A 72,089-nucleotide genomic window follows, 5' to 3' on the forward strand; every position below is an offset into this window, starting at 1 on the left:
TGCATCATCCATAATTAATCAGAGTTCATATCTTTGCAGCAGAATATAAATAACATAGACATAACTTAACACATTTGAGCTGACAATACATCTATGTGAATAATGCTTTACATACAAAAGAATGGCTAAACAAAGTGTCGCATGCGACACGAGCCATATACAAAATACCATCATCTAAGCATATACATAAATGCTCTAACAAAAAGGACTAATAACTAGTCCAACAGAATCAACCCCTGACGCATCTAGGCCTCAAACATCGTGGCCCAAATACATAGCAACAGGATCCTCATCTACCATCTCTGTACCTGCATCCACAATATCGTCTGCACCACGGGAATCACCACCACCCATGATGCAGGCGGATTTCATGAGCCTGCCGTCTCCATGAAATAGAGACGCTCAGCAGTACAGAACTCACTAGGCTATCTAAAAGAGTCATCATTTGAAAACATACTTACAATTTAATGAGCTTAGCAATAAAACATAGGAAAGTCATCATGCAATGTCTAGCCATGACAATATACATATATGTTCCGTCCCATACTAGTCACATATCCATATTGATACGTCTAGTATAAAAATCATATAAAACCAATCATCATCATCATACAATCATATGCTATGCCTGCTTATGCTCATGCTCATCATCTTGTGCTGGTTCCATTGTGAGGCCAACTCTACGGTAGGAGACTTGTCATCACTACTAGGAGCCGTCACCCCGTTTCACTTATACATATGAGGCCAACCCTACGGTAGGAGACTTGTCATCACTACTAAGAGCCGTCACCCCGTTTCTCTTTTACATATGAGGCCAGCCCTGCGGTAGGAGACTTGTCATCACTACTAGGAGCCGTCACCCCGTTTCTCTTTTACATATGAGGCCAGCCCTGCGGTAGGAGACTTGTCATCACTACCGAGAGCCGTCACCCCGTTTCTCGTTATACATAGGCCAGCTCGACAGTAGGAGACTTGTTATCACTACCGGAGTTGAACCCCGTTTCCGTTATGCATGGGCCAACTCTACGGTAGGAGACTTGTCATCGCTACCAGAGTTGAACCCCGTTTTCACATCAATGCTTATGCCATGTTCATGCTTATATCAATGAATCCTAGAACTCATGTGCTATCATAACTCATATCATAAAATCATAGAATCATGTCATAAACTATGAGAACCATCCAATGCTCATAACAACATAATCATCAAATTATCTTGTAAGCCCATAAAAGCTCATAGAAACGTTACATCAAACATTCATCCAACACATCTCATAGAACATCTTTAAATAGTCATATAATCACAAAATACTTTGTATCAATCATTCATCCAAAGCATCTTTTATAGTTTAAAACATACTATCTTTTTGCCCAGTAAGTAAATACTTACCTTGATCCGCTTGGGTTTTCTTAGCAACCTTGACCCACTTGCAAGTACCTATACATTTACATGATAAATACATAGTTAAACTCTATTATAGGCTCTAACAACACAAACTTCACCAAGATGCTTGCATCCCACAAGCATCTCTCACTACATCGCTTACTCTCTTAGACATTAACTAAGCACCAAAGACCTTCCAAATAAGCCAACACAACTAAGGCCTTATTCTAATTAATTGATTTACACTAAGACACCCAAGGTTACCATATTCTTACACCATGTATTAACTTGATTACTAAATACACACTTAATGAATTCCATCTTTACATTAGCAATTTATTACTTTATTAATTCATGATATGAAAGTATATTTGATACGTATATAATTTAAATGCATATTAAGTTAATCCAATTTCAATAACGCGTTTATGTAGTTATGTCACTTTATTGTACATATATATTTAATTGCAATACTAAGTGAATCCAAAGTCTAGTTATACATTTTTACAACATAACCAATTTATACATATAATACTCTAATGCCTTAAGGTTATATTTGGGCAACCAATAATATACAATCATCTCATCTTAAATCATTTTATTACATAACCTTATTATACTCTATGTTTATCAACATGTTTACCATTATACCCATCTACTTATCTATTTACTACTCATTACATTAAATACTCATTTACTCCCCTATCATACGTAACATGTATATATCCATTCTCATTGTCGTTTATCCCAATTTATAATACTCATAAACACTTACGATAATTACCATGATTCTAATATGACATTAGAACCTAAACTCATATTCATCAATTTCTATTAGACCCATGAAAGCCTAGGGTTAATTAACACTTTAAATGTAATTAACCCATTCAAACAACATTCCTAGTGTTCACATACCAAAAGCCCCAATTTAATTCATACTATACCAATTAGTGTTTATGTTCATACTTTACCAATAGGTAAAATTAGAGTTTCAACCCATTAATTTTATAATCCGGAACTTGTATAATGCATAACAATTTAATACACATAAAAGCCCGACATTAATTTTTGGCATTTAGCTTCATACTACAATTCCCCCCAATTTTCAGACCTAATTAGAAATTCCCCAAATTATTATGATTTCAAGCTTGATATTCAATGGGTAGAACAAAACCTTAAAGAGAAACTAGAGATTCAACCATATAACAAAATCCCCAAAATCCCTTTCAAGAACCCTAATTTTCGGACCCAAATCAAAGCCCCACAAATCCACACAATTTCTAGTTTCTAATCTCACAAGCATAACGAATATTACAAGAAAAGACTAAAGCTTTTACCTCACAAGCACCCATGGCCAAAACCCACTTAAACTTCCTCACTTTCTCTTTTCTTCTTCTCCTTCTTCTTCTTCTTTCTTTCTCACGGCCAGCAGCACCTCTCTCTTAATCTCACCTTCGTTCTCTCTCTCTCTCGGCCATGTGTGCGTGTGTGTGTGCAGAGAAGAAAGGGAGAAGATGAATGAAAGGAGGAAGGAGGAGAAATGAGAGTGATGTGCGTGAGATGAGAGGAGGAAGAAAGAAGAAAAGAAAGGAAATGGGGAAGGGGCTGCACGTGGGTTTTGGGAGAGGGGAGAAAGAAATGGGATAAGGGGATAAGGGATATCCTACATAGCCAATGGTAGCCCGACACGTGGCATTAGTTAGATCTCATTTTTATTTCAAAGCTCCATCTTTAATAAATTGCTATATTACCCTACCTCATATTAATTCTATATTTTTTGTTCTCTTTAATTCGCCACACTACATTTAGTTATTCTAACCACAACTTATCATTACCATTAATCATTTACCACACTATAACTTATTATTACACCTTATTCTTCTAATACCATTAACCTATTTTATTTATTAATTGATTGTCACACTAACATTGCTATTAGTTAATCTCTTTATCACAAAAACTTATATTACATAACTATATCATCATTAAATAATATTGTTATTATATTATTATCTCAAAATTATTATTATTATTATTATTATTATTATTATTATTATATTTATTATTCTAAATTATTCCATACATTATTTATTCTACTAATTAATTCAGATTACTATAAGGTTGCTAGTATTAAGCTTAATTATTTTCTCAGGTCTTACATGGCAAATCCGAAATATTGCCAAGTAGTGTGTGGGGCTTTCACAAAAACCATCAAGGTATTTCGATGATGAGAAGTGACACGTTTTTTGTGGGGTGGTATTTTGTCTTGATCTTGAGGAACGATGGGTGGAATGAGTTGACTGGGCATCCGAAGGACCATGGAAAGAACCGGCCAAATTCAAGGACAAATTCTCTCCAACCAGGGGAGAATGATGCAGATTGGATAATAGTCGGGCATTTGGTACTGCGATCGAGCGCACGCTGTGACTACGATCGAGCGCTCGGTCTGTGATTGATTGGTCGTGTGCTGTGATCGAGCGCATGTGGGACCATTATGTTATTTTCTGCGTTTTAATTAGGCTAAGCTGTCTTTATTTCCTTGTTTTAGTAGGATTAGGGTTTTCAGAGTCAATATTTCATTATTTTATTAGATTTAGGGTTTTGGGGGTATTTATGTCATATTTTATTAGGTTAATGAGTCTTGGGGCTATAAATACATGCTTATAGCCTCCAATTTATTAGTTTATGTTGATTATTGATTTTGTTAAATAAAAAACCTCAGAGTTGAGCATTCGTCTTTCTTTTCCTTTAAAACCTAGAGAGTATCTAGCTTTTGTCAAGAAGAATTCTTAGATCTTTTATAGAATCTAGATCTGGAGTTATTTATCCGCTGCTTATTGATGTTTTTTGCTGCAGCCCACTAAGTCATGCAAAACCTTAAGGGTAAGGGGTATTTATAGCAAAGGGCTCTACCAACTTCTCTGAAAAGTAACAGACGTTCGGTACTATTGGGGCGTATGTCCGGTACTGTTTACATAGCGGTCCAAAGGCTGTAGCGTACGATCCAGGCATTATCCAAGGGTATTCCAAAAGTAGCGTACGCCCTTGTGGTCCCCTGTGTATGTCCATATACTATTTGCAGAGTACGGCGTACTAGTGTCAACATATGTCCGGTGGTCCCCATACATACGTCCGCACAAAAAACAAGAGCGTACGTCTGGCAACCCTAGCGTACGTCCTCTACTACAGACAAAAGTGTACGTCCGACAATCCTAGCGTATGTCTTCTACTACAGACAAGAGCGTACGTCCGGCAACCCTAGCGTACGTCTGGTCCGAAAGTCCAAAATTCTCAAAATACCTTTCCAGTTGTTCCTAGGGATGACGTGGCACTATTGAAACAACGTCCTGTAGTAACCGAAATAATTAACTAAGCTTAGGTAGCTTAACTAGGGGGTTAAATTGGACTTTAGGTTGTTGATGACGTGGCACTATTGTCACGGCGCCAACATTAACTTAAGGTTGGCGCTGTGTCATTGTTTGCATGTCGTTGGCCAGGTGGCCAATGATGTTTCAACATGTCACCCCTTGGGGTGCGGCATGTGAACAGTGCCACACGTCGCCCCCCTGGGATTGCATGGGGTCCTCGCGCGCATGCCCCCCTGCAACCCCCCGCCCCCCTCTTAATCTTCTCCCTCAGCTCACTTCTCCCTCTCCTCTCTTCTTCCTCTCTTCTCCGGCAGCTGCTCACCCTCTTCGTAACTCCTCTCTCCAGCCAGTAGTACTCCTCTCTCCGGCGATGTGTGACCTCTCCCCTCCATGCAAGTCCTCTAGGTAATTGAATATAAATAAATTTATCTATTTGTATGTATTTATCCATATTTATTTATTATTATTTTTTTAATTATTATTAGACTTTAGAGTTCATGAACATGCAATGCTATATATATATAGTCCTTGTATTTTTTTTTTCTGCATGATTTAATTTGGGTTAGAATTATTTTTTATTTGTTTTTGTAGTTTTTTAAGTTGGAATATTATTATTTTTCATGTTATGAGTGATTTTGATGGCTTGGCTAGAAATGTTATAAGTGATTTTTAAGAACGTTTTCTTTTTTTTTTGGTAAGAGTAAATATCAATGTTAAATACAGCAAATTAATGGCCCAAAACCAATATTAATACTGAGTCTCTCCCACGACAAGGGAGCTAGAGAAACTCTTTGTTCTCCCTTGTTCTGCAGCGTGCAACTTGCAATGCCAGCTGTAGTTATTAATCACGTTAGTGCATGGAATTTGGAAGATAGGAAAATCTAGCATAGATGGGTGTTTTCATGCATGGCACGTGCACTCACTTTTGCGTTGGTCTCATTTATTAATCAACTGATGAATGCACATGAGTACATACATGTAGAATGCACAAAGATTGGCTGCTCAAAAGTTGTTACATTTATTTATATACTCAATCAAAGTGATTTTTAGTGCATATTCTACCTCATTCAATTTTGAAAAACGTTTTTTTTTTTTTTTAATCAAATAAGGGAAAGTGGGATACAGGGGATCAAACAACAACATCAAAAGGGTGGGCACCCCAACAACAAAGCCCAAACAGAAAATGCAGCAAAGATACATGGAAAGATACAAGGAACGGTCCAAAATACCAAGCAGTAGGCAATGGTTTTATTCATAGTTCCAAAAAAACCATAAACAAGCCAAGCCTTTTCCTAGGCCGCACAAGGCAGTACTAAAATGCATAAGAACTCAATGAAGAGTCTTACACGGTAAAGGCAACAATCACTGTTAATGAATGTTGTAGGGATGGCATTGTAGAGAACCGAGACGAAGTGGTTGAAGGTCGAACACTAGCAACAAAAGTTTCCTCCACGAGATCAAACCACATCAGATCAGGGAAACAATAACCCATAGAAAACATAAAATACAGCAAACAACAACAGAAGTGTTACAAGAAAAAAACAGCCACTCAAAACAGTAGTGCTGGCGGAAAAGAGGCGGATGGAGGTTGCTGGTTCACACGTGCCGGTGAGTGTACACCACGCGCCGGCGCGTGGGCTGAGAGATAGAGGGCTTCAGGCGGCGGCGGACAGCTAGGGAGCCGGTGGCCGGAGGAGTTGGGCAACAGGGGAGAGTAGATCGGGTTTTGAAGAAACCCGATCTATATCCCAAGCGACAACCAATGGCGGCAAGGGCTGAGGACGACGGGTTGGGCGGCTCAGCAGCATTGTAGTGGTTGAGGGTGGCTGAAGGCGATGATGAACGGTGATGGTACTGAGGAGCAGCAATCGAACTAACAAATAGGGAAGAGACACAAAACCAAAAGAAAACCAATAGGAAACCAAGGAAAATGAGGTGGGGGGAGGGGAGGAAGGAAAAGGCAAGGCCTTTCCATCCTCCCCGAAAAAGCCACACGAGGCGGCGGAGAGAATCCCACTAAGGAGACGGCTAAGGAAAAAATCTTAGGGTTTTTTCAGAGCTTCTCTCTACAAAATAGAGATAATAATAAAAGGTTTTAATTTTGAAAAACAGTTGATATTGATTATATCTTGCTATTTCATAGAATTCAAGAAAAGAAGAATAATATTGACAAGCCATAGGCCAAACCAGGGGCATGAATCGTCTGGCTAATGCTGCACTTCTAGATGACATTCACGTGCCCATATTATCCAACCAAGGTGACCATGATGACTAATAAGCCAGAAATGAGGCCCAAGTCCATAACATTAAACAGGAAATTTTCACCGACGAGTGAGATTGTAAATTTTTTAAAGTTCGAATATTTAATGTATACAAGTCCATAACATTAAACAGGAAATTTTAATGGACAAGTGAGATTGTATATTTTTTTAAGTTCGATACACTAAATTGAGACTTCTTAAACTTTGGAAGGCGATTGTTAAGTGAAGTTTTCCCAAAATTAAATATCATATGACTTCAACAAAAAGAGTCCCCTAATTTGACTAGTTGGAAAGGGGGCATTGCTGTAATAATTAACATTAAAAATTCAATACCATATATTAAAAAAATACTTATAATATAAAGTTAATATCTAAATCTATACCCAAGCACATATTTAAATTTTTATATAAGTAAATTAATGATAGGATAAGATTACAAAAGTGAGTAGATATAATGTTAAAATAAAAAATAAAAATAAAATAATATATATATATATATATATATATATATATATATATATATATATATATATATATATATATATAAAACTCCAAGTAAAAAGTTGATTTAAATGGCTAACATATATTATAAGAATACAAGATATATAGTATTATGTTTTTGTTCTTAATTTACTAATATGGTAAGGCAGATTAACACACAATATATACATATATATAATGGATTCAGCAAGACCATCTGAATTCTTATTATTAGACTGATCACTTACCAGTCCTCTTCATGTTCAAATAATCTAAATTGCTAGAAACTTTGTCAAGTATAATGTTTATTTTTATGTTTTGTGATGAATAATGTTTATTTCTATGTTTACCTAGATGAAATTACTAACAATGTTTTATTTCTAAAGCCATAATCGAGTTCTTATCTACCACAACTTCACATTCAAGAACTGAACTTTCAACCATTCTAATCCAAAGATTGTCTTTTTAAATCCCTTTTAATTCCTACAATTTTCTAAACTGAAAATCTTCAATCTGTTTTTGCTATATATCATCATATGATGAAACTGAAAGTGATTAATCAGAAGCACAAAACTCAAGATGCATGTAACATACAATATTTGCTGTAAACTCAACACATCTTCAGTTAAACAATTCAACAACCCATATGTCCATTAGTTATGCATACAAAATGAAGATGCCAACATAATTTCATGGCAAAACAATTCAAAACATATAGTCTGATTGCACATGCTTTTAAGTTAATTAGCTAAGAGATCGATATATATTATTTAATGCATCATTCCTCAAACATCGATCAAGAGAAATTTGATATGATTCTTAAAACAATTTGTCACTCCCAAAATGATTTTTCTGGGTTAAGCAGGTTGTTGCCTTCCCAATAATTCAACTTCGAATTGAACTTACTTAAAATTAACGTTTTCCAAGTGGGACTCTTGTAGAGTTCAGATATATATATATATATATATATATATATATGGTGATAGTTGTTGCCAAGAGAGCAACTATTTTTCATGTCTTATTTTTCGTTTCCACTTCTCTTTTCTTCTTCTTCTGCTTCATTTTTCCTTTGGTAAGTTACAAGCACCGATTGGAAATGACAGTTCTGTTGGTTTCAGAACTGATTGGATGTGCCAACAATATTCATCACGTTGCCAACATCCGCTTATGACTTAGCATTATTCTTGATTCAACTTTTTTTATGCATAGAATATTGTAATGAATAATAGAAAAGATAAACTGATTTTTTTATTTTTTTTATTTTTATTTTTATTTTTTATTTTTTTCCAATTTTGGGTGTATGGCTGTGTAAGTGACTTCATTGGAGTATTAATCGGTTTATCTCTTTCCTCAGTTTCCTGATTTCTTATCTATTTTCAATTTCATTTTTTTGGCTAGAAAAAGAAACATTAATTTTAAAAAAAAAAATTAAAAAAAAAAATAGCACTTGGCAGAAAGATATCTTCTCTCAAAATCCTACCGATTTCTAAAAGCAAATCAGTCATTCTAAAACTGATATCTATCAGCAGCATGTCCTATATATACTAGCCGTATATAGCATCAGCTAGTCAATTTGTTTCCGAGTAAATGTGTTTTTTTGAAACTTTGCAAATCATTTATGACTAAAATTAACTCTGTCAAGAACCAAATGTGGAGAATATGAAAGTATGTCTCTAGATAACATTTATGGTCTTCAAAACATTTTGTTGTATACCATTTCGTTATACCTTCCTCTCCAAATAATACTCTGCACAGTTGCGGGAGGTGTTAAGCTCAAGACAGTAGGCTTGGCTCCTAAGTCAGCATACCATATTTTTTTAGAATCCTGAATAAAACTTATGCTAACAAATACATTATCTAATGAAAAAGATACCCCTGAATCAAATCTAATACAAATGAATAGAGTGGTAAACAAGAGTAGCAAATACACTTGTGTTAAACAATGCATCATAGTCTCCATAACACTCTAGACCATAAAAGATGATACGAAACAAGAATTATGAGATAAACAAAAAAACTAAAATTTCATATATACAATATACATACCCTAGACACATAATTAATGGCTTTATAATTGACATACACAACATTTATTGTAAATGTATAAGTTCTGCAAACCGTATGATACTCAGCCTAGCAACAAACACTTCATAATTGAGTTTCATTCCCTCATGCATGCAACCATATGCATTTCTTGGTTCCTTAGCTGCCTTAGTGAAACTGCATGTAAGGGCTTGGCTATTGATTTCTTTGGAGAAAGAAATTCTTGAGTCACGCATTGCATTGTAGGCCGAGACTTTGGTTTGGTGTGTATGCATGCAAATGCTATTGTAGCAATGAGGAAAATATCTTGTGCAACCAGATGATTGGGAGGTGACAAACGTTGGTCTAATATTTCATGTAACATCATATTCTGAGAAGAAGTTGAGGATAATGAAGTCATAAATTCTGTTGGATGTATTCCCATTAATATTTCAAGTGCCACAACTCCAAAGCTATAAACATCGCATTTTTCAGTAACTTTCATGGTATAGGCCAACTCTGCATATATAAAAAACAAGAAAAACAAAACTATAAGAAAAATTAAAAACGAAAAAGAGTTTCTTTTAATTTTGTTCTTTTTCCTTCTTTTTTTCTTTTGTATATTTTGAACGCAAAGAAGTTGGTCAATACTTGTCATTGCATTCTATAGTGAAAGTGGTTGTTTGGGATCCTGCATGAATCAGTAAATTACAAGGTAACAAATATTGGGAAATACATTTGTTGTATGTGGCTAAATATGCCTTTTAGAACAATAGGCCGCACTTAACGAATAAATAAATGTATAAAGCTATAACTTATAGTAAAAAAAGATATTAGTTCACCTGGGGCAACGTAACCGTAAGTGCCGGCAACTAACGTTTGATTTGACGAATCAAGATCAAGAAACTTAGCTGTGCCAAAGTCAGAGACAAAAGCCTCTAGATTATTGTTCAATAGAATATTGTTGCTTGTTATATCTCGATGAACAATTGCTGGAATGCATTCATGATGTAGGTAAGATAAAGCGTGGGCAATGCCTTTGATGATGTTTACTCTCTTGCTCCAATCCAATTCCATAGCTTCAACATCGCTATTTAGGATACAAAATAGGTTGCCCCTTTCCATGTACTCGTAAACCAAAAACATGCATCGCTTATGCAAACAGAATCCGTGAAGTTTTATGATGTTTCGATGACGAATCTCTGTTAACACTTTTACCTCATTTCTAAAACTCATATCAAAAGTCGTGTTCTCAGCCTCCAGCCGATGAAGTTTCTTCAAGGCAATCACTTTTCCACCGGGCAATTTTGCTTTGTAAACGCTACCGTAACCACCAATTCCAACACAATATTTTAGATCAAAATCCTCGGTTGCTTCAATGATGTCTTCATATGCAATATGTCCATCATAATTCCATATCGAGAACAAATTTCCATTCTTTGTTTCTGTTGACACAAATTGGGTTTTCTTGACCATGCATCGACATAGGAGAAAGCCCCCAAGAACTAAGAATCCAAGGGAAATGGCGATTGTAACAAAAATTTTCACTTTTGTTACAGTTGATTTGTTACTAGTTGGAGCACAAGGAGGGAAACCCATGGTGCCACCGCACAAATATTTGTTGCCAATTAATGTGTCGGGTGTATGGTACTGATCAAAATCTGTTGGAATCGGACCTGTCAAAGAATTGTATGACAAGTTGACTATTTTAATAGAAACGTAACTATTGGGAACATTGCCGGTAAGATTATTGTAGCTAATATCCAAGATCCGTAACTTGTCAATAGTCCCAAGTTCAATAGGTGGTTCTCCACTCATAAAGTTATGACTAAGGTCAAGAGAATTCAATGAATGAAGGTTGCCGATTTGAGTGGGGATATGACCAATTAGATTGTTATGAGCAAGATTCAGATTGGACAAGCTATTCAAGGTCCCTATTTCTATGGGGATATGGCCTGTGAGATTGTTATAATCAAGATACAAAGTAAACAAATTCTTCAGGTTTCTTATTTCTAGGGGAATGGAACCATTGATTTGATTGGAATCAAGATACAAAACTTTCAAATTAGTTAAATGACCTATAGTTGAAGAGATTTGACCATCGATTTGATTGGAACCAAGATCAAAAGTTATCAAATTGGTTAAATGACCTATAGTTGAAGGGATTTGGCCATTGAGGTTGTTATTCCAGAGTGACAATAAAATCAAATTCTTCAAGTTTCCTATTTCCCGGGGAATGGAACCATTGATTTGATTGAAAGAAAGATACAAATATTTCAAATTAGTTAAATTACCCAAAGTGGAAGGGATTGGACCAGTGAGCATGTTACGACCTAGTCCTAACATGACCAAATTCCTTAGCTTTCCTATTTCTGACAGTATGAAACCGTTGATTTGATTTTCATTCAAAACGAGATGGGTAAGACAGATTAGAGGTGAAAGAGAGGCAGGGATTGGTCCAGTGATTTGATTAGAAGAAACGTTAAACACCACTAATTGGGTAAGGTTTGTGAGTGAAAGAGGCAGCGCACCTATTAGACTATTATAGGACAAATCAAGGTAGGTGAGTTTCGATAGTGTACCTATCTCAACTGGGATACTCCCCTGAAGTCCAGTTCTGTGAAGATCAAGGAAGACTAAATTTGGAAAAGAAGAGAGGTTGAGTTTTGACATCACTCCCAAATTGAAAGCAACTCCAATCTCTGTGACGCTTCCACCTGCATTGCAAGTAATACCAGGCCACTCGCAATGACCAGAGGCATTGCTGGTTTTGGTCCTTCCCCACCACCCACTATCTAACAAAGCCTTTCCTTCTAGTTGTAGTGCTGATGGTTTAGATGCTCCCACAAATGGAGTTGCAGAATCCAAATAGGTTCCACAGGACAAGATAGAGGTAGACCATGCAATGAGGACCATGGAAATGGGAAGGGAGGGTGCCATCGATCTTTGTTTACAAGTGTATGAATGATATGATGAGGATTTTATGAAGTTTAATAAGAAAGATAAAAGAGGGAATGAATTATTTAGTGTTGACGTTGAATGTTTTTGACAAGTAATTACAGCTAGATGTCTTAATTCTTTCTCTTTTAATATAAAGGAGGGTCGACATGGCGTGCAGACATTGTGGACCGGGAGTGGATGACAATTGTCCCGTGTTCTATACTATTTAATTTGACAATTCTCATCTGCATGAATTAGAGAGAAAGAAAACTAAAGTCTACAAAAGAGTGTTGACGTGTTGTGTTCTTTCTCTTTTGAGAATGAGTGCAAACGTGAGTCACGAGAATCTTTTGAGAATGAGATTGATGAGTTGGAGACTTTAATTAAATTCGCACCTTTCTATATATGCTTGTGTCTCATATTGAATATTTTGAGGAAAATGCAGGCCTAGGCCTCTAGCACGCATGCAGTATATAATGCAATTTTATACATCCAGGCCAATGCTTGAATTTTTGTAATTTTTTATTATTTTTTTATAATAGATGTCTGAATTCTTTCTGTTTTAATATAAAGGAGGGTCGACAGACACAGAGACTTGGCGTGCAGGCGTGTGGACCGGGAGTGAACATTTCGGCATTGTGGTTGTCGGTGGAATGGATGACAATTAGTCTTGGCGGGAGAGTTTTTATGTGTAAATTTGGTTTTGTTTTGGACTGCTTTATCCTTCCTCTTTCAAAGTCGAGAAACTTTCATGTCCCTTCGTTCCTTTTTATGTCTTTGGGTTGGAGTGCATATCTTCAGCACAACATGGGAGGTAGAGAACCGGCCTCTGTTCTATACTATTTGAACAGAGCACCAGTTCTCTTGGCGTGCTCCAACTATTTTTCTTATTGACTGCTTCCATGGGTGATTATAGATACTGAAATTTAATGGCCAGGATCCCATCATTCAACACTTAATCAACGGCATTCAAGTTATTAAACAAACATTGCCGTGTTAATTTGAAATTAAAGTAAATGACTGATTGATTGCTATATATGTCCATCACTAGCTTTAATGACGGGCCTTAGATTTGCCACAAAATCATCTTCCAAATAATTTCCTCAACGTTTCGCCATTGTCGTTGTCGGTGGATTAATTGGATGACACTTACTGTGAAGCTTGCACTTTGAGTCAAGCCTAACTGTTGAAGAATCCAACTAGTTGGAGAGTTCTTATTATTATTATTATTATTATTATCAAATGGTGCACTCATAATTAAATATGAGTGATTTAATTATGAGTCATCACTCATATTATAGTATAAATGATATGGATCTTCATTTCACTTTAAACAAAGAAGAGTCATTTTATAGTCTGAATTAAATATTGTTGCATCTTATAGTATAAATAATATCACATTATTTAACTTTTTTGAATAAGATGCCAAAGAGGGGCAGAATCATGATTTTTTGTGTGGGAGACCAGATCATGTAACTACGTTGCTTTATTCGTGAATGTTGCAGGAGACCAGATCATGTTTTCTTGCATTGCTGCCACAGCTATGCAGAGCCAAAAGATTATAGGAAGATGAGGGAATCGCATAGAATAAGGTAATATTTATGATTTAGTGGGAATGGAAAGCAGAGAGAGGGGAGGAGGAGCTAAATGGTGAAAGAACCATTATATCTTTGTAAACTTGATAAATTTATAAATTTACGCTTAAATTACAAATGAATTTTTAAAAAATATTGTGATATTTTGAGAATTTCTCGCCACTCTGTTAGAATTTAACAGAAAATCCTAACGATTGGTTGAAATTGCAAAATTTTTAAAGTTTGATACATTAAATTAAAAGTTTTTTAACTTTGATGAGGGATGAGATTGTAAATTTTTTTAAGTTTAATACACTAAATTAAATGTTTTTTTAACTTTGAGTACGGGATTTAATGTGGATTAGCTAAGAGATGGATAATATCCTTTAATGCACCATTCCTCAAACATCAAGAGAAAGTTGATATGATTCTTAAAACAATTTGTCACTCCCAATATGATTTTTCTAGGTCAAGCAGGTTGTTGCCTGCCCAATAATTGAAATTCGAATTAAACTTACTTAAAATTACTGTTTTCCAAGTGGGACTTTTGTGGAGTTTTGATATATATATATATATATATATATATATATATATATATATATCTTATTTTTCTTTTTCATTATTTCCACAATAATTACCGGTAGCCATATCAGTAATACATTATATATTAGTAGGAGTCATTCATCTAATAATCTAATTTAGCTTTTCTTGAAAAACCATAAGATCATCATAATGATCTCACAGATTTCTTACTTAACCAATGATCAATCAAATAATCATCAACTTAAGGACTTTGAAGAGAAAAGAAAGGTGTAAGATTATGATAATGATGATGAAAAGCCATCTGAGACCATCTTTGCAGTTTTAACAATTGATATGGTTTGTTCAAGTTATATTAGCCTGAGAAAGAAACAATTGCTATTGGTAACTAAAAGAGGCCCCTTGTGAATGGGAAGAGAGAATTACTTTGAGTGCTTACTTGACAAGTAAATCAAAGATAAATCTTATTCAAGTTCAAGGGAATGCAACAGATCATCGTACTTTTTCCAAAATCTGTCGTCAAATTGATGCATATATAAGAAATATTTCCTGAAATAGCTGTAACTCCTACAGATAATTCTCAACTGTCGTAGATTTTGCTATTCCAAAAAATGTAGAGGAGCACTAAAACATGACAAGGCAACCCCAAATTATGGTGCAACAGTAACACAATGGTTGAAGGTTGTAAGAGTTCCGAAAAGAAACTTTGATTCAATGTTTATGTTGAATATGAATATTCATGTAGCATGATTAAGGATAATATTATGTTTGTTTTCTCACTCAAGCAGAAATGTAAGTGGATGATTTGTCCAACCAGCATGGAGGAAAAGAAACATGCACATAAAAACTGGGGATTATTATATACTTTTTGTGTACTCGGGTTTTGCCCGTTGTGCTTTTAATAAATTTGATTTACTTATCATAAAAACACTGAGGATCATTTGAATGAAAATGTCTCATAATCAATTCTGCCAAAAAAGAAAGGGTTAAAATAGATTGCACTGTGGGAAAGCAAATAAAAAAAATTCCTTACATGCAGTGTGAAGAGATTTCACCATTTACATGTGATACTGCAGCAGCTACAAAGTCATTAAATCAGTCTTGAACATTGTAAAAGAAAGTGAAATTTAACTTTGCAGGCAAGCAGATACTCAAAATGCTGATAGCATATTAACAAGTTTTAATTATGTTTTACTTGAACTATTGGGGAAATTATCATGGACTTCAAAGTAGAAACCACTTGGTGGCTCTCAAAACTATTTCTCAACTCGATCTTGAGAAAAATTCAGTCTATTATTGTGCGTTAACTCTTAACACAACTGTGAGTGTTCTGTCTTTGTATTATTGTGATGCATCTAATGCCTCACATGCCTCTTTATTTATAGGCTTAAGTTTACTTGGAAAGAAGAGAAAAACTTAGCCTCCATCCACTAGAGACACACAACTAAGGGGGGAATAATAATTCCCCTTGCCCCTTGTCTCCAATAACACGGCTAGGCTAGGATATGGATCCTAGCCCATGTTTTAAATAAAACAGACCATGCATATATTAGAAGCATGTTTCACTTTGGGCACATTTATCAGCTCGAAAAATGGCTCAAAGGAAAAATAAAATTAAAAAAAAAAAAAAAAAAAAAAAAAAACACTAACTTCAATAGGCTTATATACTACTATTAGTCTATTAATTACAATTGAATCCTCTAAATAATTGTAATTGCAATTTAGTTTATATTTTTATTAAGTCATGTTGATGCAGTTTTTGGTACGGCTTGATTGGTGATGGATTGCCAGCAAAATAGCAAGAACGTCAAAGGGTCTCGATCTGGGCCGGAGACATTCCAATGCTAAAATTAGCGTGTTTTTCTATAGTGAAAATAGAGTAATGAGCTTGAATTTAGGGGACTCTTTTTCTCCTGCGTTGAGTCTTTTTTTCCAGGTTTTCTATAACTACTTTACTCTTGATACTCCACATTTATATGGCTGTTGATAGATCATGGTTTATCCAATTTCACATTCAAGCAATGGTTGAGGGATAGTGGAAGTTGGTTGAGAAATAATTTCCTAAAATAGTTGAGTTATTGTAGAACTAGCTGTAATTTATATGAATGGGGTTGCTTGAGTGGGACCCATAATAGATTTTATCCCAATAAGCCAGTTTAGGCCCGTATTTGATTAGTTTCAAAGCAGTGTGGGTAAGCTTTGGTGAATAGCCAAGGCAATAAGCTATAGAAGTGGTGGTGATTTTGCCGCCCCCAGTTAGCCATGGGTGACTACAGCCACCCTAGCGTTTTTCTTCTTTCTGAAGTTTTTTAATTTTTTATAATGTTTTTATACCTTTTAAGTTTTGAGCGGTTTTAACTTTTATTTATTGAGGCATATGGCCACATGGTAGCTTTTTATTGGTTTGACATATATTTCCGTTACTTTTTTGGAGAGAGTGACCATCTTTATTTTTAACCATAAACAAGGTATCTATGATAAGACTGTGAAACCAATCTAAGAAAAAATAAAGTTATTAAACTACATGCAAGTATAAGGCATTTAACCCTAAAAATTATTATGAATACAAAGATGAAGTTTAAATAAAATGATAATTTCATCTTCATGGGTAGCATTGGGCTTTAAAACCATGAGGACTAGAGATAATAATGCCATGCCATGCATGGTATTCTTTAAATGTAATTAGTGATTAGTGATTTCATTTAATTTTTTTATTTTTATTCTAACAAATATAATTCTTATACATGAATCTTTTAAAAATTTTACCAACACTCTTACCAAATTGAGTATTACAAACTATTTCTTTCATTTTATATGTTTAACGTTTGAACTGCCTTCCATCGAATTATTAAATCAAAATCTAAAATTCAATTCTAAACAATAATAATACGAGGAATATTGAAGGGCAAAACAGTACTTTCATCAAATCAGAACTATATCCTCTCTGCCTCAGACCAGAGGCACGGAGAAGAGAGGGGAGTGAGATGGGCATATCAGGCTCAAAGCGAGTGAGGGCCTCGCTCTCCAGCTCACCCGAGTTCGACTCAGCGTGCGACTCAGCCTACTCCCACTGTCTCTCCCTGACGCAGCACGCATTCCCAGGCGTCTTCCCCTACCAACTCAACGCCGCCTCCGACCACCTCCACCGCGAGCTCTCCACCCTCCGCCCCCACCCTCTCGTCCTCAAGTGGCTCCCCTCTCCTCCCACCCGGATCCAGGTCGACTCCGCCCTCCGGACCGTCAATCACAGCCGGCCCACCAGCGACGAACCCTCCCTTCTTGGGCAGGTCCAGTTCGGGGAGTGGGCCGTCGAGTTGTTCTCGAACGCCGTGGTGTCCAACGCTCGTAAAGCGGTTCTGTGCAGAGTCCCGATCGGAATCGCTGGGATCGCTGGAATTGGAGCCGTGACTCGGTCCGGAAAGGACCTGGTCGGGACCGCGATTGGGGTCTACGCGATCGGCGTTGCCACTTCTGTTTATCTTAGTTTGTCAGGCTAGATTTTTTCTTCTCTTTTTGTGTGTTTTCATGTTTGTACATGTTATATTGATTGACACGTGGCTTGATGCCTTGATCTTAAGCTATCTGGAAGAACATGACAATTAGTGACCGTCCGCCTCAAAATTGCTTAATTCCGTCGACGATACAATGTTAATGTAGATAACTACGTTAAATTACCCCGACATGGTTAAAAAAACAAATAGACTACGATATAGGAAGATCACGAATTGGAGTTCTTTCAGCCACCCTCACATCCAATATGCTAAACCTAAGGTCTACTATAAAATACAGATGAATTTTTGTGGTTGTGTGTTGGATTCGGATATAAAATATGGATGGAACATGAGTCAATCATAATTCAATTTATTTAATTAATCGAGTAAAAGTCTTTAATCTTAATCAATTAATTTCGTGTTAGGTTTGTCGATTTTGTCAAAAATTGTTAGTTCTTATATAACGTGTTAGGCTCAAGTTAAGTCGAGGCATGAGTGTAAGATTTTATAAGTCAATTTTAATCTGACTTATTTAATTAAACGAGTCAAATTTAACTCGCTAATTAATGTCTGATTCATGTCAAGTTAAACAAACTACGGGAGATGTTTATTTTTTGTATGCTCTTCTACCATTATGTAATGCTCTAATAATCAATTTTGTTTTTATTTAATACTTCTGTTGTCTTGCATAATAAGAGACCTTTAAAGCTCAATCCAAAATTGTCTCTTGGTCCCAAGTTGATCAGATACATTTGTCTCTTCCTCTAAACAAAGCCAAGTTAAAATGAGTTTTCTTTATTCATACCTACAACATCCACAATGGGCTGCAACAACCAGCTTCGTTGGCAGCAATATCGATTGCCTTCTCCATCTTCGAGGATCCCCTCTAGAGTTATGGCTGGATCGCTATTTTCTTTTTGGTCTTTGTATATTAGGTTCTGTAATTTTTGTTTTTGTAATTATGCTGTTTGGTTGTACTTGGTCTTTGTACTTTAGAAAACCTCTTTTATGGCCTTCAACTTAAGCTGGTCCGTTGGCACAGCAAGTGTGCGAACCTGATCGACTCAGATCAGTCAATAAACACTATCAAAGGTCTCTATACTTCATGATTTTTAGTTATCTTTCTTCTGATTGTACTTTTTAAGAAAAGAAGAAAAGCTGTCTGTTCTTTCGTTGCACCATGCCAAATTTTCCCTCATATTGTGTCTTCCTAGCAAGCAATGGAAGCAAAGTGGCTGTGTTGGATTTGGCTCATGATAAAAGAAAAAGGCCAAAAAGGTGTTGTCAAATTTATGAGACTTGTTTTGGTTGCTGCTACAGAAGATATGATGGTTGGAAATGAAGCAATACTGCTTTTGCAGTGTTAGTAGAAAAAGAAAATGAATTGATGGAAGTTTACAATGTTTAGTACTTAAAAGTTAAATCATGGGCCTCTTTCCAACATCTACAAAAGGCAAAACGATCAAGAGAAAGAATGGGGCCAGGAATTCTCTTACTCTTCATCCAATTCAAGACCTGGTATGTATTCCAAACTTACATCGAAAATAACAGGACTGCTTGGAGCCACCCTTGGCCTTCCTGGAGCTGAAGTGAGACCTTTTGGGAATGCCAACTAATCAAAAGAACAAACAAGCCGATACAGTTAGAACTTTTCCACCATGAAATTGTTCAGAACAGAAACTTGCAATTGGCTTTCAGTAGGACATATGGAGAGAAAAAGAATTTTGAATCTATGAGACTGATCCATGCCATAGAAAAAAGAAAAAGCAAAGTGAATATGAATTTAAACTTCTCTTTATGACGATGCCTTTTATCTAGAATAGGAGCATCAAAAGCACTCAAGGAAAAAGGAAATTATCAGAGTAAAAATAAGTTAAAACACCAGGTATCAAGTGAAAAAACATACTGATCCTGGGATGTAAAGTCGACGCTTCCCGCCTATTTTCATGCTCAAGATACCCTCATCAAGTCCCTGGATCACCTGTTCCATCCATTTAGAATTTAAAGTGAGCATAAACAATTTTATGTATAAACAGATTAGGACTTCTGTCTAATTTTCTATGGCAATATCAATAATGCAAGAATGCAATTTAGCAGATACAGGCATGTAGCTGCTTCCAGTTTAAAACTCTCCTATTTACCCCCGTCAAGTACAGCATAGCACATAATGGAAAATGCTTGGTAGCAATAATATCACCATAAGATGGATAGCTTATACTTTAATTGTTTTGCATTTTCTGTGGGATTAGACAGGCCTCTCCAGTCTCCGGCTGCTGACTGGAAACCAGAAAGGCAAGAGGACCTTATTTGAAAAGGTAGCCAACTTAATGATGCTTTTCAAAATTTATTGAGCAAAGTAACAGACCAAAATTAGAAGAACGAGCAGAAAAATACCAAACTCGCCCACACTGAGCCAAACACAATGCAATGAAATTAAGATTGACTGTTTTCTCAATGACCTGAAAATTATAATTGATTAGGAGTTATTTCTGAAGATTACCTGACCAGAGCCGACACGAAATATGTAGGGCAGACCTTTCTCCAATGAACTGCAGAATTTAAAACAAGAAATCTTAGAGAAAAGAAAATTTTCATGAACACTGTCCTTCATGTTAGTTTATCAAACCATGAATTTATGCTAGAGGACTTCAGAAAAAGTGGGTCCTAGGAGCAGGTTGTATAAAGTGTCCATAATTAAGATTTATTTTTGGATTCATTGTTGAATTCATATAACAAAAGTTCTAGGTCAAAAAATAATTTTGGTCCTTAAACCATGTGTTAGATGGATTGAAAATGCCTCAATGCTACACAAGTCATCACTATTCGAATGAAAATTACCGATATATTAGACTTTTTTTTTCCTAACTGTCCTTGTATTCTTATATGACACATAAGGTCACAACATGGCTCACAAAATCAAAGAAGATGGTGTTGTTTGGCATGAATATTCTTCACTTAGGGCTATTGGTGATGTGACATCATGTGATGTTATCTTATCTGACATCTTCTTTGATTTTGTGAGCCCTGTTGTAGTCTAATATGCCATATCAGCAATACAAGAAAGGTGAGAGAAAAATGTCCAATACATCAGAAATTGCCATTCATGTAGACATGGCGAGACAGGAGAAAGATAGCATTGAAGCATTTTTAAAATATCACAAACTAAATTGACACAATTAATAGTTCAAGGACAAAATTGGAGTCTCACACATACTTCAGGGACTAAAGTCAAATTTCACCAAAATTCTATATTTAAGCCTGAAGTAAGACAAATGAGACATAAAGAGGTCTAAGTACTCACATTCAAATTTTGCGTCTAATTTGTCCAAGAGATAGAGTTTAGCTACAATTTTCATGTAATCAATGTGCTTACCTATCAAATATTTGTCCAGATGGAACCATGGCAACATAATTAGCAGCCACCTGTAATCACATATGACATCGACATAAGAAAGAGACTCATGAAGAAGATATATTGGTAGCCATAGAAAAGTATTGACATAAGAAAGCTGCAAGACACCTAGACCGAGCGTGAGGAAGGCACATTGTGGGCCTGAGATTGTTTCTGTCCTTGGTGGGACGTACACGGCCCAGCCACTCATGTTGCTCAAGTGATGTGCAGCCCATTTGCATGGCCCTGTCAATGTGGGTTGTGAGCTGGTTGGTTGGTAGGCAGTGTACATGCGGCAACACTGCCCTGCCCGCACATTACCAGCCCTCATGCTGGGAATGCATGAGGGCTGGTAATGTGCAGCAGCAGCCCTGTGGGGTGCTGCACAATGCTGCTATAGTGGCTGCGTGGAGGTAGCGTGCAGCAGTGGGAAAAGGCAGTATATAACCCACTCTCTCTCTATGTTGTCCCCCCCACTAAAAAAAAAAATCTAACTATTTCCATATTCAATTTTTTATTGACATGAACATTGTCTATGTCAACCGACAATGTAAAGAAGGTATGTTCCATGAAAAGTCTAATTCAATTCAGTTAAGGTTATTAGTCAAGCATACCAGCGAAATAAGTTGATAGACAAAAGCCTATGGAATGAATGCTCATTCAATAACAGCAAGCTTAAACACAGATGGCAAAAGGAAACCAGAAAAGAAGGATGCATGTAGTATCTAAGAAGCCTCACCAACTGCACCTACAAAGGCAATGACTATCTACAATTATTTTGCATACACCTAAGTTACATGTTGATGAATATGCACAAAATTTCCTAACCACACAGAGGGTGAGAGTGAAAGATGGAGGAGCCTATGCCATACTAAAGATGCTATTCACCAGTTGATTCTGAATGTTGCTCAAGTGCAATATTTGGAGACCCATGCATTAGTTTCATTTTTGATAAGTGAAACCCTTATGGAGCTACTACCATAAGGGTATATATGATCAAAATTCCATGCTTACTTCAATAGAAGATACAAAATACTTTAAAGAACCCAGACACTCATCTGTTGTTGAATTTTCTATAGCTGCTTAAGGATTTATATCAAGGTTCATCATCTCATGCTGCAGAAACAAATTAATTTGCATGAGCCAGACTAATTTGCACACCTGAAAACCAACTGGTGGACTAGGGCCTTCACCAACTTTAATATCCTTATATTGCAAACCAGACTCTGTAGTTACCATAGGTACCTTCATTAAAGAGCAAGTCCAGCATTCAGCACCAAATCATCAAGAATAGAAGTTAACAATCTATATAAATTAAAACTAATTACTTGCGGAATCATGATCACAGATGGTTTCAAGATACTTGAAAATGCTAAAACCACAACACAGTCACCACAATAATGATAATGTTCTTTCTAAAACAGTCCAAACAATATTGATCCATGGCACTCTTAGGACATTGATCACATGTGCTGCTGTGAAGTTGATCAAATGTTTTTCAAACTCAAGATCACTCTCTTGGTTAAATTAATTACACTATCGTGGTGGTTAAAAAAGATTCAGGTTATTGATAAATGAAAGTACAGTACAATGGTTGTACAAATAGGGATAAACACCGCGAAATTCATTAATTAATTTGACATTATTTTTTCAGATGTGAGCCATATAGCAATTCTTCTGATAGAAATCCATGTAATATCAAGTGGGTTCTAGTACAAAGTGTCAGGATGCTATCCATGACTTTTTGCACATCATGCTGATAATGTGGAATTGAATAATGTGAAGAGAATAAGTTCGATTGACATATAATATAGAGTCAAACTTAGTAATAACAAAGTATCTGATGCAGTAACTACTTGACCAAGTTGAATAGATATCAGTTGTGTAACAATTGAGAGGCAAGTTCTTGAGATCAAAAGCAGTATGAAAGAACTAAGCCCCAAAGAGTGACTTCAGCCTCAGGATCCTTCAGAATGTCTAGTAAAATACTGAAGTGTTGCAATAAGAAAAGAAAAAATAGATAAAAATTTGAGTTACTTTTAGGGAATGAGGGGCAACCCATTGAAATGGTTTTGAAATGCGGGAAAAAAAAAAAAAAAAGAACTATGCAATATTAATTGCAAATGTACATAAGAGATTTATCTGTAAACAGATGGCTTAAATGGACAGACTTGCTTGACAATCCAGATTAAGTAACAGGTTTATAACTCATCATCGATAGAAACAACGCTTTGTTTCTGTACATCAGGTATTCAGGACATGTTATAAGCATGTCCCAAATCGTATAACATGTCCTAAATTGTGTTATTCACATATAACAGGCATTTGGTGCTACATGCAAGAATTTTAAGCCCACATAAAATCAGTGTGACATTGTATGCTGAGACTCACAAAGAAAAAGCACATTTTGATTTTACTTAATAGCAAAAACCCTTTATTCCTGAAGAGTAACCAAAAAGGTGTGCCTTAACCAACAGCTTATTGCTTTCCATAGTCCTTCCAAGGGACTTGCTACAGAATAGTAAAATGCAATCTGCTTCAGTGGGAAGACGTCTATTAACTCTATAGTGACTAGTAAGTAATATTTGAACTGCTAAGAGCAAAAGATTTCTGCAGTTAAGGGGCCATGTAATCTCACCATACATTTTCAAGCTCTTTCTCACAAGTGTCATCACAGAGTCTTGGCTTCTGCTCTGGGGGCAAGCCAGCTCCCTGGGCTTCAAATGAGTCTATAAAGAGGCTCGACAATCCAAAAACCAATCCAATAACATCCCTACGCTTAATTACATTAAACTCATCCCTGAATTCACTTGCCCTTGAAGCTTCAGCTTTAAGATCCAGAGTAGAGCAGCATCTCACAGGCAGACTTTGAACTTTATCACTGGAAATGCCTTGATGATTGGCAGACAGACTTTTGCCAAAAGCAGAACCTAATACAATTTGAATCTCATGAACTGAGGTAGAGTTTAGGATCAAAATTGCAAAGTTGAACTTGTAGAAAAGGAAGTAATGTTAAAACCAAAAATTAACAAAACCACAACCATCTCCTTCCCCTTTAAAAGGATCAGACGCAGGAGGAAGTTAACTTTCATCTTGTTGGAGAAGGAAAGAACTTGTCTTCAACAAATTAATCAATTTACACTGACCTAGACATGTGATCAATAACTTCTCCAGGACTATTTCCATCGCCTACATTCTCATTGCATCAGACGCAGCCAAATTAACTTAATTCAAATAATTTCCAGCCGTCATACCATTAATCTTGGAGCTATTGGAAACATAGGCACCTATAAGAAGAAACATGTCTCTAGAATGACAAGATCCCGATCGGCCTAATTTACCCTACCTAATCTCTGACATTAGTAAAATGTAGTCACAATCTTGATTACCAAACAGTTAATAAAGATACTTAGAGAAGTAATCTTTGGGATTCCAAACGAACTTAACTTTTATTTTTATTTTTCTACTTTCTTCTTTAACCAAAGTAACTGATTCAACTGCTCTGGAAAGCATGATGAATTCACTTCAAATGTCATGTACAAGATCAAAACACAAAGGTAATACAATTTTCAAAGGAAGTTCAAGAACAAGGTAGAAATGCATCATTCTTGAACATTTTCAGCTTTGGTGCATTAGCTACTAGGAGCTGCAAAGTTTCAGATAGTTATATGAATAATTTCTAAAATAGCAAAGTTGAGTGTAGTCTGATCAATCTATCAAGCATTTGGGTATTCAGAGGTTGGAGAGAAAAGGGAAATCTGAAGATAAAATTTGAAGAGAAGAGGAGTATGGCTAAGAAAATTTCATTGGAATTCAAATAAAATCATGCAAAACATCATATTCCCACATTGAATTCCAGATTCTTTTAGAGGAAAAACCAGACACGCTTGTCGGGCAAAAAGAAAAAAAAAAAAAAAAAAAAAAAAAAAAAACACCACTTTTCTTTATGCCAAAATCCAAGCTGTCAAAGATAAGTTCCATTACAGTCCGGGTTAGAATCACATTTACAAACTTCTTTCTGGGTTCATAATCTTGATAAAATATAAGAAAGAAAAGAGAAAACGCAGATTTTACGCTTTCTAATTAGTGAATGCGCATTGATATAAGAAAGAAAAGAGAAAACGCAGATTTTACGCTTTCTAATTAGTGAATGCGCATTGATTGCAGCAGAAGTGCAGAAGTATGATTACAAGTAAGGAAATTTGAAAAATAAATTAGAGATAAAAGTCAGAAAAGTTGATTACCAATTGGAAGCAGCAGAGAAGCCATTCCTTGTGAAGCGAGGAGTTTGTAACGTTCGGAAACGGATAACGAAATCTTGTTCTCTCATGCGCGTGCGTTTATATGTCTATGCTGGCCAGTAGCTTGGCACTCTCTAGTAGATTTGGATAAAAAAACAGATTGTAGCTATATGATCTCTAGTATTTCTTTACTGTCCATATTTTAGTTTTAAATTCGTTTTTATTTTTAAAAAAGTAAAATTAAATTTGAACAGTTAAGAACTTATGAATACTGTCTGCCACTTAGCAATCGATTTTTTTTTTTTTTCTAATTTTTTTTTTTTTTTTTTTTTTTGGATAAAGTTGAAAAGTCCACTTAACCCCCATAAATTACTATCTCAGTGACAATCTACCATTCAAACTATCAATTCTGACAATTTACTCCTCAAACTACCAAAACAATAACAATGTATCCCCCAAATGTTAGCAAAATGACAAAATTACCCCTATATACTTTTCAATAAGACAAAAACACCCTTAAAATTTTGAAAAAAAAAATAATAATAATTTTTAGTATTTTTGTTTTTATTTTAGTAAGGGTAATTTTGTCATTTTGTTAAAAGTGAAGATACATTGTCATTGTTTTGGTAGTTAAGGGGGTAAATTGTCGCATTTGATAGTTTATGAGGTAAATTGTTATTGGGGTAATTAGTTAAGTGAACTTTACCCAATTTTTTTTTTTTATACATATATAAAAGATTTTATCTAAATTCTATATATTTCGACATAAAATGATTTTTGAAAAAAAAAATTGTATTTTTTTTAAAAAAGATATAATAGCCCAAGTAAAAAACATTTTTAGTTTGACCAGAAAAGCTTATTTAATAAAATAATTTCATTTTTTAAAACCATAAATTATTTTTCGAGTTTGATTTTCTCATTCTCAAATTCCAGAATTCATCAGGACTCTGCTGAAGGTTGTCAAAAGTTGCCAGTTTTTTTTGTTGTCGCTAATTTTTTGTACAAGTCAAACACCAAAAAAATATTTTTAGAAAAAAAAAATTGAAAATTGATTTTGTTGAAAATAATTTATGACCAAAAACATTTTAAGTCAAAACAAACTGAACATTGAGCATAAATGAGTAATGTTATATACAACATTTTTATCTCATAATTATCCAATGTCGACGTCTCAACTAATTCTTAATTATTATTATTTTTTTAACAATGAGTGATACAAGAGTTGGTCAAAATTACAATGTCACCATTTTGAAATAAAAAATGTAATTTATAAAATTACTCTTGCATATGAAAATAATGGGCATGGATGGGTGTATATAATGAGATAATTAAGATAATACATTTTTTTTTTCATAGCTTTGGAAATGTTTTGAAAGATCAGTATTTGCATCTCAAGAGAGTGAAGTTAGGCACTAGATAGATCATCACTTTGTATCTTGTTAGGAAAAATAGGGGTTTGAACTTTAAGGGCTTAAGAAATTAAACTAATAATCAATTGTTCTCAAACTCATAATTTGACAAGGAATTACGACATTAGCAAATTTATAAAAATCCCATCAAGATGTGTAGTAGAAAGAAAGTTCAAAAATCTGGATGAAGTTTTTTAATTTATTTTTATAATGTAAGTGACATGAATAAATTAAGGGGTAACTTCACTTTAGACCCCTGAATTACCAAGTAATTTGAAAAGCCCTTTAAACTTTAAAACATCTCAATTTAGACCCTTAAACTTTCAATTGTAATCAATTTGAACCCATCCGTCAGATTTTAAACGTTAAAAGTGAGACAATGACATTTATACCCCTGAATTGTTTTATAAAATTTCAAATTTACCCAAATTAAAAAAATAAATAAAAAAGAAAGAAAGATATTTTGGTCTTTTTAGGGATAAATCAAGGAAGTTAACGGCTGTATCTAACAGAGGAGTTCAAATTGACTGTAATTGAAAGTTTAGGGGTCTAAATTAATAGGTATTGAAGTTTAGGAGCTTTTCAAATCGCGTGATAATTTAGGGGTATAAAGTGAAGTTGCCCCATAGATTAACTATTGTCATGATACACTCATTTAGCCAAAAAAGCATAAGCTATAATTTTTTTAAGATTATTTTTTACATTTCCATCAGCTAAAAAGTGAAAGTTTTACTTCTGCTAAAAGTGAAAGACCCATTTAAGTTAATTATATTTATACAATGGTTTAAAGTAATAAAAATAATATGTAATTAAAGTAGAAAAATATGTAGAGGGTGTGATGTTTAATTCCTTTTAAAGGTGACTCTCCAAATTTGATAACGTAAATTTTCCTCTTCAAATTTAATTTTTATTTGAAAAGTTCATTATGAATTCTGTTAAAGCATTCATATTCAGCTTTTTAAATAAAAGTTAAAAGTTAAATTTAAAGAGAAAATTCTTTTTTTTTTTTCCCTAATTTGGAGAGCTACTTTTAAAATAAATCACATATCAAACTCTCTACATCTTTTTTTAATTCGACTATATATATAGTTGAAAAGCAATTTTTGTAAATTTTCTCAAATTTTTAAAGAAAAACTAAATTAAAAATGCCCAATAAAAATATTCTTATGGAAGAAAATGCACATAATTTGGATTCTTATTTGAGATAATAACTTCTATATGGACTTGGTACAAACCAAGTATTTTGTGTCATCTAATAAGAGGACGACACATTAGCACGGAACACCAAACATAATAAACTCAAAAACACCATATTTTAGGAAAAATCATATCTAAGTTTTAAGTTTTCATCTGATTTGAATTTAGTCCTTAAGTTTTCAATTTCAAGTATAAAATCATTAGGTTTTGCCCAATTTTAAAATATGTTCCTCATCAGTGTTTTTTATGTCGTTGTTGCGGCTATCCTTCAGGTATGCTGCAAGTGTTGTCTTGTGATGCAATTTTACAAACCACCTCTTTTGGTAGTCAGGTTTCTTGGTTGTACCAAGAAGCAATAGGGCTGTATCATTTATTTGATACATTCTCTTTGATTCTATGTTTACCTCCTCTCATGAGGGCATTTTAGGGCTTATTGTTGGGTTACCCAACCTTTTGCTTTTTGTTGATGTACTTATAAAAAAAAAAAAAAAAAAAAAAAGCAAATAAAACTAAAGGAACTATTCAATAATTAAATTTCATTAAAAAAATTGATGTAATCAGATAGATAATTTGTCAAAATAGAAGATTCTTGTAACATTCCTAAAATTAAATTAATTAATTCAATTCATCTAGGTAGGGTTATTGGCAATACCTCCCGTTCAGTTAATTGATAACTAACCGAAAAAAAAAAAATTCACCCATTAACATAACAAAGTAATAAGCGAAAAGCAGAAATATATAATTTGAGATTATTATAACCATAAATATCCAATAGTATCATCAATTACAGATTCAAAACCTTCAATAATATTCTAAATACTAACCATATATCATATATGACATTTTGAGACATTCGCTTGATGTCTTCGTCCTAATGAACTTCTCACTCTATGCACGGGTGATGGCGCTGATCAGCTCAACGTCCACTCTAATCTTCTCTCCTCAGAGCTAGGTCACGAAGTGGCTAGTTTCGCTCTCAAATCCATCGATGCAGGGGAGTGGTTGGACACCATCTGCGTCTGCACTTGGAACTCGAAGAGCTCAAGACCCAACAGTGTCAAAATGGGTGGTGGTGCAAATTGGGCACTTATTGGGGCTTTTTGGGCATAACAGGGTCACAGGCCAATAGGTCAAAGTTCTAATACATTCTCGCCCACAATCGACTCCAATCAATTATAAGAATCATCAAGAATTTTAAAAGAATTTGGGCATTTTTGGATTTGGGCGAAAATCCCCAAAATTCGAAGGGTCAAAGTGTGGGTCCAGAAGTAATACTAACGGGTCTAGGCTGTCTAGCCCAAACGCAACACCCACGACAACATGGTCTCAATACATGCATCAATTACATGACTCAACAAGGATTTCAAAGAAGATTTCGGATTTGAGCAAAAACTTCATGCATCAATTGCATGGGATATGTTACATATTATTTTTTTAATTATCTATTTTTTGTAAATTCAATAGATTCATTATTGTATTTGTGAATAATGTGAGTTCTACACAAATTTAATGATAGATTTACTTATTCATTATATGGAAATGAGTAAAAAATAAAATGAAAAATGATTTTTATCATTTATTTTTCATAATATTTTTTTTAAAACGTAGGCATAACATGGCAAAGAGGATGGTGCACAAAACCATCCTTTTGTGCCCACCAATGAGGAGTTGCCACCTTAGTATGGAACATGTTAAGGAAAAAAAAAAAAAAAACCACACATGATTATATCAGGTTTGATTAATTTTCTTAAAAAAAAAAAAAAAAGATTTGTAGCACCCAAGTAAGAAATGAGCTACCCTAGAGGTTGTTGGCCGCCACTCATGGGTGGCTCATAGCCATCCCCACTCATTTGGGGTGGCTGCGCAATGTGGCCTCGCAGCCACCTCTAGGCCATGAGAGTGGCCGCGCGCCACCCCAAATCTGGTGGGAGTGGTCGCACAGCCACTCCTAGATCTAGTGGGACTGTGGGAGTGGCGTGCAACCACCCCTTATAATTTATTTATTTATTTATTTTTTAAGGCAGCCACCCCTTCTAATTTTATTTATTTATTTTTTATTTGAAATAATTAGGTGTAGGTGTTTTTTTTTCTTCTAAACTTAAGTTTGATATGATGGGATTAGTGTCACTTATTGATTGGATGCACAAACTCACCCCTTTGTGCCATGATGGCACAGACGATGCACTCCATATTAAATTGAAAATAATATCTTAAGAGAAGTGCTTGGTTGCATTAAAAAGTCAATCTTTTGACCATTTTAATCCTAGATGGCATGATCAATTTATATTTTTTTATTGTTTAAAATTTATTAATTTTAAAATCAAAATTAAATTAATTAATTAATTAAAAAATAAAACGGGGTGGTTGGCCACCCCAATTGAGCCTTGGGGGGTGGTTTGGCCACCCCCGAAGGCCAAAAAGAAAAAAATAAATTTAATGGGTTTGGTGGGTTTGGTCCTTGGAGCCACCCCCATGGCCCTTTGAGCCACCCTTAAAGGCTAAACCCACCAAACCTATTAATTTTCTTTTGTGGATTTGGCTTTTTGGGGTGGTTCAACCCTTGGGCCATGGCCACCCCCAAAGGGCCATGGGGGTGGCCGAATGGCTGGTGAGGGTGGTTCGATCACTCTTAAGGTTCAACTCCCCTTTTTATTTTTTAAATTTATTTATTAATTTAATTTTGATTTAAAAATTAATAGATTTTAAATAATAAAAAATTAAAATAGGCCATGCCACCTAGGATTAAAATGGCCAAAAGATGGATTTCTTATTACGAGGTTTGATACGGATACAATATAAACCCAACTCATGGCCAACTTCTATCCCATGTGTAAAAAAAAAAATTGAATTTTAAACCAAATAAATTATCTTTTTTTTTTTCCAAATTTTCAGAATCCCAAAATCCTCTCTATCAATTTTTTTTTTTTTTTTTTTTAAATGACACGTTGGAGAGAAGTTGACCATAAGTTGGATTTATGTTGTGACCTTAACCTTTATCCTAAATAAATGACAAATCAACTTAGAACAAAAATAGAAAAAAATATTGAATGCACTAGATTATACCACCATGTGCATCCTAACTTTTTTTCTAATTTGCTCTAAAGCTTAGTTGTCATCATTTAGTGGTGTGACTTTTGTACCACAACGGTATTTAAGATATAAGAGAGAAATCATACAGTCTCAACTTAGATCAACTTTGGGCCAATTTTTTTCTTATTTTTTAAAAAATTGGTCATTATTATGAATAAAAGTACAATTTTTATTTTAAAAAAAAAATACCAAATAAAAGAAGGACCTAAATAAAAATTATTGCTGCAGAAAATTTTTTAATTTTCTATTTTGTTATTTTTTAAATTAAAAAATAAGGAAAAAGTTTTTGAAGCAAAATACAGTTTTTATTTTTTTTTAAAATACCAAAAAAAAAAAGAATAACCAAAATAAAAATTATTCCTTCAAAAACTTTTTTTATTTTTTAACTTAAAAAATAAGGCAAAAATTGGCCCAAAGTTAAACAAAATAATTATGCTTTTAGCATTTTCCTTTATCTAGTGGTGGGTGCCTTTTGCACAACATCTGCACAGAAGATGAACTCCAAATTGAAAGGCCACCGTATGTCATGCAAGCGAGGTCACTAGAACACTGTATACCTCATCCACCTAAACGACACCGTGCACGTGGTAAAACGCAAGAAAAGAAGAAAAACGGAGTGGGTATTGCCGCTTCTCGTACTGGGTACTCGGGTATAGGGGAATGTGAATGGTTTGGTTAGCATCAAAGACAAAACAACCCTCGAAGTTTTCCAGTAAATCCAAATTCTGAGCCCTACTACCGCCATTCTCTCCGGCTCTTTGCTGCTCCTCGCTGACTCCGAGTACCCTCTCTCTCTTTTCTAGGGATTTAATTTCCAAGCTTAACAATCTTTGAAGTTTGATCGACGCTGATTAGAACTGAGCAATTTTTGTTTTGAGAAACCAAGCCAAGTGTTTTTGATCCATCTCTCTCAAAGCTCTGTTTTTCAAGCTTTGAATTGGTCGGCTTTAGGTTTTTGTTGACCCTTCTAGGGTTTTGATTCAATTCTTAAGTTAGTTTGCTTTTTGAGTACGCCGTTGTTAACTAATGCCGACTTGTAAACGTTTTAACTATTATTAGAGCAATTTCTTATCTTTTTTTTTTTGTCTGTTTATGTGTAGTTGTGCTTCTGGTTTTGAGGGACGAAGTAGTTGCAAGCAAGTGAGAATGGTTGAGTTTCTTTTTGAAGATATTTTTAGGATTGAGCGACTGGACCCAGATGGTAAAAAGTTTGATAAAGGTATATATGTTCCGAGATGCTTGTTCTCTTTTGCTAGAAAGTTTCAGTTTAAAATTCTCTCTCTCTCTCTCTCTCTTTGAGTGCTTGAATTTTGATTATAGTTTACAAATTTGTTATCTTGGGAACTTGGGACTAGGTTTAGGATCTAGCCTCTAATTGCAAGATTGAAAAATCAAAATCCATTTGTTTTTGTTACATCATAATACTCTAGGGGTTGTTGCGAGCATTGAAGCATACTTGGTGTTCAATTATATACTATGAAAGTTACTTATCAAAAAAAAAAATTATATACTATGAAAGTTGCCGGTGGTATTTGAGATGGGAGAGCACTTGGCATTCACAAAGGGATATTGGCGGCATGAATCAAAGCAAATTTTATTGGGAGAGAGAACACCGGGGAAGGAACAAAAAGACATTTAAGGCATAAGATTGGAAGGCATACGTTGATAAAAGAAAGCAAAAATAGTGGTGTTGAAGGAGGTTATTATATTAAGAAAAAAAAAAAAAAAAAAAAACACATATTGCCTCTTTTCAGGAAAAATCTCATAGTATGTGAAAGAGTTTACTGAAATCTTTTGATATACTCTTTCAAAATACTCTTTAAGATTTTTATAGACAGTAGAGGAGCTGTCTGGGTTGATTTTCTGCTTTTAAAACCAATTATGAAGATTGTAGCTACTCTTGCCCCTGTCGGTAGCTGTACTCAACTATGTTTTGGCTATATCAGATCAAAATGTATAATTTGCACCTGCAACTTCTTTTTATTATAAAAAAGCATTGCCTTCTTTCGTTCTGGAAGACTGAAATACAGTAGTTGTATGAGTTTTTTATGATCATTCACTTGTATCTGTTACCCTTGTGAGTGTTGTGAGTGTTGTGCGTGCGTAGAAGTTATGAACTTAAAGAATATGGGAGCTTGAATGGGTTACGGAATTTTAGGTAGGTTTTGACAACAATTTGACTGGAATTACAGGTCTATGGCTGCATTTATGCACTGTAATATGCAGTAGTATTTGAATGAAATTCAAAATAATCATCAAACTAGAGCTACAAATATGCATAGAAAACAACACTAAAATATGATTGAAAAATTTGCACGGTGAGCTACTATTTTGGGTTTTCATCACTTCTCATATTAATAAATTAGTTATCTAGAATATCTTCAAGTGGACCTGCCTAAATTCCTCATTATTGGCTTAGCAATGGTCTTAAAAATGCATATGCCGTATGAGCCATCATCTACCTCAAATCTTTAATGACTAGAAAATTTCCCCCAACCGCTCCTAATATGTTTTCAAAGTCCTATCTCCCCATGATACAACTCCTTTCCCTTGGAAGAGTATCTAGTGGAGTAAGGTTCCATTGAGAGTGACGTTCTCTACTTGGTCAGCCATGTTAGGAAAGATTCTCACTACAGATAATTTGAAAAAGTGGCGTATCATAGTAGTAGATTGGTGTTGTATGTCTAAGAAGAGTGGGTAATCCGTTGATCACTTGTTACTCCATTGCGAGGTTGCTAGTGCCTTACGGGATTTTATCTTTAGACTTTTTGGTTTAGTCTGGCTCACGCCTAGATGAGTGGTAGATCTATTTGCTTGTTGCAGAGGTCAGTTTGGTAGTTCTCATAGTGCAGCATAGTAGTTTCATCCTGCATAATGTTGTGTACTTTGATGATTGCAGGAGGATGGTGGTGGACTTAAAAGACTTTTCCTTAATACCCTATACCACTAGACGACAGCTTATGATTGCTTTGATATTTCTAGCTTTCACGATTTTCTTACTCTTTTTTCGTTTTCTGGTTAGGTATTTCTCTTGTATAAATCCTATGTAGTTGGGTTGCGCCTGTGCGTTTTTAATGAAATCTGTTTACTTATCAAAAAAGAAGAGGAAGAAGAAGATATTGTGTTTCTATTAATGGCTGTAGAACTAAGTTGGACCTGATTGTTACTACAATAGAGTTAGCAAACATAAAGTAGTTTCCTTAGGACTCACTTTTAATATTCAGTAGATACTTTGTGGTGGTGACCCATTAGCCTTTGAATAGGTGTTGTATTGGGTTTATTTCTTTACAAAAAGTTGCATTTGACACTTTCTTAATAGTTTTTCTGCTTGACTCTACTTTAGCTAGGAACATTCTATGTTTGGTTAAGCTGGATGGGTGTATTGTGATCTGAAACCGTTTGGCTTCTTTTTGTGTTTTTTTCTTTCTAATGTGCAAAGTGCTGTTCGCCTTTTGTGTTCACAATTTTAACAATGTGTTTCTGTAGTTATCCGGGTTGAAGCAAAAAGTGAGAAGTTCGACATGTTCATGCACCTAGATGTGATGGTTACAAAGGATTTTTTATTGAAAGAAGGTGATAAGTTTGCAATGGTACTAGCTCCGACATTAAATCTAGATGGAACTCCTGACACTGGCTATTATACTCCGGTAATTATATTCCTCTTGTAGTCCCCAACTTTTGGGTTATGGATGATGTTATAGCTCAGATTTTTTTTAGTGTTTATTCTCCCACATGAAATTTTAATTGTGAATTTAATTTGAGATCTTTCATTTTTAATTATCTTTAACATAAACAAACCTGTGCCATTCAAGTCTAACTCTCCAGTTTGCTGTGATGCTCTCTCTAATTTGTATAGAGATGCTGTAGATGAGACTACCACCATGTTAATGTTTGTTTACTTTTGATGCGTTTGATGGTGGAGCTATCTCTTTTGGGTGGTTAGCAATGCCGTTTTAGAGTGAGTCTAGCTGAAATTGTAATGCGGCGATGGAGGGGTTGTAGAGAAATACATATTCAGCTATCAGGCATAGGTCCTACCAGTAAGCATCTGAATGGGGTAAAGCTGGTTGAAATGTTTTTGTCATATGCAATGAAGACCACTACTTATATCATTAAGAAAGTGTAATGTTGTTCAAGTCAATGGCACTACAACCACAGGCAAAGGACATTATAATTTTTTTTTTATTGCATGGAAAAACACAAGTAAAAGAATTGTGGCCAGCAAAGAGTGAGAGCAAGAACCTAATTAACTAGAAGGAAAAGTGACAGGAGAGTGAGAGCAAGAGTGCAAGAGGGTCATTCTCAAAAATGTTGCATGCTATGGTGCTGCTTGAGGTCTTTCACATGTGCCTATGCACATATATATGAACTATATTGGTGGACGCTTCTTATATTTCAGGTTCAGTTAAGTGGAGTAAAACACACCATTGTCAACTGAGCTGATGTCCAAGGCTCCTATCAAAACTTCTGATTTGATTCAAGTCTCCATAATTAGTAATTTCTCTCATGCATTTAATATAACCCACTTCTTGTTATGAGCCTTGTTCACTTTTCCCTGGGTTCTCCCCCAACCCCGCCCCCACTCCCTGGCCCAAAAAAAGAAAAAAAAAGAAAGAAAAAAGACAAAAAGAAAGCACAAGTAGGTGCTTCTATGTAGGTGCCCTTATTTAGGTAAGAATAAAGAGTGGAGGTATCATAGGCCTCAATTTAGTGGGTGACATGATCCTCGAGAATGCAGGAGATCATAGGACAATCTGTGTGCCTAAGTAATTTATTTGTGCTCCCGGAGAGAATCTGCTGATTGGTGACAGGTTTGCTCTCAGTTAGTTGAATGATTGGCTGGGAGCTTGTTTTCACCTTGTAGTGGATGTGGATTATGAAATCTAAGGAACCTTTTCTTTAGCTCTAGCTAGAATAACTTTGTGAGAAATCTTAGAGTCTAAGACAATTCTTCTGACTTATTAACTGTTCGAATATTTACCTGAGAATATTGGGTTTGTTTGTCAAAAATTTTTAGAGGGTGCTTTTTGTTTTTTGTTTGAAAAAGTGTTTTGATTTGACATAAAAGTGAAATTAGTTGTGAGTGTTTTGTGCTTTGAGTTGTATGTTAATGCTTTTGGCTTTTTAGTAGAAAACAAAAAGCTTGGGCAAAAAGCGTTACCAAATGAAGCCATATATTGTAATCGGTTAAGTAATTGAATCCTACATTTGGTAATATAATTAACCTAAAGCCTTAAACTTTTGAGTTAAACTGGTGTTTTGATTTTTTTTTTTTTAATTATTTATTTTTTTATCAAGCACTCAGAAAGAGATTCTCTGGTGTTTAAGTTTTCAACTTTCACAAACTCAAACCTCAAGAAGTGGTATTCGAGCTGATGGTTCAATAGGAAAAGTGTTAAATGTGACTTTGCATGTTGCATGTGGCTTTCTTCAATATAGATCGATGGTGACTATCATGTTAGCTCCCACAGTGTTGTGCATTCAAGATTAGAGAAACTTTGTTTTCAATAGAAAGAGAAAGGCACAATGTTAATTGACTAACCAATTTTTTAGTAAAGGCTCTAATGGTGATGTGGCAATTGTACGTGTTGTTGGCTCCTGTCGTTGCACAAGGAATCCTGTGTTGGTTCCACTCATGGCTGAGTAAAAGATGCTCTAATGGTGAGTATTACACATGGTGGTGACATTTGACACTTGGATTCTTAGGAAAAAAGGTTTCCTTCAAGGGGAAGTCTAATCAAATGTAGTTTGATGTGGTATGGTAGAATACTCGTATGTGCAGGTATAGATGTGTTGGAATATTTACTTGTGAATGTATGGTTGGTCAAATGATCGAGTTATTGGGACAAGAATGAATGGGTAATATAATATTATTTTTTCCAAATCCACTGGCTCAAGCTTTGGGTTAAAAGGTGTTGTCGCAAAGTGTTGTATCAGGTCTTCACAAACAAGCTCCTCAAGGTGCTAATAGTTCAAGTCTCTCAAACTCAAAACCTAACATCCCTTGCCCCTTAGGACTGCTACCATATGATAAAATAGGTCTTCGCCTCATGACAGTTTTATGCACCTTGCAAAAGGCTATACTTGCAGTAACGGTAATTTTGAGTTTCATATGGACGGAAGCTTTAAATCTTAATTTGCGTAGTTTTCATGATTTCTTGACTTGTTCTCTCTTTTGGCTAGGCGTTTCTCTTATATACTCCATGTGTACTTGTGTTGTGTCTTTTGCACTTTTAAGCATATTTTGTTTATATATATAAAGTAATTTTTAGTTTCACCTTGTGGGGTTTACAGCAAAGTTTTTGTGATTACATGCTTTTGGTAGTCGTCGTGCATGGGAGATGTAGGGTTTAATAGAATTGAAGCAGTTTTAGTTTGAGTCATTAGCAAGAGAATTACAGGTGTTTTTATGTGAGTGGTAGAACTGTAATTTTCAGGAAGTCCTGCCTAGAATTTAATGTGGTCTATTTAGGGGTATCTTCTCAACTAGGCTTGGTTTAGTGTTTTCTGTTAGTTTCCATGAGTCAGCAGGTGTGTCTTCTTGTTTCATGTTTGCCAATTGGGTGTCAAAATTGGAGCTTAGTCCCATTAGAATATGGAAAAGTTAATTACTTCTCATTGCAATCGGACGACGTCAAATTAGAGTGTTCTGTTTGTTGGAGAAATAGTGCCTATTGTTACTTCTTTCTCTCTCCCCCTCTCTCCCATCTTGTTTTGAGACAATTTGACTCCAAGACGTCAAATTGAGTCAATTTCTGTGTTGCTATCTAAGAATTGCTTCTCATTAAACCTTCAAAACAATCTCGACAACCCTATTCTACCAATTCTGCATCACCGTAAACAATCAAGTTCCATTCCACCTACGCAAGACACCCCAATGACTTGGAGTTTACTAGATTCTCCGGCATCATTGGGGCTATTCTGTTTTCAACCCTAGAACCAAATTTTTGTCAGCTATTTTGAATGGTTAAATCTCCTTTTATCTGGTCTAATAACCCGATTGACGGCATGTTCATCACGATGAATCGTTACATTCTCTGATCTTTACTAGCAAGTAAGCTGGCATCTGTAGTGCCTTTTGAGTTTTTACGGTTTCTTGTAGGTTCAATGATAAAAGCTTTTGTGAGCCATTACAAATATCATGGTATTTGAGTTGATACAATTTAGACTCGAGTGATTTTCTGAGATGGCCCCTGAACATAATTAAGCGAGAAGGAAAAGAAAAAAAAAAAATCGGTGGCTGACCCAATCGTTGAGACTCAAGCTTTGTTGAATGATTGATATATATAAGCTTTTATCTCTTGATTCATTTTATTTATTTATTTACTTTTAAGTAATCTCTTGGACATCTGATCATTCTGTTCTGAAATCAATACATCCATGGCTTGCCCTTAGAGGTTTTTTTTTTTTTTTTTTTTTTTTTTTTAATTTTTTTATGAATGTGTTTATGAATGATCTATACAAATATCTGGATTTGGTTAACCAGTAATTTCGTTCTCAGATCCAGAAATGGACTCACTTTATTGTGTTCTGCTTTTTCAGAAAACAAATTTATTTTCTTCTAGATGTGCCAACTATATGATCTCTGCCTTGTCACTTAAATTCTTGGAATCATCATTGAATGTTTGGGACTTGTATTTTAGTTATTGATAATAGGCCAATACCCCCAATGTCATCATGTTCAATTATAATAAGAATACCATGTGAAGGATGATATACAAAAATACTATTTTATTCCATGCTTTCTACACTTCAGTTCTTGGCTGTTGGCATTTTCAAATAATTAAAGCTCTAATATTTTTTTGTTAATAATGAATTTTAATCTTTTCCCAGGGCAATCGGCAGTCACTTGCAGACAGATTTGATTACGTCATGTACGGGAAACTTTATAGAATTGCCGATTCTTCAGGACGTGGAAATAAAGCGTATGTATAACTACTTTTCAGGCATTAATTCTTTGTTTAAGTCTTGGAGTCTCTTAAACATGTTTACAGTTGATGACCAAGGAAAAAAAGTAATAATTAAGCATTGTAGTTGCTGTTGACTTAACCATATAGCTCACCTAAGCGTGCATAATCCAATCAAAAGGTGTAATATCCACAAATGAACATCGGATTTGGTCTGTTTTGGACTATACATGCAGTATGGATGGTTTGAAACTGTGCTGTTCTTGCAATTACTGTGGACAATGTTGTTAAAAGGGTGCCTAGGCCAATTCAACCCGAAGTTTGTTGAGGCTTAGTTTTAGTGCCTTAGGGTGTTTCTTCATTTTTCCTTAACTGAAGGTGCAGAAAAGTGTGTTCAGATATACAAGAATAATCACTGTTCCCAATAATTTTCCACTAAATAAATTGACAAGAGTTTTCCTGGCATTGTAGTCTTCTATTTTAGTAAACCTTTACATCAGGTTCTGGTTTTGCCTTCAGGGAGATAACCGTTTCGTTTGGTGGGCTTCTGATGATGCTGAAGGGAGATCCATCTCATTGCAACAAGTTTGAACTTGATCAGAAGCTGTATATCCTAATGAGGAAGGTGTAAAGCTGCTGCTTTAAAATCGAACTGTTGTTAACTTAATGAATGAATACCCTTTCCGTTATGGAAGCTTTGTCTTTACTTGCCAAACTCCTAATTGTGTACGTTGCTATGTGATGACATGAACAGCTTTTAAGTGTATAACAGGCTAAGACCAAATTTATGGTAAAAATCTACGATTTTGTACTTGTGTTGTGCATGTGCAAAAATGATGAAGAGGCTAATCCTCGTGTTGCTATTGTAACTAGCTTGAGAAATTCCCTTTCTTTTCTTCTCTATTTTGGTTTAAGCAAAAGTGGCTGTAGGGGATGGTGGCACTTCTTACCCAGGACCCTTATAGATGGCAACCTTTAGAAAGGATATATTTCCTTGATCCCATGGAGTTATTGTCCCACGGAATATGACTCTAGAAGGATTTGAATACAAGGATTGACCATGATGCTTCTGTCCAATGTACAAGGTTTTGTGTCTTGGAGCTGCACTCTCAAATTTCAAAATTTGTTGATTACGGCCTATTGTCAAGAACAGAAGAATGTTAAGAAATGGAGTAGCAAAACCAAATAAAGAAAAAGGAAAAAAAAAAAAAATTGCAGGAGCAATAATTGCCGCACCAACATTGATATTATGTACATTATTAGATGTGCTAACTTTTAATTGACTTTGAAATAAATAGGGAAAAGTCCATATACTCCCCTCAAACTACCACTCAATTGATAATGTCTCCCCTAAACTTTTAATTGTGATAATTTTCTCCCCAAACTACCAAAAATTGTCAATGTTCCTTCCAATGACGAAACTACCCTTGGTAAAATAAAAACAAAAAATACTAAAACTTCTAGAAAAAACCTAAAACTTAAATAAATAAATCCAAAGGGTGGCAAATTTAAATTTTTTTTAAAAAAAATCCATTGTATAAGAAAAAAATTATTATTCTTATTATTTTTTATAACTTTTTTTAAAAAAATTTCTGTTTTAAAAAAATTAACAATTTTCGTTTAAGAAAATAAAAATTTCCGTTTCTTTTAAATAAAAATTTCTGTTTAAAGAAAAAATCGTTTTAATTTTTTTTTTTTTTTTTAAAAAAAATCGTTTTAACAAAAAAAAAAACATTTCGTTTAAAAAATAATAATAATTTTTTTTAAAAAAAAAAATCTTTCTTTTTAAATTAAAATTTTCGTTTTTTTTTAAATAAAAATTTATTTATTTTTTTAATTTATATGGGTATTTTTGTCTTATTGAGAAATACATAGGGGCATTTTTATCTTTTTGCTAGCCTTTAGGGGGGACATTGACGATGTTTTGGTAGTTTGGGAGGGACATTGTCACAATTGAAAGTTTGGGGGGTACATTGTCAATTGGGTGGTAGTTTGAGGGGGGTATATGGACTTTACCCAAATATATACTATTCATTTCATTTGAATTAAAGATAATTCTTGTTCACCTAGTGAGTGATCCACCATATTTGTTTTGTCTTTGGCATGATGAAACATAGGGGTGAGCAGATTAACCGGTTACCGATTACCGGCCGTGTACCGGTTTCGACCGAACCGATATTAACCGTAACCGATATACCGATATCCTTATTGGTTAAATTTTTTATACCGGTATGCTTATCGGTTCGGTTCGGTCCGGTTAGAAATTTCATATCGGTTAACCGTTTAACCGATATAAACCGTTAAGTATGGATGCCAAAACGACATAGTTTTGAGATTATATATATACCTATGTAATCTTATCTTAATTTGAGTTTGGGTAGGTTTGATTTTTTTTTTTTAGTGATGGCATTGGATGGATTTCTTTGCCTTTGGTGAAAGCATTTTTCATTAACTAGTTTTGTTAGTCTAATTAGCATTCATTATGTTAATTAGTCCATTTGCTTTGGAAAAATGTATTTTATAATATTAAAAAAAAAAAAAAAAAAAGTTGTGGTGGATCAATATAAAAAAGCTTCAATTTTTAGCCCCAAAAACAAATATTTGGATCCCAATAAAAAGTATTTAGGCCCTAAAACAACTCATTTTTAGTAAGTTATTTTAGCCCAACAAAAAGTATTTCGGCTCTCAAAAGTCAAAAAAACTCATTTTTGACCCAACAAAATAAATCAATATAAAGCCTATGGTTAAATCGGTTAACCGGTTTAACCGAACCGTTTAACCGTATACCGTTATAACCGATAATTTCGGTTAAAATTCTTATTGGTTCGGTATCGGTTAATAAACCGTTTAACCGAAAATTATCGGTTAATAACCAATAAGAGCCAAAACCGGACCGTTTTGACCGATACCCAGGTAAAATTCATTGAAACATTATATTTGGGTAAAATTCACTTAACCTCTCAAACTATCATTTCAATGATAATTTACTCCCCAAACTATTAATTGTGATAATTTATCCCTCAAACTACCAAAACAATGACAATGTACCTCGAATTTTAACAAAATGATGAAATTACCCTTACTAAAATAATAAAAAAAAAATTTGTTTTCAAATTTTTAAGGGTATTTTTGTCTTATTGAAAATTTTATAGGAGTAATTTCGTCATTTTGTTAGCATTGGAGGGGTACATTGTCAATGTTTTAATGATAAATTGTTGTAATTGATAGTTGGAGGGGTAAATTGTTAATGGGGCGGTAATTTGAGGGGATTAAGTAGACTTTACCGATTATATTTTTATTTTACAATTGTCTAACAATGTTGACACAATCTCAACTAACTTTTAGATTAACTCTTACTAATTAAAAAAAGATTCAATTGTTAATTTAGAGTGTCAAATCATCGTTGATAGATGATTGTAGAATAAAAATTTAGTATCTACATTACTCTAATTGAAGATTAATATGGGCTCATAAAGACAATTTCATGTCAACTTCGCTTACAAAATTACTCCTTATGGAGAAAAGAACGCAATTTAATGGGGAAATCCCATGGCCCCATATTTTCAGCAAGCATGAATTTTCACGATATTTTTGGGACTAATGAAACATGATTATCTCACAATCACATTACTCAATGTCACAAATATATGAGTCGAGCCATATACAAGTTTGTTCACGAACGCTAATTAAGTTAAGTAGAGTTTTATACGAGTATATATTGTTTAATAATTGAGTTTAATTTCCTATTTACAAACGAATCGTTTAATAATTGAGTCGAACTTAAACTAAGCTTAATCGAGTCAAGTCCAAGCATATTCATGAATAACTTTATTCATTTAACACCCTAATCTTAAGCACATCCTCATCCCCCAATAAGAAAAGAAAGAAAAAAACCCAAAGGTGGGATGGGTCCCACTTGGGATAGAAAAACACGAGAAAAAAAAGAAAAAGATTTCTCTTTCGAAAATGATTTTTGTCCACCATTTCCGAAATTCCAAATTTCACGAAAACGAGTCGGACTTTTTATGACCCGGATCCGGACCGGTCCACCCGGGTTTGTAAACACCGAAACACACAAGATTCTGAAAACCATTCACTGGAGTGAGGCGATCCCAATATCTTCTTCTTTCTCTATTTTTGGAACCATTCTGCGTTTCCCCAACAATTGTAGTGATTTCCCCTGCAAAATGGCCACGAAGCCGCAGATATTTACAGGATTAACCCTGGCCTCAACGCCTACCTCTTCGTTCCAGCCCTCTTCTTCAAGCTCTCACAGTCTGTGTATGGTCAGGAAGCCCCTCACTACGTCGTTTTTCGGTCGCGGAGGTATGTGCCTTTTGCTCACACTACTCCATGGATTAGTGGGCAGGTATTAGATTTTCTTTTTAGTTCTTTTTTCTTCTTCTTTTTGGTTCTTATATTGGTTTCAGTTTACACTCTGTTTGGTTGCTTAGAAGAGAAAAGGAAAGAAATAAATATTGAACTGATTTAATCCAAATGGTTGTACTAGACTTAGTAAAGTAGAATTCTTTTTCTCTTTGTTGGGTCTCAAATTATGGAAAAGATGTTATTGAAATTTTTTAATTTTAATTGTTCTCTCTCTCTCTGTCCCTATGCATTTGCTGAGCAATGTGATAGAGCTGTAGTGAAATTTGGAAAGTAGTCTCTGTAATGAATGCACAACTTTTTTTTTTTTTTTGAAAAATTCATTCAATTTGTGATCTTCTTGTTATGTATTTTCACGGCTTAAGTTCTGGTTTAATTGCTGAATTATAGAATTTTGGTGAAGTTATTGATACTCATGGGTTTATGAAGGAAATTTGGTATTTCAGATTTTCGAACTTCGTTTATGCATATTTATGGAGCTATTTTTCTGATATATTATGACGGTTGCTCATCTGGCTATGCCTATAGTTAATTTAAGTTCACTGTTGATATGTAGTTCTACAATTAGTAGCTAATGCCAGAATTAAAATACAGAAGGAACTATCTTAAATAGTGTCAAATAAGTATATATGTGGGAACAGCACGCTTATTGGTGTGGATTTTATATTGATGAGATAGTACAGACCAAAAGGAGAATAACAACAAAATTGTTTAGGTGTCACTGTTTGAGACAATAATACGAAAGAATAACTATAATCAAGGGAAGGCATTTTTTTGCTCTGACTCCATTATTATTATTATTTTTTTTATAAGCAAATCAAACTTAGTAAAAACGCAGAGGGATGCAACCCTAGTATACATGAAATATACAAGAGAAAACCCCTGTTAAGAAGAAAAAGAAAAAGAAAAAGAAAAGGAAAAAGAAATAAAAAAATCCAGAAAAACTAGAAAAATGCGGACTATTATATGCTGCTATCCATATATAAAGAGATTCAAACATGACATTCTTTAGCTCTTCCACCGAAATTTTGCGTTCTTCAAAGAACCTTGCATTTTGCTATCTCTATCTGCACTGCATTAAGCACAAAGGGTGCCATCCTCCAAGATTCTAAAATGATATGACTTCCCAATTGACCTATCCAACATGACAACTCTATTACCCTTCTAGGCATGACCCATTCTACACCAAAAATGGTGAAAAATCGAAGCCCATAATTATCTTGCCACTTCACAGTGAAGAAGAAGATGATCTATGGACTCGACACTTTCCTAGCACATACAACACCAATCTGTCACAATATATTCCGCTTCCTCAAGTTATCCAAAGTCAATATATTCCCTAGTGTACCCCGAGTTGCAGCTTACACATTTTAATGATATTTCGATTACTTCTAAAAAAAATTTATTTCCTAGTGTCGTCATTCACAAAATGCCACCCTTGAATGAGCCTTAACTCTTGAGATACTCTTCCAAGGAAATGGGAACCAATAGGAATTGACAACGCATGAAAAAACAAACTTACTTCAAACTTTCTCTTGATTGGGATCCAACAAATTTTATCTTTACCACCTTGTCTTAATCCGAGAGAGTACAATAAATTAAAGAATGCATTTACCAGGTCCACCTCCCAATCCTGTGCAGGTCTGATAGAAGATAAATAGATTTGTATTAGGAAACTGCATATGATCCGCCACCCACTCCTCCTTATACCGCACAATACTAAACAATTTTTAAAAAGTTACCTTTAGGGGTTGGTTCCCACCCCACAATCATGCCAAAATCTGATCTTGGTCTCATCTCCCATTTTATATCTAATGAATCTAGAGAAAAACTCCCCATCCTCTCTTTATATATTTTCACACTCCCACTCCGAAGAGTCCCACTGCCTCCTTAGAACACCAGCCTTCACTCATGCTATTATATTTGGTTTCCACCACCAATCTCCATAAAGCCTCTCTCTCCATGAATCAGATTTCTTACCCCCACACTACCAGTTAGCATCTAAGAACAGGTCTTCGATCAATTTATTAAATGGAATGTAAACGCATCACCAATTCCACCCTGTAAAAAGTCTCTTTGAAGTTTTTCAATCTTTTTAGTCACACAATCGGAATGGGGAACATGGACAAATAATAAGTAGGCAAATTGGATAGAGTGCTTTTAATCAAGGTCAACTTGCCTCTCTTTGACAAATAAAGCCTCTTCCAACCAGTTAAACGACGTTCCATTTTTTTTTAAAATGCTATTCCATATAGATGTAGTCTTCTATGATGTTCCCAAAGGAAGACCCAAACACGTCATTGGCAGAAAAGCCACCCTACTCCCAAGAATACTAGCCAAACTTTTTACATTGTCCACATCTCCAACTGGAGCTATCTCTGATTTACATAAGTTAATCTTCAACCTTCAAACCACTTCGATACATAAAAAGAGACAACACAAATGACAGAGTTGTTCACGAGTAGTCGCACAAAAAATCAAACTACCATCTGCAAAAAATCAAACTACCATCTGCAAACAACAAAGATGAGATACTAGAAGCTTGTCATTATTCCTCGACCCCACCAAAGAACTTGATAAAAGCACCCTATCCACTGTAGCAAACATCATCCTACTCTGAGTCTCCATAACAACCACAAACAATAGAAAAGATAAAGGATCATCTGTTTCAATCCATGAGGACTACTAAAGAATTTAGAGGGAGCATTGTTAATAATAATGGGGAACCGCACCGGAGAAATACAATGACCTATCCAAGCTCTCAATTTCCCCCCAAATCCATTTCTCTTCAACAAAAACAACAAAAACTCTCAGTTAACATGATTGTAGGCCTTCTCCAAGTCCAATTTACACAACATGTCAAGTTTTCCTGATCTAATTCGGCTATCAAAACATTCATTAGCTACTAGAATGAATCTAGAATTTGTCTCCCCCTAATAAATGCATTATGAGAAACATAAATAATCTTCTCCAATGCCATTTTCAACCTGTTTGCTAGTACCTTAGATATGATTTTATAAAACCCACTGACAAGACTAATAGGACAAAAGTCCTTAATATCCACGACACTGACTTTCTTAGGGATAAGAGAAATAAAATTTGCATTGATGCTCCTCTTAAACTTCTCTTTAGCAATAAAACTCCTTAAATATGACCATGATTTCCTCTTTACAGACCTCCTAACAAGTCTGAAAAAGGCAATAGAGAAACCATTAGAGCCCGGGGCCTTATCATCATTTGGAGCTCTCACGACCTCATACACTTCACTCTCCTCAAAATATCTTTCCAACCAAGAACCCAACACCAATGGAATTGAATGAAAGGCCATCTAGCTTTGGCCTCCAATTGAATTGTTATGAATTTAGAGCTGATTATTAAATTGCACAATGTCCTCTCTTGTTTCTGTAGAATCTGGAGATAGGGACCATTAACAACTAAAGAAAAATCCGTGGTGTTATTTCTTCTATTCGAACTTGCCACCCAGTGAAAAAATTTAGTGTACTTATCTCCCTCTCTCAACCAAAGAGTCCTTAACTTTTATGCATCCCAACATTACCAAAAATCTCTTCATTCTATTTTTTTCAAATCTTTTTTCAAGGCTCTCAACTTGCATGCCAGCACAAAACTAGGGGAACCTTGAAAACTGTATGACCTCCACCATGTTTTCACCTAATCCACGAAGCCCTATGGCTTCAGCCACATATTCTCAAACTTAAATACCAGCTTCTCCTATTCGAAACCCCACAATCAAGCATCAACGGAAGTGATCTCACAAAATTCTAGGGAGTCTCCTTTGAATGACATCATGAAATTGTTCTTCCCAATTAGGTGAGAGTAGAAACCTATCAATTCTAGACCAACACTGAGGATGAAAGGTTGATGTACATTTTTTAGCACTATTTGATTCAAACAAAAAAATGTATTTGACAACTTTTTGGCAAATATGTGAAACTGGGTTGTTGACCACCTTCTCCCAAGTAAAGTTGTCTCTCAACTAGTCCACAAACATAAAAAGTTCTTCATGCAAAGAAGGAATTATGGATCATGACATGGAGGTGACCACTTTTGAAGAGTATCAACTTGCACGTGCTGAATAATTGGAAAGGAGCTCTGCAAAGTAAAGTTCTCTAAGATTACTGCACAAACATATGAAGTTCCTCAAGCAAAGAGTGTCTTATGGTCATGCCATATACAAGGATATGGCCACATTTAACGAGTTGCATGTGCTGAATACTTGGAAAGAAATTTGCTGTTAATTAATCTTTCAGTGAATAAATTGGATTTTCTTTTATTGACTGGATCTTATTAAGTATTTTTCTTCGATAAATAAAATACATTTGAAGTAACCTGTTTGATTAATTAGTATATGCACGTCTACATACAACTTCCTGATTCAGCCAAAAAAAAAAAAAAGAAAACAAATACTGCCACCTCTTGCTCTTTTTATGAGTTCGAAGCTTCTAATTGGAATGGGATTTCTCATACTGGTTACTTTTCTGGAGTTCTATTGTTCAAATAAAAAATTTTCTTTATTTGCATATCATGAGTTTGAGGTACCAACATGACACAATTCTGAAAGTAAAACTACTTAATTTCAGTACTTTGATTAAACTTCCTTGCAAGAATTGTAAAGTCTCTCTCTCTCTCTCTCCATATGCAATTTCACTTGCATTTCCTGTATAAACCCCTCACCTAGGAAATATTTATTTTTCTCCCAGTAAAAGCTACGGGGGTAAGAATTGCTGCTTCCAACCAATCCCATGGTAGACAAAGAGGAGGTTCTCTTGCTGCTGGTATGAATCTTTTTGACCGGTTTGCTAGAGTTGTCAAGGTGAGATTTCAGGAATTCGTCACATGCATTCATGTAAAATTAGTATTTGAATACTTATCATGAGGCTACTAACTGGTATTTGTTATATAATATATATATAATATGATTTAGTTCTCTTTATTTATCAATAATAATAATATGATTTAGCTCTCTCCTATTGGCAGTCATATGCAAATGCAGTTATAAGTTCCTTTGAAGATCCAGAGAAAATTTTAGAGCAAACAGTTCTTGAAATGAATGATGACTTGACAAAGATGCGTCAGGCCACAGCACAGGTAAGCATCAATTGTTCTATCCCCATTCTATTAAATTATTTTACTCGGACCTTTCTTTATCTTTCATTCACTCTTTTTTGTTAACCTGTTTCCAAAAAAAGAAAAAAACTTCAAACTGTATTCTACTGCTAACCAAACATGTGGGTGGCATATTAAACACTTGATGGACTTAGATATCTGATTAATTCTCCGCTATATTCAATTCCAGTGTGTAACATTTTCTTTTTTCCCCCCTCCAGTTTCATGTTTAAAATTGGTGCTCTATTTTTTTTTTCTTGGTGAGAAGGTTTTGGCGTCTCAGAAGCAGTTGGAAAATAAGTATAAGGCTGCACAACAAGCTTCTGAAGATTGGTAATATATGAGTGTGCATATCATCTTGATTTCCTAGGTATACTGATAATGCATGATAACTGTGTGCCTTATGTTCAATATAGGTACCGTAAGGCGCAATTTGCTCTTCAGAAAGGAGAAGAGGATCTTGCACGTGAAGCTCTAAAGAGGCGTAAATCTTATGCTGTAAGTTTTCATCCTTCTAAAAGAGTTTATGCTAGGAGTTCATATTTATTATTTTGGACTTATAATGAGCATTCTCATTGAATTTGAGAGGTAACATGCTATAAACTGATGAATATTGAATAATCATTCATATTGTTTCTTGCTCACTTTTTCTTACGTTTATGCTTTTAAAAAATAGTGCTTTATTTTATTTTACCCACAATGCTTACATAGATTACATAGATCCAGCCTATGCTTTTAAAACCCCGATACCATATTGGGAAAAAGAGTTGCCTACATAGAGTGGGCGGCTTATAGAAAAATATTCATAGGTGCTAAGTCTCATATTGCTTACTTAGGACCTGTTTGAGATTGCGTTTGAAGGGTCTAAAAGTGCTTTTAACATTTAAAAAGCCGGTTTGAAGAAAAAAGTATTTGTTTGGTAAAAAAATTAAAAGCGCTTTTAAGGGTCAAGAAGCTTAAAAATGACCAAAAAACACTTTTGGCAAAAGCTTAAAAATGAAGCTTTTGCCCGAAAGATCTTTTTGACTTAAAAGTTCTATTTCTTAAATTCAATCCTAATAGGCTCTTATTAGGTGAAACTGGGCTTTATAAGTGATTTTAGAAAAACTCCAAATTGACTAGTCTTTTTGGAGTAATAGCGCAAATGTGGCTAGTGCTTTGTTTTGGGTCGTTACAAATGGCATCGGAGGCACCTAGTAATGCCGTGTGACATGCTTTGGTATGACATGACCCTAACGAGGACATCAGGGGTTTAGGGGGGAGATTTTGTAACACCCTAATTCCATATTAGGAAAAAGAATTGCCCGCATAGAGTGGGTGATTTATAGAAAGACACTCATGGTTGCTAAGTCTCACAATAGGTGAAACTATGCTTTATAAGTAATTCTAAGGAAGTTCCAAATTGACTAGTCATTTTGAGATGATAGCATAGATATAGCTAGTGTTTTTCCTTGGGTTGTTAAATATGCATTATAAGATCACATTGGTGGGTGAAGTTCCTCATCTTTGCCAAAGAATTTGTAAAAAAGAAGTAGAAGTAATTAATTTATAAAAATGTGAAGACGCCATAATGAGGGTTTACAATTGAAGATGATAATCGGAATCACTTTTCAGGAATGTATGCCACCAAATTAGCGGGTTAGGCAAATTATAGACCCCAACTTACATGTTATGGTTCAATAAAATATCTTGATGAATCTGATCTCTCTTCATTTTTCATGATTCTTATGTCTACCTTCAATGCAGGCAGCCAAGATATCTTAAAAAGGGTTAACAAATAGAAGAATTTTGGACTCATGTTGCCACTAGGCTGAGGAGCTGAATCTATACAGTTTAGCTTCCATTAGATATTGCTATTATGTATATCAGAACAAATCATTTACACAAAAAGAATAACATGTAGAATTGACTCTTATTTGTTGTTGGTTTGCTGATGCAAGAGGGTGCAACTGAAAAACTGGAACTATGTGGGGATGCCTTGGAATCTGGACCATAGTAATGCAACATTCTAAAGGATTTAGTGCACACGATAATGATTTTGCTTAAATTTTTGTGCAGGATAATGCTAATGCTTTAAGAGCTCAACTGGATCAACAGAAAACTGTTGTTGAGAGTCTTGTCTCTAATACACGGGTATGTTAATATCTATTTTCTTATGCATCATTTATATAATCATATGGTTATTTTGATGGACAATAGTGTTTGCAATAGCATGTGAAGCAGCCATGTTTTCGTATGAGGTGTAAAACTTTAAAGTAAACCGATATGTCTTCATAATTCAATTGGCTAAGCAGAGAGAACATTTTTACTTGGATCTTCTTTTTGTTGGTTAGAATGCATTTAACTGGTTCTTTTCTGGAAAAAAAATTGGTATTATTGGTTATAGGTATCCTGAGATTTTACTTATAAAAGGAGAGGAAAAAACAGTTATCATGAGAACCATGAAGAACTGAGGAGAGAAGCTGTGGTTGTATTATTATAGATTGTAAGTTACCAGCTTTAACTTGTACTTTAAATGAAAAACAAGAAGTTGGGAAGAACCAAGGCAATTATTTCTACTTGTTTCCTATTCTATCAAGACCAGCCAAAAGGCTAAAGTTGATGAGATCGATTTTATTTTGGTGTCCAGAGACTGACAGATGAACTTTGCCATATAACTGGTTGTATTTGCAATCTTTAGTTACTCTGACTTTTACCATGCTATTGAGCATAATTAGTATGTATCTAGGAATTTAGTAAAGTTGCTTTCTATAAATTTTGTTTGTGTAGCTTTTGGAGAGTAAGATACAGGAAGCAAGATCAAAGAAAGATACTCTGAAAGCACGTGCTCAGTCCGCAAAGTTTGTTTTCCACCACCTTAACCCATTGCTATGTTCTCTTTCCTATTCTTTGCCTCCCTAATGTTGCCAATAATGGCCACTTTTGTGTTCAGGACTTCAAGCAAAGTGAGCGAGATGTTGGGGAATGTCAATACAAGTAATGCTCTTTCAGCTTTTGAAAAGATGGAAGAAAAAGGTGAGGCATTTAGATGGTCGGAATCACTCTCTAAATCCGCATTTAGCTATTTGGGATAAAAGCTATAATCTGGTTTTTTATTTATTTTGTTGAATTTCAGTCCCCTTTGTCTTCCCTAGGGTGCTGCAGAAAGAGTTGATTTATTAGGTTGGCATTTATCCTTTAGAAAGAAAAAATATTAAATTAAATGAAATTTTTTTTATTCCATTTAGAAAATGCTACTGGTTCTGGAATCCAATCATTCCTATTCTCAAAATAGTTTACCATTGTCATGTGGCATAATGTACTCTGATTTCAGACCATGTCTTCATCTTATATATATAGGCTTTTAGTCGAGACATTTTTTAGTATTCTTATGATGCTTCCACCACATTGAGTGCGTATGCAGTTGATTTAAATGAACTTTTATGGGACACATTGAAAAGAGCACGATACAAGGCATTGAATTTAGTGAAACTTCAAGACACATAAGAAGAGGGGGAGAGAGATTTCCATTTAATCTTTGAAAGGGGGAAAAAGAACCCTTTTTTTTATTTTTATTTTTTATTTTAAAGTGTTTTCATTTCTTTTGACTATGCAGTCAACAGCAAAATGCTCTAAAATAACTCACTACATTTTATGTTTGTCCCTGGTGAGCATCTCAGGAGTACATGCCATGGTTGGCTAAAATTTGAAATTGCAAAGGTTTAATATATGAACTAGTCTTGTCTTATAAGAATGTACCACAGGAAGCATGTTCAAATGGCACCAATTTATGTACATCTTTTTTTTTTTTTTTTTTTGTGGATAAGTAATCTCAGGTTCATTTAAAAAGTGCAAAGGCACAATCCATGTACACAGAATGTATAAAAAAAGATACCTAGCTAGAAGAAGAGAAAAAATCTAGAAAAACTTGAAAGCTGGAAATATTAAAATCAAAGGCAGCAGCCCAAAAGTAAAGTTTCTTAAAGAAAAAGGTCTTTAATTCCACCGATGTCCGCTCACAATCCTCAAAATTCCAATAATTTCTTTCCCTTTAAAGGCATCACATAAGGCAGGATGGAAGCATCAAACTGAAGCCTACCAGCTTGCCCTCTCCAGTATGTGAAAAGGTCTACTACTCAACCATGAATTACCCAAGCCATCCCTAAACTAAAGATAGTGTTTAAAGGAGCACTGGAAATCTTACAATAGAGCAGAAGGTGATCTACTGCCTCCACACTCTTCTTACATATGCAGCACCAATCAACCCCAATCCTTGCACTTGCACAACACACCTGAGTCTAAAATATGCCTATTCTTGATGTAAGCATTTTGAAGCTTGGAAATGATTTTCTCCATTACCAATTTCAACTTGTTAGCTAGAACTTTGGCAACAATTTTCTATACTCCACCCACTATGCACATTGTAAACATAAAATACAGCTTACCGTTGTCTTCATTGCCTAATATATATATATATATATATATATATATATATATATATATATATATATATATATATATATATATATATATATATTTTATTTTTTAAAATTTTATCATCAGAGTATGTAACGAGGTCACTCTTTGCATAATATCTTAATTCTGCTGCAGTGTTGGTCTGTGAAGAATCAATCTTGATATATCATACCAATTTTATTTATTTTCCCCATTTAAATTTTATCAATTGTTTTTCATCTTGATAGTGATGGCAATGGAATCCCAAGCAGAAGCTCTTGGTCAATTGACTACTGATGATCTTGAAGGAAAGGTAGTAATGATGTTCATTTCTTTTTGCCTCATTTATATTGATAGTTCATCTATGAGCCTGCGGATAACGATCCATATATTCCATAATGGAATATGATGACTGGAGTCTCCCTCGTTTTGCAATTATTGATCTTTGGACTCATCAGTGGAACAGTGAGTTGGTTTTGACAAGTATCATCTCACTTATACGCACAGACACACAGCTGCCTGAATGTGCTGACATACACAGGTGTGCACAAGCTTGTGTATGCCCACGTGCGCATACCAAAGTGACACCAAACATTGTTAACATATTGGTGATGACTGCAAGCCTCACAAGGTAGACAGGAAGCTCGAACTGGGAAGGTGGCCTTGCAGATGTGCATGAATAAAATGTATGCTGGCCATCCACCATTCATTGATGGCCCTTCTATCTTTTCTATTGTTTATGAATAAGATGATTGAGAAACATTGATTAACCTAAAAAGGAGAGAATGGAGAAAATTTGGAAGAAAAAGGAGAGGGGAAAATCATGACTGAAGTTAGTCTTACACATTAAATTACTTCTGAAATTGGGAGTAAGTGATGGTTAATTTGGTATATGGTATGGAAGGACCAATTGAAAAGTCAATTCAATTTTTTTTACGCATTTGTATAGGTGAGTTGTAAAGTTGGCAATCTTTTGTCTTATTTATGGGTTTTATTGTAGGAAAGAAATGATTGTTAAAAAGGTGACTAGGGGCTCAGCCCTGTACAGGGCCTTGTGGCATAAATGGATCTATATAGGTGACCATAATTAGTTGGGATTGGAGTGTAGTTTGTTGAGTTTAACTTATACCATGAGTAAATTCATGTTTCACTTATTTGTTGTACATTTACCAGTTTAACTTTTCTGTTTGGCTCTTGGAGCATCTCGACTAATCATTGAACATTCGGTTAATTGTAATGCATGATGTCTACACTGCTAAAATATTCATGTTCTCTGTTTCTTTCATATGATAATATGGTTTTTACCTGCAATTGATGGTTCCTTTTGAAAATCATACTTACCATTGTTACACTCAATATTTGTGTTGCAGTTTGCATTGCTAGAGGGCTCATCTGTTGATGATGATCTAGCAGACCTGAAAAAAGAACTATCTGGTAGCTCAAAGGTATGCCTTATGCTTCCTTTAATATACTAGATTTTCTATGATTCAGCTAAGTCCTAGTTTTCCTTAACTTCAAATTAATTGAAAACCTGATTGCTGCTCATTTGGGTTTTAAAATTATGTGGGTTACACCTTGGGGCCAATTACTTGTAAAAAAAAGTAAAAAAGAATTATGTGGGTTGCGATTGTTTCTTTTTCCTTCGTTTTCGAGGCAGCATGTAGAAAGAAGGGAAAGAAAGCTTCCAACTTTCTACTTATTGCCTGTTTATTTTCCTCTGTTGCCAAGAAACTGTAGGGAGACAAAGAAGATTCAGTATCATTTGTTGTAAAATGCTTACATTTGTTTTTATTTTCTGCCTTCTCAACAACCCTGGACTTTGCCCTGTTTTTCTTCTTCTCCCCGACAGAAAGGAGAGCTTCCACCTGGAAGAACTGCCACAAGTACAAACAAGCCATATCCTTTCAGAGATGCTGACATCGAAATGGAGCTTAATGAACTGAGGCAAAAAGCAAAGGATTTCTAGACTTTCTGTTTTGCCTGTCTTAGATTTCTTCTTCCAAGCTCAGCATTGGTTTCATTTTGCAATCAGATTTTAACATTGTACAGCTAAAGACCAAAGAGATTAACACTGTATAGCTGGAAGGCCAAGCTTAAATCAGTTATAGTGGTGTTTGGACGGTGCATGTAATGAATTGAGCTGCATGCTTATGTATTATGATAATTCATAAAGCACAATTTTCATGTTCTAATTTAATTGTACGCATATGATTAAAATGATCTGCAGCGGCAAGTTGGCAACCTTGTTTTTGGATTACATGTACCGCAGCCTTTCAATTTAGGCAGGTAACATGAAAGACCCTATATGGGATTCAACTGCCCAAATTAATTTTAGGCTGTCCAATTATCTGTCCCTTTCAGATAAGTAATTGCCATGGATTCTTATCCTCCGAGTCAATAGGTGTTGTTGGTGGGTTGAGAATGGCTGCATGAGGAGACTTTCGAATGAGCTCATTTCATAGAACACATTCCTGATAACATGGCAAATCTGTAATGGGGATCTTACTAACACCAAAGACCAAAGACCAAGATGTTTGAATGTCCGAAATCACGAACGGCATTATGATCGTGAACAAAGTCAGGACTCATCTAGTTTCCTTGAACAATTTTCGGCTGCATCAGTCCATTCAAAAGCAAGAACAGTAAGAGCCAGTCAATTCAAAATTTCCAACCTTTGGACTTGGTTAACATGTCGCCCTAAATCATTTTTATTTTTTAATATTTTTGGTTCTTTTTATGTTTTAATTTTTCTAATCGGGTTAGAAAATGTGAAGAATTTGATTTGATTATTTATGGTATGATTAGTAGTTAGCTTGAAGGTAAAGTCTCTTGGTATTTTATATATTTGTTCGAAGACAAATTCATATAAAATATAAATATATAACAAGTCAGGGACAGAGAGCCAATTGACTATTTTGCCCCGGGTAATACGCGGATAGTGGACGTCATGGCGAGTAGCGACCGAGCAAACCATAACAATTTAAAATATCCAAAAGCCCAAGGGCATTATGATAATTTTACAAAATTATTGATATTGTCAAAGTAAATTTTCTGATTTTTCTATGAGTCCAGTCAAAAAGAAGAGGATCTGCGATCGAGTCAATTCCCGTTGTTTCCAAACTCGTTGACGTATAATACAGTTAGCCCTCCTAGCGTAAAATGACCAATATTGCCCTCCACTTATACTCAAACTTCACGCCATCAACAAGCTAGAGGCCATTTTAGTAAATCACAATTAGTTGAACTTTACCGCCGTTGATAGGTTCATACGCGGGAGAGCATGAATCCCCCCTTCACCCACCAAAACCCACCAACACCAAGTCTCTGATCAGATATATTTTAAGCTTGCTTGGGGATGATGGGGATGACTATTTCATAGCTCCTTGGTCAACAAGTAAAGCCATAAATGCCCACCAGAAACCCCCAGCCCAGAAGGACTTTCACAGAACTCTTGCACTATAAATACCATTTCACTTCTTCATACTTCTCATCCCACACATCGATCCCACAAGCACCAACAAAAGCTCTTATTATCATACATTTACATCAATCACAGCAACTTAGCGAGCTTCTGAAGATGAGTTTCACAAAAACAAGTACCCTTTTGATCATCCTTTTCGTCTCTGTTGCCATCTTGAGCCACGTCAGGGTTGAAGCAGCCAGAGTGTTGTCCGAAGATTTTGCTAGTGCTGATCACCTGGAGACATATTCGTCCATCTACGAGAGGGCGAAGCACAGCATGGCGTATTGGCTCGAAAGGTTGCCATCCGGACCTAGCCCAGGAGACGGTCATTAGTTTTACTAAAAGAGAAATGCTATACATACTCTCAAGTATTGCTCACCGCTCTCAAGTTTTATTAATGGCCCGTAACCAAAAAATTAGATTGTTGTAGCATAGGTAGTAGTAAAAATTACTGTACTAAGTATATATTAGTTTGTTATTTCATTTAATAGTAATTTTTACTACTACGTTAAGAAGTGAGCACTTGAAAGTGAATACTCTAGACTAAGTGTAAAACTTTTTTTTTTTTTTTTCCTTATGATATGTAGCTTTTGTTATATTGAATATATACAAAAATAATGTAAATACCAATAGAAAATAAAATTCGTTTATTAATTAAGTTGATATATGGCATTAGTTGTTTCTAATTCTCAACTTTTGTTTTATCGTTTTATTTTGTATTCATGCATGGACATGTGCCAGATACTTTTGAATTCTGGCTATCATGCATGCAGGCTACAGGTTCGGTTGCATATATATGGCGCTCAATAATAAATAAACATGATAAAGAAGGGAAATATGATTCACCCAAATGAAAATAGAAAACAATACACACACATATATATAACATTTTTTTTTAATAGGTTAACAAAATTTACGTGCACTTATAGAATAAAAACTATTGATATTAATGTATTCATTCTGTATAACATGGTTTGTATGAATAAGTGATAAGGACAAGCTCGTCTTTTGATCGGTACTGGATAGGTTTGTCAATCTCCTAAAATAATTGAAATCTCTAGACGCCTATGTAGTATAACCACAAAAGAGAAAGCATAACGACAAAATTTCTTTTCTCTCTCTCTCTAAATAGTGATGACAGCCAATATTAAAGCTTGCCTAAGCTAAAGTCCAAAGGCATCATCTCTTCTTACCCCACACCCACAATCAGTACTACCTACCCAAGCGAAGGCACAAAGATTTATTAATCTCCCTCTCCTTATAGAGTATGTGCATGCAAGCATGTATGCATATATATATATATATATATATATAAATAAAGTAGAAGGACACTAAGAGAATACCAGAAAAACATATAACATTTTACTTTTTCATATTGGTGATGGAAATATCAATATTCTATCCATGAGAGAGAGAGAGGATTTATATAAGCTTTGTGTTGAAAAACAAGAAAATATATAATAGTTGAAGAAATAAATATTGTTGGAAAAAACGAACTCTATATTTTGTTTGGTGAGTCATGATGTAAAATTGTGTTAAACATGTGAGGTTTGGATACGTGTATATATATATATATATATATTGGGAGTGCAACTTAATTCAGATCAATATCTAATTTTATTGACAGCAGCTAAAACTTAATCCTTAAGATTAGCAATTTAATTAAGTCGTGGTCCATTTCTTTGAGGTTTCTGTTGTTGTTGTCACGGGTTTCCTGGCCTCTTTAATTAGACTTTGATTCTATGGAAAATATTGCCAAGTTCTCACCAACACCATGAAAGTGACCGAGCTGAGGGGCCGATCATTTTATAAAAAATTAGGGTCATCTGATCTGGGTGACTGGGTATTTTCTCAAAACAATTTTTTATTTTCTGGCTCCGTCTACTCAAAAGCAAGAACAAGACTGAAGTAAATTCATGTTTTACAAACTCTGGACGGAAGAATCAATAAATGTCGACCCAGAAGATCAAATTTCAGTTTTACATTGTTCATCTTCGTGTGAAAATGGCCAAATTAACATAAACACATCCTTTTAAACTTTACAGAGAGATCAGAGGAGAGGACAGACACATAACATTTCTTTTGCTGATCAATGATGAAACCGTTGTTAGAAAACAAAGTTAGAGGTAAAGAAGAAACGAGGTCCATGCACCTCGCAATGAAAGGGGCAATCTTTACCTATTAGCCAATTTCTAAATACTGGAGTAGATCCCAAAGAGATCCCACCTCCTAATAAGGGTGATCTTTACCTTATCTTGAATTCGAACAAACAATGAAATTTATCTATTTTTCTTTGTGCAAATCAAATAGAAAATATAACAAACAAAAAAAATTCACCAATAATGCAAATTAAGAAATAAATTAAACAATCCGCAGAATTTTTAGCTGAAAAACTCTCCGATGTGAAGGGTAAAACATGAGACTTAGTTAAATTTTTCATACGAATGTCTTCCTTAGAACAATTTCCAGAGGTTACCCCAACACGTCAAGAACATATACATTCTTAGATTATAAGATAAATTCTTCACTCTAAGAGTTGATTTCAATAAGAACAACAAAAAAAATAATGGAGATTGTTAGAACAGTTTTCAACACGGTGTGGACTGCGCACTATTCGGGGCTTTCTAGATATGCAATGCGTCGTCGTGTAGTCCAAATAGCTACAAAAGAATAAAAGCGTCAAAAGATCCGCCGGCGTCTATGCCGGAACTGGTAGAAAGCCTAAGTCAGTTTCCGTAGAAAGATTATGCTTCGGCGCAATACTCTAATATGAGAGTTTTGAGAGATTATGAGAAGATGTTTTTATACCTTGTGTAGGGACTATTTATAGGCTGAAGAGTTGAAGTAGGCTTGAACTAACTCTCCTGAAGAGTTGAGATAAACTTGAACTAGCTCTCCAGAAGAGTTATCTCTTGAAGAGTTGAGATAGACCTGAACTATCTCTCCCCAATCCAGACTTTGAGTAGATCTCTGTGAAATAGAGCCCCACTTTAAGTGTATCTTCTGTTATTTGACTAATAGCTCTGTGGGCCTGTTATTGGCCCTAATGCCCAAAATTGGATGGGCTTATAGTGTAATTTTATTCCCAACATTTACCCTCAATTCCCTTAGCCGAGGTACTCGGATAATGGAAATTTTAGTCAGAGTCCCTGGATGACTCATAGTTTGGCCTTGTACGAGACTCACATCTCCCTGTGAGTGTACCTTGAGCTCAGTAGCTGGACCTCTTCAGTTTCGTTCATGGCATCGTCTGAGTTCTCGAGAGTACCCCCCAACTCTCTTCTTTGTCTGGGGATTAAACCTGTCATACCTTTGAGACAACCGGGGATTGTACCTAGCCCTCTCTCCAAGTCTTCAAGCAATCCAAAGGCGAAATCTGTGCCTTCCGTTGAAATAATCCGAGGGTGAAATCCGGCCCTCCCTTCAAGTCACCCAGGGGTTACACCCGGTGATACCTCTGAGACATGTGGGGATTGTACTTGGCCCTCTCTCCAAGTCTTCAAGTAATCCGAAGGTGAAATCTGGTGCATTCCCTTCAAATAATCCGAGGGTGAAATCTGGCCCTCCCATTAAGTCACCGGGGGGTTACACTCGGTTATACCTCTAAGACACCCAGGGATTGTACTTGGCCCTCTCTCCAAGTCTTTAAGTAATCCGAAGGCGAAATCTGGTGCTTTCCCTTCAAATAATTTGAGGGTGAAATCCGGCCCTCCCTTCAAGTCAACCGGGGGTTACACCTGATTATACCTCTAAGACACCCAGGGATTATACCCGGCCCTCTCTCCAATGCCCGTTTGACAAACTAGGCTCTAAACCTGCACAATAATCTTCTAACAATGATTTATAAGTCTTTTAACGGACTAACCTTTGCTCCCCTTTCGCTTTGGGGTAACTCCTTTTTTTGAGCGGGTTGTTTCCCGTTGCTTGTTTTTAGCCCAAGGTTGTCTCCTTGTCTCTGAAGGCGGAATCTGGCGACTTCCCTTCAAATAATCCGAGGGTGAAATCCAGCCCTCCCTTCAATGCCCATTTGACAAACTAGGATCTGAATTGCACAATAATCTTCTAACAATGATTTAGAAGTCTTTCAACAGACTAACCTTTGCTCCCATTTTGCCTTGAGGTAGCTCCTTGTTCCTTTGACTGGGTTGTCTCCCGTTGTTTGTTTTTAGCCCAAGATTATCTCCTTATCTTCAGGTTTTTTAACCTGGTTGTCACCCGTTACTTGTTTTTACCCAAGGTTGTCTCCTTGTATTCTTGTTGCCGGGGATGAGTCTTCTTGTTTTTTGATCGGGTTATCTCCCGTTAATTGTTTTTGCCCAAGATTTTTCTCCTTGTCCTTGTTTTTTAGGGTTATCTTCCTATCCATTGTGCAAATTATAATTACTCGCAAGTGCACAAGTCGTGTGCAAGTGTGAGGTCGATCCATAGGGAATTGCGTTGCAAAAATTAATTCCTATCTAAACTAATCATATTTTAACCTAGTTCCGAATTTTTTGTGCAAAATGGTAAACTAAATAAAAACTGAAATTAAATCAAATGACAAAAACACTAAGGTTTTCAAAATCCACCTTACCAAATCAAAGCACATATAATTATGTTTGTTCATACATTCGAATTTCAATAAAATCACATGCATGTTCTTTTGTTTTTATAAAATCCTATTGAAAAATTCAATGAATCCATCCGTATTTACGAAAAACAATACATATCCCGTTCAGTTCAAAAGATCCAATGTATCCATGCTTTGCACAAAAGACAATAAATATCCAAAGTAAATCAAAAGATGCAATGTATCCGTTGGATGAAACACAATGAATATCCAATGTTTTCACGATTTATAAACAACAATCAATCACAATTTTGTCTCACAATTGAATTGAAATGAACTTACATTACATTAAACGATAGAATTGTACGAACGAAACATAAAAACATAAAACTAATCAATGGTGAGGCTTCATCTTCAACCTTAGCTGAAGATTTAGCCTCTCATGACAAAATAAATCATAAAGAAACTAAATTAACTTCATTAAAATCAAATACTTACAAAAGAATTGGAATTCAAAGCTTCAAAAACCCAGAAAACACAAAAATTGACAAAGCACGGCGCCCCCGGTGCGTCTCCGTATGTTTACAATAGAAAAAAATGATATTTATAAGCTAATTTAAGGGTTTTAGCGATGCCAGGTCGGCCAAGTGCACTCGATCGCACTCTAGGTGCGATCGATCACACTCGAGCATGCATTTTTCAATTTCGATGGGCACGAGTACGCTCGATCTTAATATATGCCAAGTCTTGTAACGACTTAGGAAAAAGCACTAGCGATATCTGCGCTATCAACCCAAAAGGACTAGTCAATTTGAAGCTTCCCTAGAATTCATTATAAAGCTCAGTTTCACCTAGTAACTAGGCAATGTGGGACTTAGCACCCATGACTATCTATATAAACCATCCACTCTATGTAGGCTTCTTCTCATCTTCCCAATATGAAATCGGGGTGTTACAAACTCTCCTTCTTAAACTCCTGACGTCCTCGTTAGGTCCACGTCATGCAGTGCTCCAGTACCACATGACCTGGCGTTACAAGTGGCCACTTGTAACGACCCAAGGAAAAGTGCTAGTCATATCTGCGCTAGTCATATCTGCGCTATCACCCCAAAAGGACTAGTCAATTTAGAGCTTCCCTAGAATTCATTATAAAGCCTAGTTTCACCTAGTAACTAGGCAATGTGGGACTTAGCACCCATGACTATCTCTATAAACCATCCACTCTATGTGGGCTTCTTCTCATCTTCCTAATATAGGACCAGGGTGTTACAAAACGTGTCAAAAGGGTCGTGTTCGGGTCGAAACGAGTCAAATAGGTCATATTCAGGTCAAAGCGAGTCAAATGAGTTGTGTTGGGTTATGTCGAACGGGTTAAACAGGTCACGTTCAAGCCTAAAATTGGTTAAACGGGTTGGGCTGTTTGTAACCCGTTTATTATTCGAGTCAAGTGGGTCGTGTTCGTATTTAAGGGTCTGACTTGTTTATCTAAACATATTGGGTTTGGGTTTACCCTTATTGGGTCGGTGGGTCAAGCAGGTTGACCCAAACCCGACATGCCAACCCATTTTGCTAGCCCTACCTGCAAGCAAAATGATCATCTCCAGTTCAAAATGAATTGGAGAGGATCCTAGTCCTACTTGCAAGCCACCCAATGGGTCTTAAGGTGGGGTCACCACAAGTGATGCAGCGTAGGCTCATGAGATGCAATAATAATCAGCAAGTAAAAGGGATAAATACTCCTAAGATTGTGAGACTATCAACGAATCAAAGAAATCTTCTTCTAAATGCTAGATGCTATTTAGGATTTGAAAGAAAATAATGAAGAAACTCAACTCTGAGTATTCTTATTGAAGAAAACTGAGTAATAATCAAAAGCTACGTTCTAGGTTCTATAAAACTTGTATTTATAGGCCCCCAAACCCTAAACCTAAAAGAAATATGAATTAAAGTCAGTTTTAACAAATCTACGATGGCCGTCTAGACGGGACATACCCCTGTCCGGACAGGCATCAAAGAAATAAAGAAACGTAAGCTAAAACATAGATGTGTTCGGACATGAGGAATCAGTGTTTGGACATGATTTCTAGGGAGCTCTTTGCAGCCCATTTTGGCCTAGTAAATATCTAAATTATCCCAATATCGAGAAACATGACTTTGTAGATCTTTGAATTACCTTTCCAACGGCACAAAGCTCGCTCCAATCTGAGGTTTGACACTCTAAATATGACCTTTTTAGTAAGAATTGTCAGGTGCGAACTATCGCTCTTCTTTATGGAATCCTTAATTAGCTTTTCGGTCTACCTCAGCAAGCCACCCTATGAGGGTTTGGGGTTGGTCGGCTTTCATTTATTTTGTTTTTTTTTTCCTTTAAATTTTCATTTTGGTTTTAAAGATTTGATTTTTTAATTAAACTATTAAAAAATTATTATTTTAATGTGATGTGGTAAAAATGCTGACGTAAGATCTATTTTGGTGGCTTGCAAGTAGGACTATTAAAAAATTATTATTTATTATTGCACATTTTCGATAAACTTAGATTGTTAAAACTGAAAAAAAAAAAAAAAAAATTAGATGTGATATGTTTTGGTGCATTGACTCAGAAATTTATTTAAAAAATATCTTCTTTTTTATTTTATTTTATTTTTAATTAAGAGTGATCTATCTTGGTTAAAAATAGGTTTGGCAAAGATTTTTCTTTTTCTTTTTCTTTTCATTTTTTCTAAAAAAGTCAATATCATTTATTCAGATTAAGGTTCAAAACTCAATTTTACTTTATATTATATTAATCAATTCATTTACCATTTCTCCTTTCAAAATTCTTTGTCAAACACACTGTAGATGAGATACGATGGTACTACACGACCGTTCATTTTAAATGGACAACGACATTGTGGCAGTGACACTTCATTAGGTTGTTTGACGAAAAGAGATGGAGACGAACATAATAAATGCCATGATCGATGATATCAAGCTCATATATGAAGATCGGGAGTGTGAAAATTCTCGCTGTTTGATAAAGAGACGTATATGTTTGATGACTTGACGGCAGTCACAGTAGATTTTGGTCCACATAGAAGGAGCCAGAATTCAAGTCACCAACGAAGTTCCGACAGGTGACGGTTACGTTGGACTTTGGCCTACAATTCATAAAAAATTTGATGAAGAAAGAGAGCATAGAGAGGGAAGTGAACCATTAATGGGAAATGAATGGTCTATACATGTACGAAGTATAATTCTTAATTAAGATCCCAATAACAAATATATTATAACTCCACTTTAATCTTATCCCATTTTTGAGATCCGCGGTGTTACACGAAAGAAGCGTACAAACAGCGGGACTGTCGGTGTACGTGTCATGCATGTATGGTGCTTGACAGTTTGTAATAGTGGGACGTGCAACACCGAGTCAATATATAGGACACAGACCAGACCAACATGTGGGATCGCGGTGAGAAACTTCCCATCCTTTCCCACCTCCCTTTAGCTGAAGGACCTAAAAAAAAAAAAAAAAAAGTCTCAAACTATTTATCTTAAATTCACTTTTTACATGGCATTGATTACATTTTAATATTGTTCAAATAAAAAAAATCACTACAAACGTTTTTTTTTTAATATTATATTATATTAAATATTTTTATTTTTTTCGTACATCAATTAAATCTTGCTATAATTAAAGGCCACTTCTTTTTTTTTTTTTTTTAATGAAAAACTTTTTATTGGGGATCCAACAAACATGACTACAATAGTACACAGACCAAAGACCAAGATGTTTGAAACACCAAAACATCTACGTGAAATGCTTCAATGCATTCTGTGGACCATCTCCCCACCATCTTCTCCCTTTAATTTTAATTTTAATTTTAATTTATTTATTTATTTTAGAATCAAAATGATAAAGGGAGAAGATGGTGGGGAGATGGTCCACAGAATGCATTGAAGCATCCCTCAAACACCTACTACTTACGCGTACGACGTTATAGTCAACTGGGTCATGTTTTCACAACAATTGGTTAACATTCATACGCGCTACTACTCCCCTTTCCTTTACCAGGCCACCAAAACCAAAGTCCTCATCATATTTCAACTTCCATGCACTCCCAGAAAGACTCTTGCTTGCACTATAAATACCTTTCATTTCCTCATACTTTCTCATCCACACATCCATCCCACAAGCACCGTCTAAAGCTCTCATATTTTTAGCGGAAATTTGTCAAGTTCATATACATTTGCATTGATCCCAGCAACTTAATTAGCCAGCTTCCGAAGATGAATTTCAGAAAGACGAGCACCCTTTTGATCGTCTTGGTCATTTCTGTGGCCATCTTGAGCCATGCCTGCAGGGTTGAAGCAGCCAGGGTGTTAGCCAGTGCTGATCACGTGGAGACATATTCCTCGGTCTACGAGAAGGCGAAGCTGAACATGGCGTATTGGCTCGAAAAATTGTCGTCCGGACCTAGCACTAGAGGAGGCGGTCACTAGTTTACTTAAATTCTGAAAGCTCTTTATACAAATACACGTACTGTTACACCCAAGAAAACTAGAATATATTCGTTTTTTCTTTATTTGATTGTTCATCATCTATTGTAGCTTTTGCTGCATTGAATTATACCCGAATAATGTAATTTCATTTATCAATTAAATTGATATGCCATTACTTGTTTCTAATTCTCAACTTCTGTTTTATCCTTTCATTTTGCATGGAGATGTGCAAGTTAATTTTGAATTTTATTTGACATTGTTATGACTTTCGGCTTACTATATTAAGTCAATGTTTGTTTCAAAAATTTCAGTTGATAGAAATGAATAAATTTAATTATTTAATTAATATTTGAACAATTATGCGAGAAATTTAGTAGCATATGCGCTCAATCATAATAAAACATGATAAAGAAGAGATGTGATCCTTCCAATATGAAATACAACATACACACAATAGTACTTGTATGTAGGTAGGGGGCTCCTAAGCTCTGTTAGCCTTTCTATTAAGTAGTCCTTTATGTTAATTAGGTTCAATGGTCTGAACCCTAAATTGAAGGCAAACCATCCACTAAATTACTTTCACCCAAAATTTTCAAGCCTTGAAAATTAATTCCAGATGTCCATATCTATGATGCCATAGCCAATTATCATGTAAAAATGAAGCCTTAAGTGCTTGCTTTTCTTCAGTAAGATTGAGAGGAAAGATTTTGTTTTTAGCCATAGAGACATGGACTAACAATTGTTGCTTGATTTTATCATTATACACATAACATGATAAATCTTAAAAAACCAAGAGAATAACATTCTTCTAAAAATTGCTCCAAGATTAACAAATTTGTATCCAAATGAAGAACATACAAAACATTGTATATGAGTTTAGCTTTACATTACCTTTGTCATTCCACATGAGTTCAGCTTTACATTACCTTTGCCATGTGTTGCAGGTATGGTTCCATCACCCATCTTCACTTTGCTCGTCACAAATTTATCCAAACTGGTGAAGGCTTCCAAATTTGAAGTCATGTGATTACTACCACTACAAGCAATATGGTCTTTAGCGACCAAACAAATAGCAGCGACTTTGGCCGCTAAAAACAAAAAAATATATTATTTAGCAGCGACAACAATAACGGCGACTTTAAGGTCGCCATCATTGACATGAGAAAAAATAATAAAAACAAAAATTAAAATGCTCATTAGCGGCAAGTCGCCGCTAATGAGGGTCAACAGTGGCAACTCTCAGGAGTCGCCATTGATGACTGTTCAATAGCGGCGACTTTAAGGTCGTCGCTATTGACATGAGAAAAAATAATAATAAAAAAAATTAAAATGCTCATTAGCGGTGACCATAAAGTCGCCGCTAATGAAAGTCAACAGTGGCGACTCTCAGGAGTCGCCATTGATGACTGGTCAATAGCGACGACTTTAAGGTCGCTGCTATTGACATGAGAAAAAACAATAATAAAAAATTAAAATGCTCATTAGCGTCGACCACAAAGTCGCCACTAATGAGGGTCAACAGAAGCGACTATGCACTCATGCTGACATGCGTAATATTATCGCTCATATATATATAACTTCTTTCATAATAACTTCTCTTGTTTGAAATGGAAGCTATATATATAACTTCTTTAATTTATCTTTTATTGATAAATTTATATGATATGGAGTCAGAACTAAATATCACTGTTTTGATGCTATAATAAGTTAATGATTATTCTAAAAGTTCAAGTTAATCAAAAATAGTAAACTTAAAATTAAGATTATGTATGTGATTTAATTACTAGTAAAGGGGATTCTTTTCATCAAGTTTGAAGAGTGTGTACGTCACACTCTTAAGGGAGGGTGGGTTTCTGTATTGAGAGATGAGAGTTTTTTTTGAACACTACTAGTCTCCTAGGAAACATATTTAAGGTGTTGGTTGGTGTTTGAAATTAGGGTATCTTGTTTTGATTAGATTAATTAGATTGCCATTGATCATTCAATTTTCAAGTCTGAGATGGACCAGATTGCTTTCAGTACTATGCATGTGATGGATATGTTGATCAGGTTAAAAAAAAAATCCCCACAAAGCCCCCAGCTATAATCAATGAGCAGCTTTTTAAAGAAAGAAAAAAAAAAAACTATATATTATACTTGTTGGGTCGCGGATCAAACTCTTAAAGCCCTGCAAGACTTAGGCTCAAAACTAAGCATAGAAAGATCAAAGCCCAGATAAGTCTCGGGCAACAACTTCCGAGACCTATGGATCCGAGACCTATAGATCCGAGACCCATAAGATCCGAGACCTTTAAAGCCGAGACCTTTAAGTCTGAGACTAATAACTCAGGACACACAGGTCTCAGTAGCAAGGATAACTCAGATATCTTGGGAGATACAACTGTTAATTAATAGATAAGTGATCTTATCATACAAAAGTTGTTAAATCTATTTAAAATACAAATGAGATATGTTATCCACAGATCGCATACACATATTCAAATCAAGTGATATCTATAACCACAAAATCCTACGATCTTAGTCCCCTAAGATCTTGGTAAGGATAACTACTCAAATCCTTTGTTAGCAACTGCACCGTAGAAACTTAGGGAAGAGTAAGTCATTGGTTAGGGGACTTCCACTATTTCATACCTATAAAAGACAAATCACTTCTTCACATTTGGATAAGCGCAACTTTGGCTCTTAACTTTCATTTGTTGCTTATATTCTCTCTCTCTCAAATTCTGACTTAGGTAGGTGTGCCACGTCATGTGCGTCAACAATACCAATAAGTTAATTATCAAGCATCATAAAAAGGTGAGCAAATCACATTTAAATTTTAGATTTTAGAAATGTTAGTAAAATCCCAAGCTTCAATGGAGTTGTCTCTCCTAGGCTCCCAACATTTTATGTCCGATCGAGGTGGATTAGAATCATCTCTCTCCATTTTAATTAAAGTGGAGATAATTTATTTTATCATCTGAATTAAATTTTTACAATCTAATTGTCTATATATTGTTAGATGATATATATATATATATATATATATATATATGTCGTCAAGTTATTTAAAAAATTTAAAAGATATGATACAATAAAATATAAATAGTGAAATTGTTCCTCTCGATTTCACTTATTCGTAAAGGTTGTGTAAATCTTGAATTTCATTTTAATTTTGGACAAATATGTCCTCCTAAATGTAATCAATGAATACTCTTCATTTCATTTGAAATGGAGAGGACATGTTTCCCCTTAAAAGAAGCCTTTACATGCAGTTTGGATCGCGAAATTTAATATCTATAAACATTATTATTCCCACAAGAAGCGGAACCATGTTGTTGTGTAAATTATTAATTTAATAGATGCAATTTGATTGTATGGAGTAAATTGATTTTTTTTTTTTTTTTTTTTTTTTTTTCATATATATATATATATATATATATATATATATATATCATGACTCTCTAAGTTCTTTTTGATACCAAAGAGAGAGAATTGTGAATCAAGTAAACAATAGAAATCGATTTTTCATTTTTTCCTAAACTAAATGATTAAATTCATTATTATATTACAAGTTTAAGTTTTTGAACTAAGTGATGATTTAACAATATTGTCATATGAATTTAAGTCAATGGTCTTCCACTCTACCCACCACCCCCAACATTCAGTCAGCCCACGAGTTAACAGTCTGCACCATCACGGTTGAGTAGGCGGTGTAGAATTAAGTAGGATCACTCGGAGGTAGGATCACTTGGAGGCGATGATAGAACACAATGATTGTAATTGATGTATTTTCAAGTTCCAAAGTAAATGAAAATTTCTATGTATATTTTCTAAGCCAATAAGGAAATGGTTTCAAAGGAGCGTTTTCCCTATTCTTGATTCGGATGGAAGAAAAAATAGGAGACCAAGAGTAATTAAATCCCAAGAGAGAAAGCTGTTTGAGAGGCTAAAAAAGTAAATTGAACTTCACTGATTGCAGCATCAGTAGTGGAGAGACGATTGGTTGTAGCATGGATAATTTTACCATTAAAGTCACTAAGAACTGTAGCCGCAACTAAGAAATCACTCTTAACCGCCACATCAAAATTAGCCTTTACCATTAGATATTTCTATCTATATCTATTATCACTTCTATTAAAATTATTGTTGATATTTTAAAATAACTTGAACTTGAAAAAAAAAAAAAAAAAAAAAATTGGTATGAGACGGGGATTCTTGTCATTTAAAAAAAAAATACCACATTCCCAATTAAACCAAGGGAATGTAGGATTTCCACCTCTCTAGCTAATTAATAAGAAATCTACATTCTCATCAAAAGGCACTTGGGAGAAAATTCACATTTCTAGTGAAAATATTTTAGGATTCTCAAAAATCCTAAAAGATTATCTTCATTTTTAGTGTAAATGTTTGAGTTTAATCTTAAATATGGTGAATTTGACCAAAAGGTGGCGATAAATTGAGGGAGATATCATGTTATAAATTGGTAGGAACAAAATCCCATTGAGCTGTTTATTGCATGATTTGTGGGACATATATATTGTATGAGTAGTTATGTGGTGGAAAGTGAGAATCCTCCAAATTGTTAAACACGCATGCGACCTCATGCAATTACTAAAATAACCTTGTCAAGTTTGATTTCTCTCCTCCTCCCTCCTCCATTTAAATCTAGAGATCCTTTAACCTCGTGCAAGTAATCCACCGTTTTTACAATCTTCCCTTTTCTTCTTTTTTATTTTTTATTTTTATTTTTATTATTTTTATTTTTTAACAAACAAACATTGCTCGACAGCAAAGCGAGAAGCAACCACGTACGTACACCTAATCTCTTTGGAGATGGAAACCAGCCATGGGAACAATCTAATTGAAACTGTGATACAAAATGTTGAGTCAGTTTGAATATTCATTTAAATTATTAATTTCACATTTTCCTAACAATTTATGTTTTTTTTTTTTAATAATCGTTGATTTAATATAGGGGTGCAAAGGCGGTTACGGTTAGCGGTTAGTGGCAATAACCGCTAACCGTAACCGCCTTAGCGGTTAGTAGATTTTACTAACCGCAACCGCTAACCGCCTAGCGGTTAACGGTTAGCGGTTAACCGCCGGTTAGCGGTTAGCGAAATAGATAACCGCCCGCTAACCGCTTTTTTAAAATTAGGCTTTTTGGGCTTTCTTTAGGGCTTTTTGGGCTTTTTTTTACCCTTATTTTTTTTTCTTGTATTTTTAATATCTTCTTGGGCCGAATTGATATAAAAAGAGCCCATATTGAAAAATCAAAAATATTTGACCCAAAATTTACATTTACTTGTACTTCAAAACAAAATTCCTTAAATATTAAATCATAACCGGTTAATTATTTAAATTCTTATCATATTTACTTATAATCTTTTTTCTTTGAATTGAACTTAATATCTAATGGTAAATGGTAATGTTCAAACTCCCAAATCCTAAATTCCTAAAGTATCTAATAATGCTTTAATTAAATTGTAGACTTGTAGTTATAAGTAATATATTGTTTAATTCAATTGAATCAATGGTGATTATCATTGTACATGAATTATATGATTAACTTGTAGACTTATGACTTATGAGTTATGTCATATTATATATGTATTATTTATTGTTATATAATCATATGATTTAATGATCAAGTCATCATGTGATATAATTATATCATTTATAGTGATAATATATAAATTACTAAAATTATAATGATAATACATTAATACTTAAATTGTGTTTATAACTAACACATTAGTCATTGTTTAATCCAATGTCAATTACTTAATTTGATATTATACGAATCATATCATCATTGTACATTAATAATATGATTCACTTGAAGTCTTGAATAAAGTATTTGAATTGTCATTGAATCATATGATTAAGTATTGATATTATACATTTATATTATTCATATACATATGTAGACTTATATAGGCTTATAACATATATAGACTTATAAGTTTATAACATACATTGGAAATAAATCTCTAGATATTTAATTGTTGTATTAGTATGAATTGGTATACTTATGAGTTATGTCATATTATATATGTATAATTTGTTATTATATAATCAAATGATTTAATGATCAATCTCATATGATATAATCATATAAATTATAGTGATAATATATTAATACTCAAATTGTGATTTAATTATTTTTTTAAAAAAATTGTGATTTAATGATCAAGTGATTATATAATATAATCATATAAATTATAGTGATAATACATTAATACTCAAATTGTGATTTAATTATTTTTTTAAAAAAATTGTGATTTAATAATCAAGTGATTATGTTATATGTATAAATATTTTTATAATTATAATTATAAAAATATATTATATAAAAAGGCGGTTAGCGGTTAGCG

At 34.7% G+C, this 72,089-nt stretch overlaps 4 protein-coding genes and 1 pseudogene across 4 annotated transcripts; 3 read left to right on the forward strand and 2 right to left on the reverse strand.

Annotated features, from left to right (window-relative positions):
• Positions 1-9,641: 9,641 nt before the first annotated feature.
• On the reverse strand, positions 9,642-12,455 carry LOC132163384 (uncharacterized; annotated as a pseudogene).
• A 5,016-nt stretch (positions 12,456-17,471) lies between these two features.
• On the forward strand, positions 17,472-18,181 carry LOC132167353 (uncharacterized). Its single transcript, XM_059578299.2, has one exon. The coding sequence runs from the start codon at positions 17,554-17,556 to the stop codon at positions 18,064-18,066; it is 513 nt and encodes a 170-aa protein (XP_059434282.2). The 5' UTR covers positions 17,472-17,553; the 3' UTR covers positions 18,067-18,181.
• Positions 18,182-19,350: 1,169 nt separating this feature from the next.
• Positions 19,351-25,816, reverse strand: LOC132167002 (FKBP-like peptidyl-prolyl cis-trans isomerase family protein). Its single transcript, XM_059577890.2, has 7 exons — positions 25,696-25,816; positions 24,095-24,381; positions 22,613-22,696; positions 21,434-21,483; positions 20,561-20,609; positions 19,967-20,041; positions 19,351-19,672 (listed from the first exon to the last, which is right to left on the reverse strand). The coding sequence occupies exons 1-7, from the start codon at positions 25,718-25,720 to the stop codon at positions 19,553-19,555; spliced, it is 690 nt and encodes a 229-aa protein (XP_059433873.2). The 5' UTR covers positions 25,721-25,816; the 3' UTR covers positions 19,351-19,552.
• Positions 25,817-32,047: 6,231 nt separating this feature from the next.
• Positions 32,048-40,106, forward strand: LOC132167967 (DNA-directed RNA polymerases II and V subunit 8A). The gene is made up of 5 exons (XM_059579022.2): positions 32,048-32,169; positions 32,489-32,607; positions 34,875-35,035; positions 39,222-39,313; positions 39,815-40,106. The coding sequence occupies exons 2-5, from the start codon at positions 32,535-32,537 to the stop codon at positions 39,924-39,926; spliced, it is 438 nt and encodes a 145-aa protein (XP_059435005.1). The 5' UTR covers positions 32,048-32,169; positions 32,489-32,534; the 3' UTR covers positions 39,927-40,106.
• Positions 40,107-43,381: 3,275 nt separating this feature from the next.
• Positions 43,382-55,459, forward strand: PTAC4 (plastid transcriptionally active 4). Its single transcript, XM_059601695.2, has 11 exons — positions 43,382-43,621; positions 48,400-48,512; positions 48,677-48,787; positions 49,074-49,138; positions 49,222-49,303; positions 50,864-50,938; positions 51,575-51,645; positions 51,738-51,820; positions 53,488-53,552; positions 54,610-54,684; positions 55,089-55,459. Exons 1-11 carry the CDS (start codon positions 43,483-43,485, stop codon positions 55,203-55,205), a joined length of 996 nt encoding a protein of 331 aa, XP_059457678.1. The 5' UTR covers positions 43,382-43,482; the 3' UTR covers positions 55,206-55,459.
• The last annotated feature ends 16,630 nt before the right edge of the window (positions 55,460-72,089 follow it).

This window comes from Corylus avellana, chromosome 2, assembly GCF_965113065.1.
Source record: "Corylus avellana chromosome 2, dhCorAvel1.hap1.2, whole genome shotgun sequence".
In the NCBI taxonomy this organism is placed as follows: Eukaryota; Viridiplantae; Streptophyta; class Magnoliopsida; order Fagales; family Betulaceae; genus Corylus; species Corylus avellana.

Bases quoted from the DNA above. Each gene is read 5' to 3' on its own strand.
- LOC132167353 (XM_059578299.2), top strand. From the start codon at position 17,554: ATGGGCATATCAGGCTCAAAGCGAGTGAGGGCCTCGCTCTCCAGCTCA.
- PTAC4 (XM_059601695.2), top strand. From the start codon at position 43,483: ATGGCCACGAAGCCGCAGATATTTACAGGATTAACCCTGGCCTCAACG. The intron at 49,139-49,221 runs GTAATATATGAG...TGTTCAATATAG, and splicing joins CAACAAGCTTCTGAAGATTG to GTACCGTAAGGCGCAATTTG. The intron at 51,821-53,487 runs GTGAGGCATTTA...TCATCTTGATAG, and splicing joins TGAAAAGATGGAAGAAAAAG to TGATGGCAATGGAATCCCAA.
- LOC132167967 (XM_059579022.2), top strand. From the start codon at position 32,535: ATGGTTGAGTTTCTTTTTGAAGATATTTTTAGGATTGAGCGACTGGAC. The intron at 32,608-34,874 runs GTATATATGTTC...GTGTTTCTGTAG, and splicing joins TGGTAAAAAGTTTGATAAAG to TTATCCGGGTTGAAGCAAAA. The intron at 35,036-39,221 runs GTAATTATATTC...ATCTTTTCCCAG, and splicing joins ACACTGGCTATTATACTCCG to GGCAATCGGCAGTCACTTGC.
- LOC132167002 (XM_059577890.2), bottom strand. From the start codon at position 25,720: ATGGCTTCTCTGCTGCTTCCAATTG. The intron at 24,382-25,695 runs GTAATCAACTTT...AAATTGTATTAG, and splicing joins TTCTCTGCTGCTTCCAATTG to GTTCTGCTTTTGGCAAAAGT. The intron at 22,697-24,094 runs GTATGGTGAGAT...TCTTTAATGAAG, and splicing joins GTGAGAAAGAGCTTGAAAAT to GTACCTATGGTAACTACAGA.